The 65,833-nt window shown below is 48.1% G+C and overlaps 1 protein-coding gene across 2 annotated transcripts; it reads right to left on the reverse strand.

Annotated features, from left to right (window-relative positions):
- Positions 1-6,041: 6,041 nt before the first annotated feature.
- On the reverse strand, positions 6,042-57,986 carry FBLN7 (fibulin 7). Of its 2 annotated transcripts, XM_047781185.1 has the most exons (9): positions 57,583-57,986; positions 35,973-36,132; positions 29,278-29,448; positions 13,932-14,057; positions 11,120-11,257; positions 10,018-10,155; positions 9,225-9,363; positions 6,729-7,068; positions 6,042-6,480 (listed from the first exon to the last, which is right to left on the reverse strand). In XM_047781185.1, exons 1-9 carry the CDS (start codon positions 57,655-57,657, stop codon positions 6,346-6,348), a joined length of 1,422 nt encoding a protein of 473 aa, XP_047637141.1. In that variant the 5' UTR covers positions 57,658-57,986; the 3' UTR covers positions 6,042-6,345. The 2 variants fall into 2 exon arrangements, with proteins under 2 accessions (XP_047637141.1, XP_047637143.1); XM_047781187.1 differs by having other exon boundaries at positions 6,042-7,068; positions 57,583-57,984.
- Between the last annotated feature and the right edge of the window lie 7,847 nt (positions 57,987-65,833).

The raw sequence follows: 65,833 nt of genomic DNA on the forward strand, positions 1-65,833 counted from the left end.
AAGGAGGCTTTGTCCTTGCACTAGCTTTTTTCATTGTCCAAAAAAATGGCTCCCAGCAGCAACCCTGATGACATATTTCCTCTCATTCAGTAGAAAAGCTAGAGACCTTTCCAACGGTGTAGTAAGAAAGCCCTTCCCGGGGAGTTCCCGTCGTGGCGCAGTGGTAAACAAATCCGACTAGGAACCATGAGGTTGCGGGTTCGATCCCTGGCCTCGCTCAGTGGGTTAAGGATCCGGCGTTGCCCTGAGCTGTGGTGTGGGTCGCAGATGCGGCTCAGATCTTGCGTTGCTGTGGCTCTGGCATAGGCTTGGCAGCTACAGCTCCAATTAGACCCCTAGCCTGGGAACCTCCATATGTGCGGGAGCGGCTCAAGAAAAGACAAAAAAAAAAGAAAGAAAAAAGAAAACCCTTCCCTTCCCTTTGCCTGGGACAGTCACTGTGGTTGTCCTAGAGCCTGGGGGTGGGGGTGGGGAGGTCTCCTTCCCCTGATTCCCCGGCAGGATTAAGGAGTATAATAGTTTGCTATAGGGCTGCCATCACAAAGTACCAAAGACTGGTACAAAACTTTATTTTCTGGAGGCTAGAAATCTGAGGTCAGGGTGTCAGAAAGGTTGAGTTCTTTTTTTTTTTTTTTTGCTTTTTAGGGCCACACCCACAGCATATGGAGGTTCACAGGCTGGGGGCTGAACCAGAGCTATAGCTGCCAGCCTATGCCACAGCCACAGCCACAGCCATGCCAGATCTGAGCTGCATCTGCGACCTACACCACAGGTCACGGCAATGCTGGATCCTTAACCCACTGGGTGAGGCCAGGGATTGAACCTGAAACCTCATGGATCCTAGTAGGGTTCCGTAACCACTGAGCCATGAAGGGAACTCCAAGGTTGAGCTCTTCTGAGGCCTCTCTCCTTGGCTTAGCTGTCTTCTCCCCATGTCTTTTCACAGCTTTCTCTTGATGTGTGTCTGTTTCCTAATCTCTCTTTATAGAGACACCAGTCATACTGGGTTAGAGTCCACCCCGATGGCCTCCTTTAAACTTAATCATCTCTTTAAAGACCCTATTTCCAAATACAGTCACATTCTGAGGTACTGGGGAGTTGAGACTTCGACATAGGAAGTGGGGAGAGGGGGTGCACAGTTCAGCTTATAACAAGGAGGGATGGGGGTCTGAGCAAAACAGGTTTCTTCTTCTTCTTTTTTTTTTTTTAAGCCTGTACCTGCAGCATGTGTAAGTTCCTGGGCCAGGGATTGAACCTGCACTACAGCAGCAACCTGAGCCACTGTAATGACAATGCCAGATCCTTAACCTGCTGAGCCACCAGGGAACTCCAAAACAGGCTTCTTTTTGAAAGGCGAAAAAGGGAAATGGATACTGGATGGGTAACCAACAGGGTCCATGCTATGGGAAGAGACAGAAAACAGGTAAATAAATATGATAATTTCAGATAGTGAAAAATGCTTTTAAAGAAAACAAAACAGGAGTTCCCTGGTGGCCTAGAGGGTTAAGGATCATGGCCAAAAAAAAAAAAGTAGGGTAGAAGAATGGGCAGCATTGGCAAGGGCAGCTGGGATGGCCTGTCTGGGGAGGGGACATTTGAGCCCACCCAGGTAGAGAGCAGAGCAGGGAGGAAGCAGCAAACCCAGAGGCTTTAGGGCAGAAAAGAGCTTGGCAGAGCTGGGGTGGAGTGAGTGGGCAGACAGGAGGCCCGTACATTTGGAAGCATCAGGAGCAGTGGTCCAGGAGGTTGGCAAGGGGCCGAGCTAACTCAGGGCTCTGGGTTTGGGGCTGCACTCGAAGACCAGCTGCTTTTAGGAAACACAGTGATTATGACTGTGCACGGAGGGTGCTGAATTTCCACACGGCCGAGTTAAATGCAGAAATACATCCATCCTGGAGTTCCTGTTGTGGCTTAGCAGTATGAGCCTGACTTCTATCCATGAGGATGCAGGTTCCATCCCTGGCCTTGCCCAGTGCGTTAAGAATCTGGTGTTGCCATGAGTTGTGGTGTAGGTTGCAGGTGTGGCTCAAATTGTGTGTTGCTGTGGCTGTGGTGTAGGCTGGCAGCTGCAGCTCCGATTCAACCCCTACCCTGGGAACCTCCACATGCCGCGGGTGTGGTCCTAAAAAGACAAAAAAAAAAAAAAAGAAAAAGGAAGAAGAAGGTGGTCAGTGGTCAGATTCAGAAATTTCTCTCAGCCCAAACCCAACTTTCTCCAAGTCACACTCTCTTGTTTGCATGTCAGCTGACTGTTCTGTGACTTTGCAAATGCTGGATTTTGCTGTCCATCATCCCATGGGAGCGAGTGTGCCAGAAGATGGCCTGCACCTCCCACTAGAGTTCCTCTAGGAAGAACCATCTCAGTGCCAGCTTCTCCCTGCACTGGTCCCAGTCCTTCCCCCAACCTCTGACCTTGGTGAGCTTGCAGCCATGGGGACTTGAATTCTTTTTCTCCCATTGTCCAGGAAGCCCCTTGTGATATTTGTGGAGATCTTATCTCCCAAAATGAGTATAAGCCCCATCTTCGGCAGGGATCATCTGTTTGAAGAGAATGGACCAAAGAGCTTGACGGCCCAGGGCTACCTGATGAAACCCCTTCAGCTCAGAAGCCAGTTTTCAGCAGGCACTGGAGCCCTGATACCAGGAATGGCAAGTTTGGAACACAGTCCTAAAATCCTTTGAAACTTCTCAATTCAACTCAGCTCAGTGAGGTCACGGGTCTGTGTCCACACCCCTTGATTCAGTGGCTGCTTATGGTGACATCAACCAACAGAATATGGCAGAGGTGACCCTACGTGACATCTGAGGCCGGGTCCTAAAGACCATGTAGCTTCTCCCTTGTTTTCTGGAAGATTCACACTAGGAACCCTGAGCCACCATGCTGGAAGTGAGATGACTCTGAGGCTACCATGCTGAGAAGGCTAAGCCACAAAGGAGAGCCCAAGAATAGCTGTTGTCATTGTCAGTTCTGACTCCGAGTCATCCCAGCCCAGGCCAAGGAGTCCTTCCGACTGAGGGAGGTGCAGATGTTGTGGAGTCAAAATAAACCATTGCCCTGTGCTCTACCTGAATTCCTGACCCACAGAATTTATGAGCATAAAAAATTGTTTTTTTGTTTTGTTTTGTTTCATTTGGTTTGCTTTTTAGGGCCACAACTGCAGCATATGGAAGTTCCTAGGCTTGGGGTCAAATCAGAGCTACAGCTGCCAGCCTACACCACAGCCACAGCAATGCGGGATCTGAGCCATGTGTGCTACTTACTCCATAGCTTGTGGCAACACTGAATCCTTAACCCACTAAGCAAGGCCAGGGATGGAACACACATCAAGGAAACAACGCTGGGTCCTTAAATCCACTGAGCCACGTCTATCCCAATATATTCTAAAATGTGAGAACCACTGCTACAGATTAGAGATTTAAGAAGTGTATTAACAAATTAGAGGAGTTCCTGTCGTGGCACAGTGGTTAACGAATCCGACTAGGAACCATGAGGTTTCGGGTTTGATCCCTGGCCTCGCTCAGTGGGTTAAGAGTTAAGGATCCGGCGTTGCCGTGAGCTGTGGTGTAGGGTCGAAGATGCGGCTCAGATCCCATGTTGCTGTGGCTCTGGCATAGGCCAGCGGCTACAGCTCCGATTAGACCCCTAGCCTGGGAACTCCATATGCCACGGGAGCAGCCCTAGAAAAGGCAAAAAGACAAAAACAAAACAAAACAAACAAAAACCAAAAAAACCAACAAGAAGTGTATTAACAAATTAGAGCATGGATCCAATTCCAACAAACAAAAAATCATGAGCCACTCAGAAGTGAATAATGACTAAATACTTAAAGGTATCAAGGAATTATTGCTGGTTTTTAGGTGTGATTGATATTGAGGCTATGCTTTTTTTAAAGTTCTTATGGTTTAGAGGTACATGTCAGAAATATTTATAGATGAAATGACATAAGGTCCAGGATCTGCTTCGAAATCATCAGGGGGTGGGGGAAGTTCCCGTCGTGGCACAGGAGAAACAGATCTGACTAGCATCCATGGGGACGCAGGTCAGATCCCTGGCCTCGCTCAGTGGGTTATGGATGCAGTGTTGCTGTGAGGTGTGGTGTAGGTCGCAAAAGTGGCTCGGATCTGGAGTTGCTGTGGGTGTGGTATAGGCCGGTGGCTACAGCTCCACCTTGACCCCCTAGCCTGGGAACTTCCATATGCTGTGGGTGTGGCCCTAAAAAGGAAAAAAAAAAAACAAGACAAAATCATCAGGGGGTGGGGTGAGAGCAGAGATAAACAAGATCGCCTGTGAGTTGACTGTAGAAGCTGGTGACTTAGACTTGGGGTTCATTCTCTTTTACTTTTGTAGATGTTTGAATGGTGCCTAATAAAGTCTTAGACACCCCCTGCCCAACAATATGACACTGAATTACTTAGAAAGGGGTGCAAGTTAATACCTAGCTATTCTGACCAAGCACAGATTGGAGCTATGAAAGGGCAAAGGAGAAGCTGATTTCCTTAAGGGAAAGTTGAGAGAGGCGAGCTGAGGAGGGGCCAGGCATGATTCACCAGAGGGTAGATGCAGGCAGGCGTTTGTAGCCTGGCACTCTGGGGGCTGGGGCTAAGTGTGGCATTTCATCAATGGGAAGCCCGTTTGATGATGGCAGATCTTGGTGATGCAAGTCACTGGTTCAGACTGGGCCTGTGTGGCATCCAGGGCATAATCCTAGACAGGTTTAGGGAGACACCTGTTCTGTAGGCCCTCAATTCTCACCTGCTAGGAGGTAAGAGGCTTGTCCCTCGGCACCACCCTGCCCTCCCCTCAGCAAGAAGGAAGGTCACATGCCCATAACATTGTACTTACAGGAGCAGGGCCACGCCTGGGGCCCTCCCACCTGGTGCTCTGTAGGCTTCTGACCCATCACAGCACCATTTGGAAACACAAGGCTGTGGATGATAAAGTTTTTTGGGTTTTTTTTCGTTTTTTAGTTTTTTGGCCATACCTGCAGCATGCAGTTCCCCAGGCAAGGGACTGAACCTGCACCCCAGCAGTGACCATGCTGGATTCTTAACCTCTGGGTCACCAGGGAACTATGGGTGAGAGTTTTAATAATGTCCGGTAACACCCCAGAGAAACAGATTTGCAGGCCTTTGTTGTGTTGTTGGAGAGATCACAGCTGAGCCCAGAGGAGAAAAAAAATATCAAAAGCAACTCTTGCCTGTGTCACACCCTTCGTCTGAGAAAATAAGACAAGGAATGGTGTCCTCAGACACCTTGATATCTAGCTTGATCACTAAACTGGCAACGTGTGTCCTCTGGCTCCACCTCAGACCAAGGCCAGTCCAAAGAATTCTTCAACAAAATGTCTGTGATGCCGTCTCACCTAGACGAACACATTTCTTCCTAGCTGAGCCAGCCTCTAAACTGCCAATGAACTGTCTCCCGCCACACACCCCCACCCCCATCCCCAGCCTCCCCTGCCAGTGTTTTCTTTCCTCTGTCACCGGAGGGTGACACCCTGTGGCTCCTGCCTCAGAAGTAAAAGGTCTGGTAATCAATGGCAATCCAAGCATTTTCTTTTTTCTTTCTTTCTTTCCTGATTTTTTTTTTCTTTTTTTTTTTTTTGCTTTTAGAGCTGAACCTGCAGCATATGGAGGTTCCCAGCTAGGGGTCGAATTGGAGCTACAACTGCCCGCCTACACCACAGCCACAGCAATGCACGATCTGAGTCACATTTACAACCTACATCACAGTTCACAGCAATGCCTGATCCTTAACCCACTGAGCGAACCCACATCCTCGTGAATACTGGTTGGGTTTATTACCGCTGAGCCACAGAGGGAACTCCCAAGCATTTTCTTAAATTCTCCATGGCCAGATGTCGCCTTACCGATCTCCCATTTGGCCAGGCCCAATTTCTATTGGTGGAGCAGTCCCAGCGCCACCTCTGTGTTTTCTTTCCCATTCATTCATCCCAGTGGGCCCAGACTAACCAGGAAGAACACGAGGTGCCCTTCCCTGGAGGAACTGGGCTAGGGCATGGTTGAGGGACAGCCAGGTGGGCAGGGACAATCAACAGACTTTATTTCTTCAGTTATAATACCAGGTTACGTTTCGAGATATGATTTCTCCCAAGGGCATTCATTCAGGCAGAATCTACACTTGAACATTGGTTCCTTGTTCTGGAAGAATCTGTGTGGGGGTCCAGGCCCCGCCGTGGCTCTCCAACAAGAAGGCTGGCAGGCGTGTCACAGAGGGGAATACAGACGAGAACGTGCTGGGTGATGGCAGGACCTCCTCCCGCCCCCCTGTCCCTGCCACAGGCAAAGGAGTATGATTTGACCCTCAGCAGGACCCGAACTACTTCATATCAAGGCCTGAATATAACAATATAGGAGGCCGAACACAATCACTTCAGACACATTCCATGGCTCTTCTTCCCCAGCTAGCTCAGACTCACAACGCCATGCACACGGCATTTTGAAAAGCTGCCCATTCCCCTGCAAAAAAAAAAGATTTGAGAAAGTGCATAATCCCAGGGAAGGGCCCCAAAGCAGACAAAATGTGATGGCCACAGTTTGGGTTTGGGGGCTGCGCTTCTGTGCCACTCCACGGGGACCTGGAGGGACAGGCAGGCAGGCAGGGGGCAAGGGGGGTTGGGGAGAGATGTCTGTCGCTGAGACTTTGAGGAAGAGAGATGACCCCCACGGCACCCTTAGAAGTCATAAGGGGACACAAAGATGGTGACCTTGGACACGTGGTTGGCCTGGAAGGAGCGATCCAGGTATTCCGACATGTCCACGTCCACCTCCAGCGTCTGAGGCCCCTCCAGGGTCTGGACGAGGATCAGCTCTCCGGTCTGGCGGTCTGAGCGCTGCATCACAAAGTGGCCCCGGCTGTTCCCACCCACGATCCCAAACCGCAGGCTGTTGGGTCCTGGCCGGCCGGGGGCCGAGGCCGTGGCCATGCGGAAGAGCGTGATGGGCGTCTTCAGGTTGGAGGGCAGGGAGAGATAATGGAAGGAGATGGTCTTGGGCAGGTGGCGGCAGGGTCTGCTGTCCATGGGGCAGGGGTTCCGTTCACACTGGCTGGAGCAGCAAGGCGAGATGGAGGGAGTGGTCAGCCTCAGGCGGAGTCACGAGGGGCTGTTCTGACCCCTGACACCGCCTGTCTGCCCCATCTGCCCTCCCACAGAGGCCACTGGAGTGACCCTTCCAGCCGCCAGTCCCTCGTCACAGGTGCTCCAAAGCTACAGCCCAGTGAGGGTCAGGCCTGGCCAGGGAAGAGGCATCACCCCTCGACCCACCTGTACCCAGATGCACGTGTGTCTGTTTGTGCGTGTGTGTCCATATATGCTGTTACTGCCATTGTGACAGAAACATAGAGCTGGGAAAGATTAAAGAATGATGGTGCCCCTTCTCCAAGTGCTGAGGCCCCAGCATTTAGCCGGTGACATCCTGGAATGTGGCTCTCCACAGGGGTGGGCTTTCTAAATGCCCAGTGTTTATTCATTTTTGTTGTTGTTGTTAATTAAAGTATGGTTCTCTCTTTTTTTGGGGGGGCCTCACCTGTGATATATGGAGGTTCCCAGGCTAGGGGTCTAATCAGAGCCACAGTTGCCAGCCTACACTACAGCCACAGCAACGCAAGATCAAAGCTGCATCTGTGACCTACGCATCAGATCCTTAATCCACTGAGAGAGGCCAGGGATCAAACCCGCAACCTGATGGTTACTAGCCAGAGTTGCTTCCGCTGTGCCACAATGGGAACTCCTTAAGTATAGTTGATTTAAATGTTGTGCCAATTTCTGCTGTATAGCAAAGGGATTCAGTCATATATATATTTTTTACTCTTTTTTTCCTTTTTAAGGCCAGACCCACAGCATATGGAAGTTCCCAGACTAGGGGTCAAATTGGAGCTGCAGCTGCCGGCCTACACCACAGCCACAGCAATCCCAGATCGGGGCCGCACCTGTGGCCTAGGCCGCAGCTCATGGTGATGCCAGATCCTTAACCCAATGATCGAGGCCAGGGATCCAACCTGCATGCTCACAGATACTAGTCTGATACTTAACCCTCTGAGCCACAAGGGGAACTCCCCAGTGTTTACTCTTAAAGCAGGACACCCTGTCTTCCTCAGCATGGAAGTGCTTTGATAGTTTTCTACTTGGCCCAACATAACAGACAGATACAATTTAGCAATTGTGGTGACTCAGATCATCCCTGTTATACATGTCAAATAGCACTTCCGGCTATTAATCCAGGATGTCTCCAAGGCTCTGACATACAGGTCCCTCTGTCCCTTCACTAAGTGACACCAGAGGGAGACCCTGGCATCCTTTACTCTCAATGAATAACTGCTTCTAACCTGCAATAGCCCCCAAAAGCAGTTCACATGTCTAAACACTTGAGGTCAGTGCAACCTAAAGGCAACACTAAGGCTCTTGTGATCTCTTTTTCAGAAAAAATATGTATACTTTGTGATAGTTGCAGTTCTCCTTAAAAGTCTGTCTCGGAGTTCCCTTCATGGCTCAATGGTTAATGAGTCTGACTAGCATCCATGAAGACGCAGGTTCGATCCCCAGCCTTGCTCAGTGGGTTAAGGATCTTGTGTTGCCATGAATTGTGGTGTAGGTCACAGAGGCTGCTCGGATCCTGCGTTGCTGTGGCTGTAGTATAAGCTGTGAGCTCTGATTCGACCCCTAGCCTGCGAACCTCCATATGCCGCAGGTGCAGCCCTAAAGAACAACAACAACAAAAAAAGCCTGTATCCTCCCTTTTGGAAAAAAAAAAGTCTGTTAGGTGCTGAGGCTACTAGAAGTCCCAGTACCAGTGGAAAAGCAGAGTGATGCGATGCAGAGCGTGCAGTTCCATTTGAGCACAGGAAGTGATCCTCTCTCTGTGTAACCTATACCTGCCTCCCGGTAGCCTCACCATGGTCCTCTTCCATCCAGCGGCCTCCCCGTCGGAAAGGGGGGCTCTTGGAACATCATTCCTAATTCCCAGGGCAGACCCTGACCTTATGGCTCTTACGGCCCCAGAACAGTGCATTCAATGCAACCACTACAGCGAGACGGAAACTCAGAGAAGCCAGACTCCCTGCCTCCTGGCTTTTATCAGACATCACTGTATCTTCTCCCAAGAACATCCAGGAGGAATCTGGCCCAGCCCCCAGCTCCCTGCCTGTGGGGAGGCCTGGGTGAGGGTGTACGTGCTCAGCTGTGGGTGGCCCTGGCTCTACTCACAAAGGAGACGTCTTCACGTAGCTCACGTTGCCGCTGCCCTCAGGGCACTCCGGGCTGACGCACTGGAAGCCTCCACCCGTATTGATGCACACAGTCCCCCGGGGGCACACGGGCTGCGGGCTCACACACTCATCGACGTCTGAAATACGGGACACCCAGTGAGGGTGAAGGACCCCTGACTTGCCCCCACCCCGTCAGTGATGGGACCACAGGTAGTGAGCTTTCCACACCCCCAAAGCTTAGTCTTAAAACGGGAAGCCCTGTCTTCATGAACAATCGAAGGTCTGGTGCAAGTGTTAGGGAACTCCCCTCCCCAGGATCCTGGCCGCCTCAGGCATGACAGGCTCCAGAGGTGCTGAGGGCACGGATGAGTGTTACAGGTCACGATGCTTCTCTCAGACCTGCCTTCTCCTCAGCCGGCATGCCCTGGAGTCTGCCCTCAATGGCTGTTATTGTGCCCTTTATATTCTCTGCTCCCTTCATAGGTGAGATCCCAGGCTGGAGGCTGGGTTTCTTCCCGCCCCCCCCCCTTACAATCCTACGTGAGTCTTCATGAATACTTGTGGATGGATGGATGGGAGATGACTGTCTAGATGCCTGCTAACCAGTCCCGGGTTACCCACTCCCCTGTGCCCTGCAGTGGATCCCCTACTAGGACATCACTGGGAAGCTGCTTTTTTTTTTCTCACATCCCACATCAGCCCCTGGAGGAGCCCTCTGCCCTCTCTCCTCCTCCCCCAGTAGTTCAGAGCTATCACGTGGGACCAGATGCCTCTGCCACAGCCTCGCTCACCCTCGCAGCTCTTCCCATCGGCCAGAGTCCTGTATCCACTGGGGCAGGCACAGCGGTATGAGCCAGGGGTGTTCACGCAGGCATGCATGCAGAGCCGGGGTCGCCCCTCCTGCCCGTAGAGCTCGCATTCGTTCACATCTGGGGATAGAAGTGCCCAGCATGACACCAGGAGCCACAGAGCAAGTGTCCACCAACCATGACCCAACCTGTGCCTCCATTCTTGCAGGGGATGGCAGCTGTGTCACCATCTCTGGCAGCTGTGGCTAAGTGGCCGGGTCTGGTGCAGCCACCAAGCCTTATCTCGGCAGGCGTTTTCCTATTTCGGCCAAGGATCCCCAGGGCTGAAGGGAGGAGTGAGGGAGCTGATGTGCTTGACCCCAGACGGGCTCTTTTGACTAAGGCAGATGAGGAATTGGGGAGAGCCTGCAGCAGATGGCAAGGCAGGCCTGGCAGCCCGGGGAGCAGGCATAGGGGCTGCAGACCCAGACTACCCTCCCAGTTCCCAGCCCCACCTTACCCCTCCTCATCTTTGGGACAGACTGGTGTAAGAAGACTTCTGCTGCTGTCAGATGAGGCTGTGAGTACCAACTGGCCAACTCTTAAGTTTGAACTGCTGGTATATGAGTTGTTTTCAGAAGGAACTTTGGTAACCCGAGAGGTTAGCAAAAGAGGCCCAGTCAGTGAAGCTAAGTAAGCAGAGAGGAGACCAGAGAACAGCCCAGGCCCCTGCACAGCTCTAGGGGGTTGCAAGAAGACTGGCACTGGGACTCTAGCTCCTCCCGGCCACCTGCCCTGCGATCCCAGCCAGGAGGGAGGGGATAAGGGGCCTCAAAGTCTTTCAGAGGAGTGTGCATGGCTAGTGGGAGGCCCGGGGCGGGGCTGCTATCTCAACAGTCTTGCTTTCCTAGGACCGCCCCTGAAGTCTATGCACTATCTAGTCCTAGCACCCTTCTAACCTAAACCGCGGGGTGGGCGGGGCTTTTGGAGACAACGCTCAAGGAGACCCCGGCCCGCTCCCTGCACCTGGACCGGGTGCACCCCTGGCGGGAGCCCCACCTCCACCCCTCCCCCACCCCTCCCCCTCCTCCGCCCCCACCCCTACCCTGGCAGACGCTGTCCCCGGCGGCACCGCTCAAGTGGAATCCGGCCTCGCAGCTGCAGTGCTGCGCTCGCTCTACCTGCGCGCATCGCGGTGCGCGGCTGAAAGCGTGGTCCCCGTTCTCGCTGCCGTCCGGGGCGGCTGCGGGGAGAAGACACCCTCAGAATGGAGCCCGGAGCACCTGGGCCTGACCGTAGAGGCGTCCCGAGATCGGGGCGCGACCCCATCTCAGAGCTTACTCTGGAGTAAGGAAAGGAAAGACACGGATTTAACCGAAACCCAGTCGATGGTCCAAGGCCCACCTGAAGGGGCGGAGGACCCGGGACGCGCCCTAATAGAACGACGCACGAAAGCAGGCCACACAACGGCACCCAGAGGGCCGCAGTGACATTAACGGCGCGTTTCAGTTACAAAGACTTAAACACCAAATGCCTAGTAGTGATCATTGAAGTTTAAAATTATGGAGTTTAAAACACGACCTCTTAATGGAGGTTCTTTTTTGTATTTTTTTTACTTCCCTAAAGTATGGAAGCTTTTTGTTTCAACCAAGAACATAAATCGGTTTTCTAATCAGAAAAAAAAGTTTAGTTTTTTAAAGTTTTCAAAGGATTGAGAGCTCTCACATGATTAGAGAAGACTGCAGAGGAATCTGCGATAAAAGTAATGGATGCACAAAAAGATGCTTACCTTACACTTATCTGAGACTCATGTGGAGATTCCCAAGCTAGGGATCTAATTGGAGCTACAGCCGCCAGCCTATGCCACAGCCACAGACTCTGAGCCGCGTTTGGGACTTAAACCACAGCTCATGGCAACTCAGGATCCTTAATCCACTGAGCGAGGCCAGGGATCGAACCCTCAACCTGGTTCCTAGTCAGATTTGTTAACCACTGAGCCACGACTGGAACTCCTTATCTGAGATTCTTAGAGAAGTCAAATTTATGAGACAAAACAGAACGGTCGTTGGGGGAGGAGGAAGGGGAGGGGGAGGGGAGAATTATTGTTTCTTTGGCACAGAGTTTGTTTTGCAAGATGAAAATTTTCTGGAGGTAGGTGGTGGTGATGGGTGCACTGCAGTGTGAATGTATTTAGTGCCATGGAACTGTACACAAAATGGTGAATTTTAGGAGTTTCTGCTGTGGCCCAAAGGCAGGGATCTTTGCAGCAACAGGACGCAGTTTCAATCCCTGGCCCAGCATGGTGGGTTAAAGGATCCAGCCTTGCCACAGCTGCCTCCTAGGTCACAACTGCAGCTGGGGTATGATCCCTGACCAGGAAATTCTATATGCCACTGGGGTGGGGGGTGGGGGGCGGCCAAAAAAGAGAAAAAAAAAAAGTAAATTTTATGCTACAGGTATCTTACAACAGAAAAAATAGTAAATGTATTTTTTTTTTAAGTAATTGGAGATGATGGAAAGACAGGAGAGGATGTGAGAATGTGAACTGGCTTCAGATGCACCTGCTCACACCCTCCTTCCACTTCTTCTGGGAGATTCATGGAGTAGGGATAATTTATATATAAAGTGTCTCCCCACCTGAGGATCAATTGCCTGAAGGTCCCAACAGGAGAAGCCCTAGAACACTCAGAGTCCAGGACCAAGCATTTGGGTTGAGGTGGAGCCCTGTCTTTTTCCTTCCTCGTTCTAAGTAGGAGGAGTAGCGGTGGGGCTGCCAAGAAGGCTTTTTCCCCATAGGGCAGCCCCAGGGATGGGTGCTGTCAGGGAACCTCTGGGCTCTTTCTTTTTTTTTTTTTGTCTTTTTTGTTGTTGTTGTTGTTGTTGCTATTTCTTGGGCCGCACCCGCGGCATATGGAGGTTCCCAGGCTAGGGGTCGAATCAGAGCTGTAGCCACCGGCCTACGCCAGAGCCACAGCAACACAGGATCCGAGCCGTGTCTGCAACCTACACCACAGCTCACGGCAATGCCGGATCGTTAACCCACTGAGCAAGGGCAGGGACCGAACCCGCAACCTCATGGTTCCTAGTCGGATTCGTTAACCACTGCGCCACGACGGGAACTCCTCTGGGCTCTTTCTGAGAAAGCACCCAACCGGGTGACTCATCTGAATGGAATCAAGACATATTAACAAATCTCTTGGGATGATACTTAAACCTGACCACCAGTTCTACAATGAGATTCCACACAGAAATCAAGGCAAGCAGACAGGTCACTCCAGGCTTTTCTGGCCAAGGAATAGGATATCTTTAGTTTTTGACTTTCTTATATAAGAAATTCTGGCAGCAACATAGCGTGGAACCCAAATCATTCTATGGAATGAACCCATTCCCCATAGATTCCTTATCATTGGGCTTTCTTGGCACCAGTGGAAACAGACATTGTGTGACTTCTAGACCTTCTGGCTGGAGGTATGTTGGGACTCAAGGGTGGACTGTAACCCCATCACCAGTTGAATGTCTAATTTTCCAGCTCTGAAAATACTTTGGCCTGAATCAGTAACTACAAATTTTGCAGGATGGGATGGGAGGGTTTGTAGGAGACGCTGTTCTGCTGAAGTGCAGAGGAAATGTCAACCAAGTGAAGGTGGCAGCAAGGAAGCATCTCAGGTCAAGTCCCAATACGGAAAGTTTTCAGGGTGGGAGTCAGTCCTTCCACTTGCATTATTTGTATAAGAAGGATCAAAATGCTGGTTGCACAAAAGAACTAAACTCCATCCCAAATAACCAACTCAGGGAACCAGAGGGATCAATGAATGTAGAGCAGGCAATCCCACCCTGCCTGCCTTTGATGACCCATGACCAGGGTCCTCCTCTCTCTGCAGCAGACTGCCCTCCCCTTAACCCCTGTGACTACGTACCAGTCTGGGCCTGATGCTGACAGCGGCTCCCAGTCCTTCCCAGAGGACAAATGCATTTGTATTGGTTGACACCTTCCACACAGGTCCCACCATTCTGACAAGGCTGGCTGGAGCATTCGCTGATATCTAGGAAAAGAAAGATTTTCAAATCCAGGTATATGAATTCTAATTCTAAAACTTACAGACAAAAACAATGGGGAGTTCCTGTTGTGGTTCAGTGGGTTAAAAACCCAACTAGTATCCGTGAAGATGTAGGTTCGATCCCTGGCCTTGATCAGTAGATTAAGGATAGGGCGTTGCCATGAGCTGTGGTGTAGGCCGCAGATGTGGCTCCGATATGATCCCTAGCCTGGGAACTTCCATATGCCACAGGTGAAGCCCTAAAAAAATAAAAACAAAAGCAAAAAAGATGGATTCACTTACTTTACATGGAGGAATAACTCCATCTTCTATATCCTTTCCATGGGCTCCCCCAGCTAGAGCTGGGAGGGGACCAGGGTGGCTGAGATGCAGCCCACCCTCCATTCAGCAAGCCACATGTGCCCACCTGGAGCTCTACCAGAGGGAGCTGGTCCATCGCCCATACGTGTTTCACCCAGAGGCACCATTTTCTAATTTGCAGGGTCAACCGTGAGGCAGCCACCTGTTCGCATGTGCCCACACTGCCTTTGATAGCGCCTTCCTGCCCCCCAACTCTGCCCCTACCAGCCAGCACCCAGGGAGAACACCGTTTTTTTTTGTTTTGTTTTTTGTTTTTTTGTTTCTTTAGGGCCACACCGGAGGCATATGGAAGTTCCCAGGCTAGGGGTCCAATCAGAGATATGGCTGCTGGCCTATATCACAGCCACAGCAACACAAGATCCGAGCCATGTCTGCGATCTACACCACGGCTCATGGTAATGCCGGATCCTTAACCCACTGAGTGAAGCCAGGGATCAAATCCCCAACCTCTTGGTTCCTAGCCGAAGTCGCCTCCGCTGCGCCACAATGGGAACTTCTAGAACACCTTTTGAACAAGAACTCAATTCAGGGGGGCTAGAAGAAAGAGGAATGGCCCATCAGAATATCCAGAGATGGGAAAAATGAACTCTTTCCAAATTTCCACCCAGACACATTCTTGTGCTCATTATTTCCTGTGCAACCAGGGAGGAGATAATCCTGACCCCTGACATTTCTTTAATGCTGGAAAAAGGAAATATTCTTTGCTTATATACACAGCAGTCCCATGGAAAAGCTATATATATATGAGAGAGATTAAATATATTTAAAAATGTAATAGGTTTTTCTCTGTGTGGTAGATTATAGGAAATGTTTGTTTATTGACACTTTTTTGTACTCTTCTATTTTTCCCACAATGAATGCTTATAAACATTCTATTAGAAAAAAAATGATCTTTTAAAACCCTCATGGAGTTCCCAGGTGGCTCAGTGGGTTAAGGATCCACCATTGTCACTGCTGTGGCTTGAGTCGCTGCTGAGGTGTGGGTTCAGTCCTGGCCCAGGAACTTCTGTATGCTGTGGGGAGCAGCCCCCCCCCCAAAAAAAACAAGACAAAACAAAAGCAAAAAAACTTCAGGCCAAATCCACTTGTTATGAACTCCTTAAGCCCAGTTTTTTGGGTTTTGTTTTTCTTTTTTTCCTTTTTTACAGCCACACCTGCAGCATATGGAAGTTCCCAGGCTATGGGTCCAATCTAGCTGCAGCTACCAGCCTATGCCACAGCCACAGCAACACTGGATCCAAGCCCCTCTTGTGACCTACGCTGCAGCTTGTGGCAACGCTTGATCCTTACCTCACTGAGCGAGGCCAGGGCACAAACCCGCATCCTCACAGACTAGTTGGGTTCTTAACCCACTGAACCACTACAGGAACTCCCTTAAGCCCAGTTTTAATGCACAGAGCACAGGCCATTCCCACCAGAGAGGAAAGGTTTGTCAGTTCACTGAGTTGACCACAGCATCTTGGGAAAGAAAATTGGAAGCACCTCCTTATTGGCATAAGAGCGTCCTTTCCTGCTGTGTCTATCAAGAGGAAGAAAAAGGTGCTTTGCTCCTGATGAGAACAACAGCCTTCCTGTGGGTGGGTTGGCAGGCACTTCGGCTTCCCTTTGGCCTCCTTGTAATTGGGATGTTATGTAGACTATGACATGGGTTCTATTAATCATGAAAGAACTCAGACAATCCAAATGCTGCTCATCCCTGGGGAAGGAGGCTTTTCAATTTCTTGGTAACTTCAGCCTGGTGACGTCTCCCCCCGCCATATGTTCTGTTTTCAGATGACCGGTTTCCAGGAATGTGTCTGGAACAACACTACACAAAGTCCCCAAAGCATGGAATTCCTGTTTCTACATTGTCTAGCACCATCCCTGCTCACCAGCATCATCTGAAAGTGGGCCAACCACTAGGCTGTGAAGTTATGGGAAGAGAGCCAAAGAGCATGAACCCCAGAATCTTTGATTTGGGCCACCCTGGGACCAGTGCCATTATCTCTCCATTGCTGGGACTTTAGTGGAAGGCACTAAGCCTGGCCACACCTGGCCGCACTTGGCTGGTGTGGGTGTGGGTGTGGATGGGGGAACAGTTGGCTTGAAAGGGAAACGCACAGGTGCCTCACAACCCGGAGCACTAACTCCCCATCTGGATGTCATGTGGCCCAGAATTTTCATTTCTTAGATGGGCTCCATTCAGACTCCCTTTATTTCTTTTAGATATGTTGACAGAGCCATTCCATGGCCTGACGCTCAGTCCCGTGTCCTGGCTGAAGTACAGCTGTCATCACATTCACATCTGTCCATACTGTGGCACTGAGCTAAGTGCACAGTGACTTCAGAGCTATCAAGAGGGCATGGGCAGACCTTAATTAGACATTCCTCCAAAGAAGACATCCAGATGGCCAACAGGCACATGAAAAGATGCTCAACATAGCTAATTATGAGAGAAAGGCAAATCAAAACTACAATGAGGTATCACCTTACACTGGTCAGAATGGCCATCATCCAAAAGTCTACAAACAATAAATGCTGGAGAGGGTGTGGAGAAAAGGGAACCCTCCCACACTGTTGCTGGGAATGTAAACTGGTGCAGCCACTATGGAAAATAGTATGGAGGTTTCTTAAAAACTAACATTAGAACTGCTATATGACTCAACAATCCCACTCTTGGGCATATATCTGGAAAAGACAAAGACTCTAATTTGAAAAAATACATACACCCCAATGTTCATAGTGACACAATTTACAACAGCCAAGACATGGAAGCAACCTAAATGTCCATCAGTGAATGGATAAAGGTGTGGTATATATATATATATTAATATATATATTAAAAAAACGGAATACTACTCATCCATAAAAAAGAATGAAATAATGTTATTTGCAGCAACATGGATGGACTTAGAGATTATGACAATAAGTGAAGTAAGCTGGAGAAAGACAAATATCACATGATATCACTTGTATATGGAACCTAAAAAAGTAATACAAATGAACTTATTTATAAAGCAGAAACAGACTCATGGACATAGAAAACAAAATTATGGTTACCAAAGGTGAAATGGGAGTGGGAGGGATAAATTAAGAGTATGGGATAAACAGATAAATACTACTATATATAAAATAGCAAAACAAGTATTTTCTGTATAGCACAGGGAACTAACTATATTCAATAACTTGTAATAACTTATAATGGAAAATATTCTGAAGAGTATGAATACGTGTGTGTGTTTCTGTGTGTGTGTGTGTATGTGTGTGTATAAATCATCTTGCCATATACCTGAAACTAACACAATTTAAAAAAAAAAGAGGGCACTGGGAGTTCTATTGCAGCTCAGCAGAAATGAATCCGACTAGTATCCATGAGGATGTGGGTTCTATCCCTGCCCTCGCTCAGTGGGTCAGGGCTCCAGCATTGCCGTGAGCTGTGGTGTAGGTCACAGATGTGGTTTGGATCCTGCGTTGCTGTGGCTGTGGCGTAGGCCGGCAGCTGCAGCTCTGATTGGACCCCTGGCCTGGGAACCTCAATACGCTGCGGGTGCAGCCCTAAAAAATAAAAAATACAAATACAAAATTAAAAAAAAGAGGGCTCTGGCAGAGGCTGTGGAGAGGCTGGCAGGCCAAAAGCATGGCTGATGATTCTCTTTCAGTTGGCCTGCTGAGCACTTAGCATTTCCCTGGAACTGAGCTAGGTGTTTTACCTGTATGCTCCGATTTTTTTCTCTTTTGTCATTGTATTTCAAAGTTTCCATTTCTCCAATCACTTCATCTCTAAGGTTTTCTAATTTTTAATTTTTTTTTAATGGCCACACCCACAGCATATGGAAATTCCTGGGCCAGGGATTGAATCCAGCCACAGCTGCGACCAAGCTGGGTCTTTTAACCCATTGTGTCAGGCTGGGGATTGAACCTGTGCCTCCCCAGCAACCTGAGCCACTGCAGTCAGACTCTTTTTTTTTTTTTTTGCCTTTTCTAGGGCCGCTCCCGTGGCATATGGAGGTTCCCAGGCTAGGGGTCCAAACAGAGCTGCAGCCACCGGCCTACACCAGAGCCACAGCAACGCGGGATCCGAGCCGCGTCTGCAACCTACACCACAGCTCACGGCAACGCCGGATCGTTAACCCACTGAGCAAGGGCAGGGACCGAACCCGCAACCTCATGGTTCCTAGTCGGATTCGTTAACCACTGCGCCACGACGGGAACTCCAGGTTTTCTAATTTTTATTTATGCTGTCCTTTCATAGTTTTTGTCTTTTTCACCTTTCTTTCTGCTTGTTCGGAAATACTAGGTTACAGTTTTCATCTTTTTTATGGGAATGTCTTTCTAAGATTTCTTCATTGACTGTAGAAAAATTATTCTCTATTTTCTTATAACAGCTTGTATGGGATTTGGCAAGAGTCTTATTCTGTTACTCACATTTAGGGAAAATATGGTTTCCCAGATAGCTTTTCTTTCTTTCTTTTTCCCTTCCTTCCTCTCCTTCTTTCTTGTCTTTTTAGGGCCACACCTTTGGCATATGGACATTCCCAGGCTAGGGGTCGAATCACAGCTGTAGCCACTGGCCTATACCACAGCCACAGCAACGCAGGATGCAAGCTGTGTCTGCAACCTACACCACAGCTCACGGAAATGCTAGATCCTTAACCTACTGAGCCAGGCCAGGGATCCAACCTGCGTCCTCATGGATACTGGTCAGTTCGTTACCGCTGAGCCACGACGGGAACGCAAGTCTTTCTAACCTCTTGACTCCTGGTCCCCGCTTTGGTTGTTTCTCAAGGTAGCTCAGGCCTCTCAGTTCTACCCCCACTTTGCCTCTCTCATTTTTATCTGGACCATCTCTTTCATTTGCACCAGTTTTCCTTGCTGGGCTCAGTGTGGGTTCTCCTCCATTAGCATCGCCTCTGTGTTGCAGCTTTGTCCTGGAATGTTTTGAGAGCTCCTTGGGGACTGGCTGCTCCAGCCACTGAAACTTCCGTTTGCAAAGATAAACCCCACACCTGAGAAAACCAACCCAGAAAGGCCAGTACTGAGCCGGATCCCAAAACAATGGTTGGGTTTTCAAGACAAAGAAAAAAAAAATCCTTTGGGCATCCAGGAAAAAGACCAAGGTAATTATGATAACATCAACAGTATCAGTTAAAAGAGGAGTTGTGAGGAGTTCCCGTCGTGGCGCAGTGGTTAACGAATCCGACTAGGAACCATGAGGTTGCGGGTTCGGTCCCTGCCCTTGCTCAGTGGGTTAACGATCCGGCGTTGCCGTGAGCTGTGGTGTAGGTTGCAGACGTGGCTCGGATCCCGCGTTGCTGTGGCTCTGGCGTAGGCCGGTGGCTACAGCTCCGATTCAACCCCTAGCCTGGGAACCTCCATATGCCGAGGGAGCGGCCCAAGAAATAGCAACAACAACAACAACAACCAAAAAAGACAAAAGACAAAAAAAAAAAAAAAGCAGTTGTGGGGAGTTCCCGTGGCTCAATGGTAATGAACCTGACTAGTATCCATGAGGATTCGGGTGCGATTCCTGGCCTCACTCAGTGGGTTAGGGATCTGATGTTGCCATGAGCTGTGGTGTAGGTTGTAGATGTGGCTGGGATCTGGCATTGCTGTGGCTGTGGTATAAGCCAGTGGGTACAGCTTCGATTCAACCCCTAGCCTGGGAACTTCTGTATGCTGCAGATGCAGCCCTAAAAACGACAAAATACAAACAAACAAAAAAACAAAGCAGATGTGGAAGAACATGTTTAAGATACTCAAGAAAAGACAGAACATTGTAAATCAACTATAATGGAAAAAAATTAAAATCTTGAAAAAAAAAAGATACTCAAGAAAAGAAAATGTGAGACGGGTATTTCCTGTCCAATCAATCACCACCAGGTGGTAAACCTGCACATATTTTGAAATTGTAAGAACTCGGGAAATTGCCCTGAGTCCTTCTTGAGCCATCTACTGGAGAGAGGTCCCATGAGAATGGCAGTAATGTTTGTCTCAGCTCAGCATCACAAGAGAGATGACTGGAGTTCCCGTCGTGGCACAGTGGTTAACGAGTCTGACTAGGAACCATGAGGCTGCAGGTTCGATCCCTGGCCTCGCTCAGTGGGTTAAGGATCTGGCATTGCTGTGAACTGTGGTGTAGGTTGCAGATGTGGCTCGGATCCCGTGTTGCTGTGGCTCTGGCGTAGGCCGGTGGCTGCAGCTCTGTTTGGACCCCTAGCCTGGGAACCTCCATATGCCGCGGGAGTGGCCCTAGAAAAGGCAAAAAGACAAAAAAAAAAAAAAGAAAGAAAACAAGAGAGATGACAGCAGGGACTTCCTAGCAGAAATATGTCCGGCCATCTTGCCCAAACAATACAAAATAATCTTTGGTTTTGGAATCTGACCAAACCTCAGAGTTAGCTACCAGTCTATAAGAAATGCAGAGACCAGGGAGTACCCTGGTGGACGAGTGGCTTAAGAATTTGGCATTGTCACTGCTTTGGCACAGGTTAGATCCCTGGCAGAGGAACTTCCACATGCCATGGGCGTGGCCAAAAAAAAAAAAAATACAGAGACAAAAACCTTACAAACTTCCAGTCCTAAATACATACAGGCCTGTAGTATGCAACATGGTAACTATGGTTAACACTACTGTGCAGTGTATTTGAAAGCTGTGAAGGGATCTCATCACAAGGAAAAAAAAATTTTTTTTATCTGTATGAGATGACAGGTGTTACCTAAACTTACTGCGGTCATCATTCCAGAATATGTGAAAGTCAAGTCATTATGCTGTACACCTCAGACTTAACACAGGCTCTATGTCATTATATCGCAGTAAAACTGGACAAAGAAAAGAAAAGAAATGGAGATCATGTTAAATGACCCCCCAGGGATGCAGTTAGCAAAACCAAGACTGTGGGAATCAACCAATTTTCTTCAGCAAATAAACTACAAAGGAATAGGAGGGGTGGAAAGTTGGCTTCTTCAAGATGGCTGTGGATTAGGAAGGGGTAGGAGACACATCAATCAGCTGTAATATGTGGGACTTCTTTGGACTCTGGTTCAAACAAAGTGTTAAAAATATGTCAGGAGTTCCCTTCATGGCTCAGCGGTTAACAAACCCCACTAGGATCCATGGGGACATGGATTCCATCCCTGGCCTCGCTCAGTGGGTTAAGGATCCAGCGTTGCCATGAGCTGTGGTGCTGTAGCAGACAGAGCTCAGATCTGGCATTGCCGTGGCTGTGGTGTAGGCCGGCAGCTACAGCTCCCATGCAACCCCTAGCCTGGAAACTTCCATATGCCATGGGTGTGGCCCTAAAAAGCAACAACAACAAAAAGGCAAAAATATGAGAGATGACTAGAGAAACATGTACTTTGACTAGATATTAAGGGATTTGCTGTGCTGATAATTATTGGGCTCTGAGCGTCTGAATTTTTGCATAGTGAGAAATGCCTTAAGAATGCTTGTCTTGGGATTATTCATGATGATGAAAACAAGAGAAGAAAAGTTAAGTATAGAATAGCCCTTATGAGGAACTACTTCACAATCATTAAAAGTTGTGTTTAGGAGTTTCCGTCATGCTCATTGGTTAATGAATCCAACCAGAAACTATGAGGTTGTGGGTTTGATCCCTGGCCTTGTTCAGTGGATTAAGAATCCAGTGTTGCCGTGAGCTGTGATGTAGGTTGCAGACCCAGCTTGGATCTGGCATTGCTGTGGCTCTGGTGTAGAACAGCGGCTACAGCTCTGATTAGACCCCTAGCCTGGAAACCTCCATATGCCGTGGGAGCGGCCCTAGAAAAAGGCAAAAAGACCAAAAAAAAAAAAAGTTGTGTTTAGAAAGAAGAGTTAATAGAGATTAACTTGTGCTAATGTCTACACACAGATGATGTTGAATAATAAAGCTTGCATAAATCTGCTTAGATAAAAGTCTAGAAGGAGGAGTTCCTGTCGTGGGAGTTCCAGTCGTGGAGTCATGGGTTAAGAATCCAACTGTGGGAGTTCCCATCATGGCACAGTGGTTAATGAATCCGACTAGGAACTGTGAGGTTGTGGGTACGGTCCCTGCCCTTGCTCAGTGGGTTGACGATCCAGTGTTGCCGTGAGCTGTGGTGCAGGTTGCAGACGTGGCTCGGATCCCACATTGCTGTGGCTCTGGTGTAGGCTGGTGGCTACGGCTCCCATTAGACCCCTAGCCTGGGAATCTCCATATGCCGCGGGAGCAGCCCAAGAAATAGCAAAAAGACAAAAAAAAAAAAAAAAAGAATCCAACTCTGGCAGTTTAGGGAGCTGCAGAGGTGAGGGTTTGATCCCTGGCCTGGCCCAGTGGGTTAAGGATCTGGCGTTGCCAGAGCCACAGTGTAGGTTGCAGCTTCAGCTTGGTTTCAACCCCTATCCCAGGAACTTCCATGTGCAGTTGCTGTGGCCATTAAAAAAAAAAGTTGGGAAGGGTATTCATAACTTTTAAATATAATCTCTCATTCATTCATTCAATCAATCATTCCAAAGCAAATCAGCCAGCCAGTCAGTTTTCAGTAACTATGTATCAAGTATCAAATGTTCAGTAACTATTTATCAAGTGGCTACTATATCAGGTGGCAGCTCTTTCAAATGTTGTTTAAAGGTCTCTGAGGAAAGGCCTCACAATACAGAAAGCCAGGGAACTAAAGCTGTGCTCTGTTTTGACAGCAAGATAACCTTCATACATCCTGTGCACAGCCAGGCTCTGCCACCATCTCTATGGTTTGCCTCTGCAGGCCTTTCCTGTCTCCTTTGCCCTCCTCTGTCTGGGTCCTGAGCCACTTTTTTTCTGTCTCTACCCTCTCCTCTGGGTCCTCTTATCCCTGTCCATGGACTTAATTGTGCTTTTGTTTTTATTTCTATGGCCGCATCTGTTGCATATGGAAGTTCCCAGGCTAGGGGTCAAATTGGAACTGTAGATGCTGGCCTATACCACAGCCACAGCCACACCAGATCTGTGGCTTACACCACAGCTTGAGGCAACAATGTATCCTTAATCCACTGAGTGAGGCCAGGGATCAAACTCGCATCCTCGTGGACACTATGTCAGGTTCTTAACCTGCTGAGCCACCACAGGAACTCCCTTGTCCATGGATTTAAGCACCATCAATGCTAACTCCCAACTGAGTCTCTCTGACTCTCCTTTGCCCTTGACTCCAGCCTTTACATCCAACTGTCCACCCTATTCTCTGTTGGGAAAGGAAGTCTTTCGTCCCCCACTGGGCCTGTATCAGTCTCTCAGGGTGAGGGAGAGCAGCCCCAGGGCCTGTGCTGGGTTTACACCTCATGTGGCCCCCTCTTTCCCCAGTTCATACTCCACAGCTCTTTCATTCTGCTGAAGTTGTGTGTCCAAAACACTCAGGCACATTCTCAGCTTCAGACTCCTTGGAGGAGTGGGGGGGTCCTTCCACTGCACACGGGCCAGCTGCCCTGGGCAACGGCTGCTGAGAGACCTGCTGGCCCTGGGGGACAGACACTCACAGCTGGAGTCGATCTTGCTCTATTTCTTCTGGGTGAGGATGGCATTGCTCTATCCACAGAGTTTAAATACATGAAAAAGGGAATTCCTGTTGTGGCTCACTGGGTTAAGAACTCAACATAGGGTCCATGAGGATGTGGGTTTGATCCCTGGCCTTTATCAGTGGGTTAAGGATCCAGTGTTGCCTTGTGTTTTCCTTGGTGACTCCAAGATGCGGTGGGCAGAAGTGCTTGGAGCCTGGCCGGGACTGGTAACCAGTACACAGTACACGCCCGATGGTCTCCATGGGCTGAATGAATTGCTCTTTAATGGGATGTTGCAGAGACATGTTATCTTAACATGACTCAAATGGAATTCTGGTCAACGACCCATATACAGGTTGTTTAAAAATAAACCTACCAATTTACATTCCCACCAACAGAAAAAAAGAATAAAATCATGCCGTTTGCAGCAACATGGATAGACCTGCAATTATCATAGTAAGTCAAATAGATCAGAAAGAGAAAGACAAATATTACATGACTACTTTTATGCGGAATCTAAAAATAATAATACAAATCAACTCATTCACAAAACAGAAACAGACTTACAGACATAAATAACAAAATTATGGTTACCAAAGGGGAAAGGAGAGGGGAGGGATACTTTAGGGGTATGGGACTAACAGTACACACTGCTATGTATAAAATAGACAAAACAACAAGAATTTACTGTACAGCACTGGGAACTATATTCAATATCTTATAATAACCTATAATAGAAAAGAATCTGAAGCTGTGCACCTGAAACTAACACAATATTATAAATCAATTACCATGAAATAAAAACAACAGCAACCAAAAACAAACCTACAAGGGTTGCTGGATATATAAAGCTTGCACTGTCTCTGTACATGATGCCTCGCACCTGTCACCCACACCAGAGTCTGGGAGCCTCGCCTTCTCTTCCTGTTCATGTCCCGCATGGGAGAGTTCCATCAGTTCTGTCTCCAAGTTGACATTCCATCTCCCCTGCCCTATATCTCCCCTGGACCTGCCAACGGCAACCTAAGTGGTCCCCTAGCATCCACTCTAGTCCCCTCCAATGCATCTCTGCACAGCAGCAAGATGCCCATCCAATTAGCACTCCCCTCTTCTTAAACCTGCTTACAGGGCTCAAACTAAAAACCTCACTGCCCACACAGCCTTTGCGGCTACAAGAGTTGGCTCAGGAGTCTCTCCACCAAGACTTGCTCATTCTCAGCTTGCACACTGCTCCAGCCACAAGGTTCTAAATTTTATGTTTTGTTTCCTCAATTACCAAATTCTTCCCTACCTCAGGGCCTTTGCACATACTACTCCCTCTTCCTGGAATAGCAGCCTCCCCAAGCTGCCCCCTAGTCAGCATGGTCACGTGGCTGGATCCTGCTCATCTTTCAGTTCTAGCATCATTTTCTCTGCCTCAGAGGGGCCCTCAGCTGTCCCTCACTTTGTGGGATTTATTCTCAGTGCCTTGTTGGATCCCTTCAAAACACCAACCACATATGTTGATTTGTTTACCTTTGTAGGTGGTGACCTATCTTGCCTTCACCTCGGAGTATGAGCCCCATGAGGTGGGGCAGTGTCTGTCACATTCAGTGTTGAATCCCTAACACGATGCTTTGTGCATAACCAGTGTCCAATGCAAACTGACTGAATGAATGAATGAAAGTTTAAAAAGGGAGAGGGTGAGGAGACTGACCAGAATAGCTCTTTTTTCTCAGCACGGTGGTAAGGGACAAGGGTATTTATTTCTCTTGCACTGTTTTTTGGTGACCTAGAGTGTCAAAGGGACAAGGTCTCTGGCCATGGTTTCCCCAATTCAGAAAGCTTCAAGTCTTAGAGCTCCCACTGTGTCTCAGTGGGTTAAGAACCTGGCACAGTGCCTGTGAGGATGAGGGTTCGATCCCTGGCCTTGCCCAGTGGGTTAAGGATCAGGTGTTGCTACAAACTGCAGTGTATATTGCAGGAGTGGCTCAGATCCTGTGTTGCCGTGGCTGTGGTACAGGCCTGCAGGTGCAGCTCTGATTCAACCCCTGGCCCAGGAACTTCCATACGTCCATATTCTGCAGGGGCGGGCATTAAAAAAAAAAAAAAAAAAGCTTCAAATCTTAAAAACATGCCCTTCTGAGTAAGAAGGGAAAAGGGAACTAAACTAATCCAGGAAGGCAAATGGCTGCTTTCCATTTCAAAGTTCCAGAACCTACCTTTGCCCACTGTGCTTTTTCATGGTAAAATTATGCATTGTTTCCTTTCATGCCAAGATGGTTCATTACCTTCTTTCCAAGCAGTTGGCTTGGATATAGGGGGACGGGCAAATATTTTCAGTGACACGGACATTGTGGGTCTTGAAATAAATTCCATGTAAGAAGATGTCTTCCCCACTGCAGTCACAGGCCCAGGAACTACAAGACTCCTGATGAGGAAAATCAAGCAGACGAGCAGTGGCTGCTGACAGGACTCTGGGGTGGCTTTGAGCGGGGGAGGGGAGCACTGGATTGTCGACATCCAGCCCATGTCCTGCCCGTGTACTACTTCTCCCTCTTGACAGACTCGGACGACCTCCGCTTTGAGGCTGTTGCTGAAAACAGCATCCATTAATCAAAGTGATTCCTGCTGAGACCGGAAGGATCAGCACAGGCACACAGGCATTGCCTGCCCACTTGAGGAGGTCACATCCAGCAGGGGGTTGGGCAGCTGGGTCATGACACAAGAGTGTTTTTGTTCTTTCCCCACCAGCGGGTGAAGCCTATGCCCAGTTTCCCCTGAAACTGTACGATGAAAAATAACCATCTAAGATCTTGGTGTGGACTGGCTGCCACCTCGTTCCCTGAGTCAGTTTTTCTCAGGTTGTGAAGTAAATGTGGCTCTGGCAGAAGTCCAGGGTGAGCTGCGCCACATAGTCCTCTGGCACAAGGTCAGGAAAGAAGGACCCGTCGACAGGAAGGAGGCCGGGGGGGTGGGGGTGGGGTGGGGCTGGAGGGCAGAGAAAGAACCCATGGAGGCGAATCTGGAATGAGCTGCAAAGTTCGAGGTGGAGGATGAGGAGGAATGCCATGTAGGACAATGACAAAGGCCAGCAGACTTGCTGGCCACACTTGACAGTGGTCTTCCAGGGAAAGTGACCTCCATGTCTCTGGAAAAGGGTCTGCTCCATGAGACAGGGTGCCCTGAACTTTGTCAGGGCCGGCTCAGCCTTCCCAAAACATTGGCGCAGGTGAAGGTGAGCGTGCCCAGGTATGTCTTACCTGGCCAGGGTGACACAGGCCTGGTCAGGACATGCCCCACTGCTGGCTTACAGCTGGCAGGGCTTCTGATTGGTTAGGGCCCGAATGCATCAGCACTTCAAAATGGTCAGTATCTTCTCTGCTTCGGGCAATGGTGAGAATCAGTAAAGTCATGTTTCTCAGAATTCAGTTAATGTCAGAATCACGTGACAAATGCAAATTTCCCATGTCTCATCCGCAAAGATCTCACCTGTCTCAGTAGGCCTGTTGAGGTCTCAGAGCCTGTGTTTTACAGGCTTTCTGGGTGACTCTGGAGCCCCTGAAAGTTTGGGAACCACAGCACACAGGCCACCATCCAGCAGGACTCTGTTTTCCATTAAGGGAGTCCTTTGAGGCGCTAATCCGTAACTAATGTGCGCAAGTTCAAGGGGGCAGCTGGCAGACACGCCCGGGGTCCTCTGGGAAGGTGTCCTGGTCAGCTGCTAAGATAGAGTGGGGGCTGCTTTAGGTCCAATTTTGTCAAGCAATGACACATTCCTTTGCTCAAGCCACTTCTGATGACCATATTCCTGGGCATCCGGTACTTCTTACCAACCTGCCTAAATATGCATTCTTTCAGCTCTCTCCTCCTACAAACCCATCTTTTCATTGAAACCACAGGATGCTCACTGTGAATGCATATCACCACCAAGGGCCAAATATTTGGAGAAGACCTGAGCAAGAAGGGAAAGCTGGCACATAGGTAAAATGTGCTTCTGCCCATGGCGCTGCCAGGGAGAGCCTGGGCTGGTGTCACCCTTGTGAAGAGCAGCTGGCAACACCTGGTCCAAAGGAAGTGAATATGCCATCAACTGGCCCCCAACTCCAGCCCCAGATCCATAGCCCTGAGACAAAGAAGGGGGATCAGCTCTGTTTGTGGTGATGGGGAGTAGACTGCCCCCTGGGGGTCCATAACAGATGCATGGACAGGTGAGATGCAGGTACACCTCTTGGAAGAGGATGCGGTCACCAGAGGCACCCGAGTGCTCAGAGAAAGAAATCAACTAGGGTCTGTAACTCAATCTGTGAGTCAAAAATACAGACCCCCCAAAGCAATGACAAGGAAATGTTGTGGTCCTGTCTCTGCTGCCATCGCTTAAGATGCTCAGCCTGATGGAGATCTTTCAGGGTCAAGGGTAAATCCGGATACTGGCATTGCCCCCAGGGTATTTGCAGGGCACATGGCTTGAAGTCCTGGCTGGTACTGACATCAGCCTTCTAACCACGGTTCTTCTCAGGAGATGGGACCCCGAAGTCCAGGTCCACAAATGTGGTTTCAGTTGCCTCTCATGTTGAGCCACGCTCGTCTTACGGATGGCATATTTTCTGACATTCCTCTATGTTTTTTCAAGCTATTTATGCATCCCAAGTCTTCTCCACGTTGCTCTTCACAACTTACTAATTTCTGTAATATTTGCATTTTCCCTTCAACACTTGGGCTAAAATCATGGACATTCTGCCCCAGCAGACATCTCATGAATCCTGTTCTGAAAATGACTGGTATTTTGACCACAGACTTTTGAAATGCCAACAAACATGTGTGCCATGTCTGATATTCCGCTACACCAAGAAAGAAGTATTTGCAAGCTTAGCACAGAGAGAGGCTTTTTCAAGCCTCCTTCTCATCCCAGTGGTCTCTCTGTGAAGCCTGTCTACATCAAGTCCCAAAGGAGTCGCAAAGGACACCTGAGAAATTCCCTCCACCCTACAGATCACCAAGACCCTAGCAAACAAACTGCAGCCCCAGAACAAAGCAACCCAAAGAAGGAACAGTCCCCCTACAGTACCTCCTCTTTGCCCCTCCCCCAACCCAGAAGCCTTTTTGCCCCAACTCTGGGGTCGGAGGGTATGGTATGAATCCCCTCAGCATGTCCCCCAGCTGTGTGGCTTTGGACAAGTTCCTTCACCTCTCCGTGCCTCAATTTCCTCAGATGCAAAACAAGACTAAATCATTGGGAGGGTCTGGCGAGGGTTTACATAGATGGAGTCCAGCCCAGGCCAGGTGTGGAGGTTGAGGAAGGAACGGTGGGGAATCCAGCAGAAAGTATCCCACAGAACGACCCTTCCCATCTGGCAGGCCCCAGGGAAGACAGGACCCTACCTCTGCAGCGGGGCTGCTCCCCTGTCCAGGTACCATTGGGAAGACACGCCAGACTGCTGGGCCCGATGAGCCGGAAGCCGGGGTTGCAGGTAAAATGGACTTCGTGATCCACGAAGTACTTGCTCCCAAACTTTCTGCCATCCGGAGGGGCGCTCAGAGCAGGGCAGGAAACTGTAAGGAGAAAAGAAAGATCCACAGCCATTTAAACATCACTCCTGATTACCAGGCTTCTCATCTTCACTGCTCTGGGCTGTGCACTGGGCTGGACATTTCAAAGGCTTATTAATTTTTTTCAAAAAGTCACTGACTTGTACACTTTTAATTATTTATTATTATTATTATTATTTTGTCTTTTTAGGACCTTACCCGTAGCATATGGAGGTTCCCAGGCTAGGGGTCTAATCAGAGCTGTAGCCACTGGCCTACACCACAGCCACAGCAACAAGATCCTTGACCCACTGAGGGAGGCCAGGGATTGAACCCATAACCTCATAGTTCCTAGTCGAATTTGTTTCCACTGCACGGTGATGGAAACTCTTATTTATTTGTTTTTAATAGTGCTTTTTGGGTGTGCATTTTGTTTGTTTTGGCTGCAGCATGCAGTGGCTTGATGTGGGAATCTCAGTTCCCAGATCAGGGATTGAACCCAGGCTGCAGCAGTAAAAGTACCAAGTCCTAGCCACTAGACCACCAGGGAACTCCATGGATATTTTTTTAGTTTAGTTTAGTTTAGTTTAGTTTAGTTTAGTTTTAAACCCCTCCCCTCTCCCTCAACCCCCACCAGAATGGAACATACCTCCTGGGGGGTGGGGGCAGTAGAAGCATGCCTCACCAGGGCTGGACATTCTGTTTTATTTTATTATTATTATTTTTTTTAAACTTGCTTTTTAGGACCACACTATCAGCATATGGAGGTTTCCAGGCTGGGGGTCGAATCAGAGCTGCAGCTGCCAGCCTACACCACAGCCACAGCAATGCCAGATCCAAGCCGCGTCTGCAACCTACACCACAGCTCATGGCAATGCCAGATCCTTAACCCACTGAGCAAGGCCAGGGATCAAACCTGCGTCCTCATGGATACTAGCCGGGTTGCTTTCCATTGAGCCACAGTGGGAACTCCCAGAACTGGACATTTTAAATGCCACATGTCATCAGATATTTCCGGGCATGTGCAAAATGAGGAGACTGCAGCTCAGAGACACTGAGCATCATCTGCAGGGCCTGGGGAGGGTGGGAGCTGGAATACCCACTCTGGGCCCATTCTCTCTCTCTCTGAACCCCAGCCATTTCCTGAACAGGCCGAGATCGATCCCACCTCCAAGCCTTGCCTTTTGCCCTTCTCTCTGCCTGGAATGTTCTTTCCCCAGAACGGCTCATCCCTGGCTGCTTCTCACTTGTCAGGTCTTGGCTCAAATGCCCACCACCTCCCAGAGTGTTCTTTGACCACCATGCTCAGCTAAAAGCTCCCTCATGAGCTCAGTTTGCTTCCCTCCAGCATTTGTAACTGTTGGTGTTATCTTATTGTTTGCACATTTGCTGTCAGTCTTCTTCCTCAGAGTTCAGCTCCAGAGGTCAGGGACCTCAGCCAGCCGCCTGTCCCCGCTGTTTCCCAGGCACCAGCTCAGGGTCTGGCACATAGAGAGTGCCCAGTAAATAATCCTTTTTTAAAATTTCTTTTAATTTTGTTTGGTCTCGCCCATGGCATGTAGAAGTTCCTGGGCCAGGGATCGAACCCATGCCACAGCAGTGACCCAAGCCACAGAATTGACAATTCCAGATCCTTAACCACTAGGCCATCAGGGAACTCCCAATAATTCTTGACCCAGTGAATGAATAAAAAATTCTTTACTGCATTCTTACTACCTGCCAGGAACCATATTAGGAGTTTGAGATGATTGGGGAATAAAACACAAAATCCAGCTCCCAGGAAGCCCACTGCTAGCAGGGGAGACACTCGATAAGCAAGGTCCACAGGGCAGATGGCAGAGTGTGACAAGAGGTGACAAGTGTTATGTAGGAGAGAGAGTAGGGAATAATGCTGGGGACGCCAGAGGAGGGGCACAATCTGGGTATGGCAGTTGGGGGAGGCCTCCCTGGGGCAGAGGGGTGAAGACGATAAGGCATCACCATGCAGATATCTGGGGAAGGCAAAGGGAACAAGTCCGTGCAAAGGCCCCAAGGTGGGTGTGTTCTTGGCAGGTCTGGGGGATGTTCAGACCACTGAGGCTGCAGTGGGGCAGACGAGGGGGACAGTAGTTGGGGATAAAGCCATAGAGGTGACAGGGAGTGAGAGACAGCAGTATCACACAGGGCATCCCAAAGGAAAGAAAAAGCCTCGTGAGAGGGGGCTCTTGGAGGGTCTGAGGAGAGGCAGGAAGTGTCTGACCTGAAGGTGAACAGTGTCACTCAGGCTGCAGCCTGAATGTACTTTGTCCAGTGCGAGAGAGGACAGTGAGGGAGGCCTAGGCCAGGGTGGGAGGAGGGAGCCAGCAGACAGGGCTTGAATCCTGGCTGTGCTGTGAAGGCAGAACCACCTGGAGTTTCTGAAGGACTGGTGTAGGCTGGAGACAGGTGGGAGATGCTCTCTATTCCTCCTTCACCTGCAGCCTCCACAGGATGCCCACCGCCACCCCTGCCCCACTCCACATGGTCCATGCTTGTCTAAAGGGAGAGTGCCCCCAGTTGAGACGGGCTGGATTTGGATTTAACTGAGCTGGAAACTCAATTTTAAAGTAAGGTCCAATGGAGTTCCCATCGTGGCGCAGTGGTTAACGAATCCGACTAGGAACCATGAGCTTGCGGGTTCAATCCCTGGCCTTGCTCAGTGGGTTAAGGATCCAGCATTGCCGTGAGCTATGGTGTAGGTTGCAGACGCGGCTCAGATCCTGCGTTGCTGTGGCTGTGGTATAGGCCGGTGGCTACAGCTCCGATTCAACCCCTAGCCTGGGAACCTCCATATGCCACAGGAGCGGCCCTAGAAAAGGCAAAAATACAAAAAAAAAAAAGTAAGTTCCAAGTATTGTTTGTAAAAATACTTTTGGGGTTTTAGGCCAATGAAGAGGAAGCTGTTGCTCCAGCTGTGTAGGTTGTGGTGTGTGATGGAGAATTGCCCAGCATCCACCTCGAGGGGAGCATCTGCCCACACACTGCTCTGGAAGTTTCTGCCACATATAGAAGTTCCCAGCCACAACAATGCAGGATCCCACCCATGTCTGCAACCTACACCACAGCTCATGTCAACGAGGGATCTTTAATCCACTGAGTGAAGCCAGGGATCGAACCCACATCCTCATGGATACCAGTTGGGTTCTTAACCCTCTAAGCCACAATGAATTCCTGAGGAAGAGAAATCTTTAAAACCCTCAAAACAGAAAACCTACCAGCTGGAGCATTTCCACCCAGCTTGATAAAAATCATTGGGCTTAATGAATTGATGCAGATTAATTAAAAATCAACTTGGGGAGTTCCCACTGTGGCTCGGCAGTAACAAACCCTTCTAGTATCCATGAGGACGCGGGTTTGATCGCTGGCCTCGCTCAGTGGGTTAAGAATCCCATGTTGCTCTGAGCTGTGGTGTAAGTCGCAGACACAGCTCAGAACCTGAGTTACTGTAGCTGTGGTATAGACGGGCAGCTACAGCTCTGATTCCACTCCTAGCCTGGGAACTTCATAGGCTTCGGGTGCGGCCCTAAAAACAAACAAACAAACCCAACTTGCAAGTCTTTCCCAAATGGGAGCCCAAGGTTTCTGTTGGGTGAAAAGATGTGCCCCTTGGCTGGTTTATTTCATCCTGATCCCATCTTGGTGCGTGTACAGGACCCCAGGGAAGCTGCCGGTACCTTGCCAAAGGATGGTAATACATAAGAGTAAGCTCAGCAGTGAAGCAGTCCTGGCAGTCTGGGAACGTGATTGGAATGAGGCTGCTGAGATAGGCCGTAAAGCTGATGGGTTGATGCACCCAGGAAATAAAGGCAGGGAAAGTAGGAGGGAGATACTTAAAACCCAAGCCAGAAAGAAGGCCAAGGAGTCTCCAGGACTAGAAATTATTCTCCCAGCAGATGCCCTTTAAAAAAAAGGAGCTGGGGGTGGGGGGGGGGGAGATGATTTTCCGACTACCTGCAGTACCATCTGGGGCAAGCTTCTGGCTTTCCCCAGCCGCAGGTGTGGCATCACCCTCCCCTGGAATGCGGACCTGACACGAACCTCCTGCACCATATCTAATACACACAGAAAGAGAAGGCATGATGGCAATTCTTTCTTTCTTTTCTTTTCCAGCCATGCCTGCAGTGCATGGAAGTTCCCAGACCAGGGATCAAACCTGGAGCCTTAGCAATGACAATACTGAATCCTTGGTCGCTAGGCCACCAGGGAACTCAGGTGGCAATTCTTTAAAAAGAGAATTGGAGCGTTCCCACTGCAGCTCAGTGGGTTAAGAACCCGGTGTAGTGTCCGTGAGGATGCAGGTTGGCTCCCTGGCCTTGCTCAGTGGGTTAAGGATTCCATGTGGCTGTGGTGTAGGCTGGCAGCTGCAGCTGCGATTCAACCCCTAGCCTGGGAACTTCCATATGCTACAGGTGTGGCTGTAAAAAGAAAAATTAAAAAAAAAAAAAAAAGAAGAAGAAGAGGTAAAAAGAGTATTGGTTATTCTAAAAAATCTTGCATGGTTCAGGGTAGAGAGACCTTGGATCTGGTGACAAGAAGATTAGTAATTTAACAACAACTGCCCTCCTGTCTGTACAGGGCCCTCTAACATGGGCAGGGCAATGGTGGAAATAATTGCCTGTAGGTTCTTCTTGGAAGCTCCCAGCAACCACAGGCACTCCCATCCCATGAAACTCCCAGTGACCGCAGGAGCTCTGATCCCATGAAAACAGAAAGGATCTGTGCGGTTGAGCCTCTAGCAGAAAACAAAATCATCAGAGCTAGGACCCGCTACTGCTACTGCTCACTCACTTCCCTGGGCCTCGGTTTCCTGATATACAGCAGAAAGGAAGGAGCTCTGCTTGCATCTCTGAGGAGCTCTGATGAGGCCCAGGGTAGGCCGGGGCCTCTTGGCACCTTGGAAAGTGTGAGGAGTTTGGCGGCAGGTCTAATTCTGCACCAGTGGAGCCAAGGAAAACAGGCGTCGACTCAGGCCTGTGGAGACTCTGGATTTGCTACCATGGATTTGCTCTGAGAAGGTAGGAAACCCAACCCAGGAAACTTCATCTCACACCACAAAGAAGGCCCTTGATAAATGAGTCTTTTTTTTTTTTTTAAGGGCTGCACCTGCAGTACATGAAGGCCTTCCCCCCAGGGCTAGGGGTCGAATCGGAGCTATAGCTGCTGCCCTACACCACAGCCACAGCAACACCAGATCTGAGTCTCATCTATGACCCGCGCCACAGCTCATGGCAATGCTGGACTGTCAACCCACCAAGGGAGCCAGGGATCCAACCCGCATCCTCATGAATACTAGTCGGTACCATTTCCGCTGAGCCACAAGGGGAACTCCCAAATGCATCTTAAGTGAGTAAATGACATCAGATATTCCATAGGCTCCTGACTTAGAACAAACATACAACTGTCTCCCTGACCTCCATCACCCTGAGGAAAGGCCGGAGGAAATCCAGCGACCTATCCCTGGGCGTTGACTGCGTGGAATCTGTTACTGGGACAACCAGGAAACACCCAGTGTCTGTTAGGGTCCTACCCCTGGGCGAAAGGGTCTGGGGAGCCCGCTGTAACCTCACCAGACGGATGGGACTTGCCCTCAGCAGCCCCTCCACCTTACCCACTGGCACTAACAGGAGACTCGTGGAGAACTAATTTTCATGTCTGAAAAAGGGAAGCCAATGTTGGTTCATGGGCTGTACCAGGTGGGCCACGCGGGTGCAGCATGTTGATGGTGGTGAGGCCATGAGTGTTTGGGGAGCGTGCTTTTCATTCAGTTTTTCTATTAACTTAAAACTGCTCTGGGAGTTCCCTTCGTGGCTCAGCGGTTAATGAGCCCAAGTAGGATCCACAAGGATGTAGGTTTGATCCCTGGCCTTGCTCAGTGGGTTAAGGATCTGGCATTGCTGTGGCTGTGGTGTAGGCCAGTGGCTACAGCTCCAATTTGACCCCTAGCCTGGGAACTTCCATATGCCATAGGCACAGCCCTAAAATGACAAAAGGCAAACAAAAACAAAAACCTGCTCTGAAAAATAGTCTATTAAGTTTTTTTAAAAAGTGGAACCAAATAGGGTCTATCTGAGTGGGGCGGGGATGGGAGAAGCAGCTCAGGCTCTGAAAGTGCTGCCTTTTGACAATTCTCTGGGGATGCTATGTGAGAACTGCTGAGCCTGGAATGAAAAGGTCCAAGAGGAAATGGAGGAAGAGAGTCTTTTTTTTGGCCACCCGGAGGAATATGGAGTTTCCCCAGCCAGGGATCAGAACCGAGCAGTTTGTAGCTGCGGCAACACCAGATCCTTTAACCACTGTGTCGGGCTAGGGCTCGAACCTGCGTCCTGGCATTGTAGACACTGCCAATCCTGTTGCACCACAGTGGGAACTCCAACAAGAGCCTTCTTAACACACTCACCTCGAACCCTGGACCATCCAGCCATAGACTCCCTGGGAAAAGCCTGGGAGTCAACCCACTGTGAGCCTCCGCCATGGGGCAGATGAGAAAGGGTGGGGACCCTGGAGCCCCGGGGGGTGACTTGGGGACCCACCTGGGGGCGTGTCTGGATTCGCTCTGTTCACGGAGGTTTGCAGCGCCGCCAGCCGGCTCTTCATGTGGCGGACGCCCTCAGCGAAGCGTGTCTCCTGGCCCTTCAGCAGCTGCTGCAGCTGGCGGATGGCATTGAGGAGCTGCTGTTTGTTGAGACAGTTCTGGGGAGAGAAGAAAAGCACCATCACCGCCACCAGCAGGGGGGATAGTTCAGTCCCACCCTCGCTGTGGGCTTCTAGGGGTCACCCGGCCCCCGGCTCCAAATGTCCTAGAGATTCACTGAGCACAGTGCAGATGGCCAGGCGTTCCAACACCTGTGGGGTTAGGTCAAGACAGGGCGGCCCCGAATGTGCATAGCAGAGCCCTGGTTCACCCTGAAATGAAAACAAAATCCCCGTTTTCAGACTGAAGGGCAGAAGTGATGACTCTAAATGACTGAGTGGCGTAACAGTTATCTGAACGAAACAGTTCTACACCAAAGACACCCCCTAATCCTCCACCCTAAGTTAATTCTCCCTTGGACATTTTCTTTCTTTTTTCTTTTTTCCTTTTTTGGCCACTGTGTGCAGCAGCTTGATCTGGGATCTCAGTATCCAGACCGGGGATTGAACCCGGGCCGCAGAGTGAAAGTGCCAAATCCTAACCACTAGATCACCAAGGAACTCCCCTCTCTTGGACATTTTTAACAGCAGGTGGAGGATAAAACATAAAACAGGCAAAACAGGAATGCCATTGCTTCCTATACTTTCAAAAAGGTAACAGGGCAAATGAGTAAAAGTCAATGCCTTTTCTAAGTCAATGCCTTTTTTTGGGAAAATTTAAAAAAGAGAGAAAGGAGACTTGTGCTTATGATAAAAACTAACTTAGAGCAATACCCAGAACCATGCTTCGTGGTAACAATCTCAGGTGGCTGATTTCAACTGCCTTTGAGAGCTGGGTCATGAACAGGAGGAAGGGAGGGGTGAAGACAGTGGGCGGTGATGGGACCTTGGCCTTGACTCACGTGCGCGTTGTGTGTGACCTCAGCACAGCCCCATCCAACCTGACTCATGTTACCTCCACGGAACAAAGGAGCCCATAGTGATGGTTATCTCTAGGGATAGGTTCAGGGATCATTTTTATTTTATGTCGCACACTTTGTCTTTGTCTCCAATCAGTATTAGTGTGATAATTTAAAAAATTTCTAAAAGGCAGCGGGCGGCTGGGAGGCATGTGGCCTCTGCAGCCTGGGTGGCTTCCAGCCTCGCCAGTGGAGCGCCGCCACCGCGGTGGAAACAGAGCCTCGGCCACTCTCCCGGGAGGCTGCCAGGCCGCTGCACCTTGGAGATTTCACCAAACAGATGACTCACTGGCCTGGCTCAATGGATGCTTTTGACAAAGCTGAATCCCCAGTTGCCCTTGGGGCCTGACTGGGTCTGGCCCCAAAGGCCACTGGGAAGGGAAGCTTTGTTTGTTTTCCTCCTTCTTCTCCCTTTGTGGTCCTTCCCATCTGGGTTCTGGGCACCGGTCAGTGACCTTCTGCAGTCCCCTACCTGCCTGGCAAGGCACAGCCATCCACCCAGATTTCCCACACCCACATCGACCTCCCTTTAAAAAAAAAAAAAGAGTTGAGGGAGTTCCTGTCGTGGCTCAGTGGTTAACTGAGGATGAACCATGAGGCTGGGGGTTTGATCCCTGGCCTTGCTCAGTGGGTTAAGGATCTGGCGTTGCCATGAGCTGTGGTGTAGGTCGCAGACAAAGCTCGGATCTGACGTTGCTGTGGCTGTGGCTGGCAGCTGTAGCTGGCAGCTGTAGCTCTGATTCGACCCTGGCCTAGGAACTTCCATATGCCGCAGTTGCAGCCCTAAAAAAAAGACAAAAGACAAAAGACAAAAAAAAAGTTGCTTTCTGAGAAGTCTTCATGGTTTACATGTGATTCAGACATGTCAAGTTCCACGTAGTTTACAAAGTCATTGGCTACTTCGAAGGGGACTGCCGGCTGGCAGCAGCCCCGTGAAGAAGGCCTGGGACTGTCTCTGTTTCAGAGACAAGATATACAGGCTGAAAGTCAAGGAATGGTCCCAATCCATGTGGCTCAGGGGCAGCACAGCCAGGCTGGGAACTTGCTGACTCCACTCATAGTGTCCCTGCCAAGCCATGCGTGCCCTAGGGGCTGCCTCATGCTGTCTCCTTTCTTCTTCGCAAGGGTTCTGGTGTGATGAATGGTTCTTTATTATTTCTTTATTTTTTTGACACATCTTTGGTATGTGGAAGTTCCCGGGCCAGGGATTGAGCCCATGCCCCAGTGGTGACCCAAGTCACAGCAGTGGCAATGCCAGATCCTTAACTGCTAGGCTGCCAGGGAACTCCACAGTGAATGGTCTTTTTGATCCATCTGCACTAGATTTGGTAAGTCTGCAACCCAAGGCAAATACCCCATAGGCTTGGATTCTTAATTCCCATTCAGAATTCTGTTTGGGGGGCCCGGGCAAAGGGGGCAGGAAGTGAGGTGGAGGAGGCATCCTCCCCAAACTGAGCCAGGCCAGCAGCTGCCTCCCTTATCTACAAGCCAGCCGGGCATGACAGCTGGGAGAGGGCTGTCCCAAGGGACCAGAAGGGCTGGAAGTGTTTTTTTTTTCCCCTTCTTTGACCTCCCCATCGCATATGGATTTCCCAGGCCAGGGATCAGATCTGAGCCGTAGTTATGACCTAACTGGCAACGCCAGATCCTTAACCCACTGTGCCGGGCTGGGATAGAACCTGCGTCCCAGCTCCCAAGATACCACCCATACTGGTATGCCACAGCAGAAACTCCAGAAGGGCTGAGTTTTGAAGTGGGAGACCACAGAGCAGTACCAAGGCCTCTGTTGGGAACCTGGGCGGGTGGGGACATGGGACTCCAGAAAGCACAGACAGAAGGGCAGGGGGAGTGGAGGGAGAGGGGCCTCTGGGCACCCAAGTGAGTAGAACTCCAGCGCTCCTGGGTCCAGGCACCCTGTACCCCTGAGCCCTCCCTACCACCTCCCCCAGCCCCCTCCCCCCTGCACCAGGGACAACAGGCACCAGGGTTTTTCCTCGAAGCGCTCATCACAGGTGAGATGTGCTATCTCTCCAGTCACAATGGAAAACCTTCCAAACCAGCACACTAAGGCCACATCCGGGGGGAAGGGGAGAAAAAGAGTAGTGGGCGGACTTGCTGAGGGACAGTCAGGACACTCACCCTCTCTGCCTCCAACCTCGCTGCATTGATGCTAACAGAACAAAGCGTTAGAAGATCCTTGTGAGCCCGGAAATAAAGCCACACATATATGGTCAATTCATTTACGACAAAGGAGCCAAAAATATACAATGACAAAAGGACAATCTCTTCCATAAGTGGTGCTGGGAAAAACTGAATGGGAACATGCAGAAGAGTGAAACCGGACCCCTCTCTGACACCATCCACAAAATCCACTCAAATTAGGTTAAAGACTTGAACATGAGACCTGAAACCATAAAACTCCTCAAAGAAAAAACATAAGCAGTAAGCTCATTTAGTCTTGGCAATGATTTTTTGGACTTGACACCAAAAGCAAAAATAAACAAGTGAAACTAAATCAAACTGAAAATCTTTTATACAGTGAAGGAAACCATGAGCAAAATGAAAAGGCAGGGGGAGAATGGGAGAAAATATTTGCAAGTAATCTACAAAATATCTGATAAGGGGTTAATATCCAAAATATGTAAGGAACTCATATAACTCTACAGGAAAAAAAAAAGCAAAAAACAGACCAAAAAATCCAATTTTAAAGTGGGCAGAGGATCTGAATAGACATTTTTCCAAAGACAACAGTCCAAAGATGGCCAATTGGTACATTAAAAGATGCTCAGCATCACTAATCATCAGGGAAATGCAAATCAAAACCAAAATAGGTATCACCTTACATCTGTTAGAATGGTTATTACGGAAAAGACAGAAATAATAAGTGTTGGTGAGGGTGTGGAGAAAAGGGAACCCTCGGGCACTGTTGGTGGAAATGTAAATTGGTGCAGCCACCATGGAGAACAGTATGGAGTTTACACAAAAAATTAAAAAAAATAAAATAGAACTACCATTTAATCCAGCAGTTCTCCTCAGAGTACCTAACCAAAGGAAACAAAATTATATCTCAAAAAGATATATGCACCCCATACTCATTGCAGCATTATGTTCTATAGCCAAGACATAGAAACCACCTCATATCCACCGATGGATGTCCACTAATGGATGAATGGAAAAAGAAAATGTGGGAAAAGCCATAAAACGAATGAAATCCTGCCATTTGTGACAACGTGGATGGACCCTGAGGACATCATGCTGAGTGGAATCAATCAAACAGAGAAAGACAGGTACAGTATGTTCTCACTTATGTGTGGAATCTGAAAAAAAAAAAAAACAGACTCATAGATTCAGAGATTAGTGGATGGGGAGGTGGGGATGGGTGAAGGGGGTCAAAAGGTCAAAACTTCCAGCTATAAGATAAATAAGTTCTGGGCAGGTAACGTACACCATGGTGACTACCGTTCACGACACTGTACTGCATATGAGAAAGTTGCTAAGAGAGTAGAACAAATGTTTTCATCACAAGAAAAAAATTGCAACTATGTGAGGGGACGGATGTTAAGTAGACTCTTTGCGATGATCGTTTCACAAAATACACATAAATGGAATCATTAAGCTTTTTTTTTTTTTTTCCTTTTTGTCTTTTTAGGGCCGCACCTGTGGCATATGGAGGTTCCCAGGCTAGGGGTCGAATTGGAGCTGTAGCTGCCAGCCTACACCACAGCCACAGCAACGCCAGATCCGAGCCACGTCTGTGACCTAGACCACAGCTCACGGGCAACGCTGGATCCTCAACCCACAGAGTGGGGCCAGGGATTGAACCCTCAACCTCATGGTTCTTAGTCGGATTCGTTAACCACTAAGCCACTATGGGAACTCCGGAATCATTAAGTTTTATACCTTTTCGGCTAATACAATGCTATTACACATTTACATTATACAGCTATATCTCTGTAAAACTAGGTGGAGGGAATAAAGTTCCCAAGGGGAAAAAAAAAAGGAAGATCCTTGTCTTGTTGGAAAGCCAGCTTGGCAGGGTCAGGGTCAGGGTGCCAGAGCAGTGGAGAGAATGACTGCCTTTGAACATGAGGTTTGATAGGTCTGTGCATCAGGTGCTACTGACAGGGCAGTTCTCTCATCCCAAAGTTCTAGAAATGGAGTCCACCGGAGCCGTGCTCAGAATCTGCTGCCTGCAGTGGCCTCAGGCACCACTGAGGTCATCTGTAGAGCAGGGTGACAGGCTAGAGCTTTCAGACCAAGTTAAGTATTCAAGGGGACATTGGGGGAAAATGAGGTCATGGGAGGGGGACTGAGAACTAAGTATTTCCTCTTTTCAAATTGAGAAGCTTTATCATTTTGCTTGACCATACAAAGAAAGCATACAAAGAAAGATCCCACAAGACAATCAAAATGCAGAAACACACATCAAAATAAAGACCAAGTCCCATGACCAAAGACAACCATTGTGAACTTTTTGCGAGGTTCAGATGCACAGGTAGACACACACAAGCATCACCTTGCATGTGCTGGACCACACGATGCAGGTGCTGCAGCACCTCTTTAAGCTCAACACTGAGTCGTGGAGTCATTTCCACATCAAGGAGCAAAGTTGTTAACTGTAGTCAGAGTCGGACCCTGAGCCTCAGTTTCCCTTCTGTTCCTCTGTGTTCTTTTCAGTCTGGGAGGGGGTCTCCTTGCCCCTCTCCACTGCCCTGCCCACTTCCCCTCCCGCACCCATCACCATCTGCTCTAGGCCAAGAGAAGCCACACTAGGAATGGTTCATTTCCTTTGCAAACATAGCTCATCAACAAGGTCAGCCCGAGGGGCTGTGAGGGTCTCCGAGGGTCGGGGACAGGAAGCAGGCTAGACCCTTAGGTGTTGCCCACCTGCATTTCAGCCTAGCCCTTGCCACATTGAAAGCTGGCTTCCCATCTCAGGGTCCCCAACCCCAACTATAAAAAGCAACCTCCCATGTGGGTGGGAAGGCTCAACAGGGTCCTGGACCCCAAATGTGACTCCATGAAGGTCAAATCTGGATGGGGTTGGCAAAGGGGGGGCTCCACACACCAGGAAAGGAAGGTGTACCCCAAGCTGACATGTCAGGGCCCCCAGTTTCCCAGGTCTCTCCCAGGACCCTCATTTTTAATATTTTTCTCAAAGAGAGCCCCTCAAAGAGTCCAAGTTTGCATCCTTTCAATACCTGGCCCCACGCCTGGCTCATGGCATTGACAATAAATAATGAAAATTAGTTTCCATTTCTTTGAGGTAATAACATATTTGTAACAGAACCAAGGAAAGATATTCTGTGAAACTCTTCCATCCTTGGGGAGAAAAAGATCAAAATTTATTATGTATGACTGAATCACTTTGGTGTACAACAGAAATTGAAGAAACATTGAAATCGACTATACTTTTTTTTTTCCTTTTTATGGCTACACCTTTGGCATATGGAAGTTCCCAGGCTAGGGCTGGAATCTGAGCTGCACCTGCTGGCCTATGCTGGAGCCACAGCAATGCTGGATCCTTAACCTGATGAGGGAGGGCAGGGATCAAACCTGCGTCCACATGGATACTAGTCAGGTTCATTACCACAGAGCCACAATGGGAACTCCAGACAGTCACTATTTCTGAGAGCCACCTTTGTGACATTAGAGCCCAGACGCCTCCATGCGGTCACAGATGACCCCTCAGACCTCAGAGGGGCCGTCTCCTGCTGGTTTCCTCTAAGCCACAGCTATGTGTCATGTCAGCATTTTGTTAATGGGAACACAGATGTTTTGATGCCTTTAGGTCTATGAAAGGACCCAGTACACTTGCCAAGCGTGTGCCTGCTGGCCAAGGCTGAGGCCCTCTTCATCTGAGTCATGTAGAATTCGCACATGGTTTTTTTCTCCCAAAGCCTTTTTTTTTTTTTTTTTTTTTTAATTTTAGACCAAATCCAGAGTCCACAGGCTATCTGGAGGCAGAACACCCTCCTCCTCTGGGAACCTCAGTCTTTTGGCCAAAACCCACCCACATCAGGGAAGGCAACCAGCTTTACTCAAAGTCTACTCTATAATGCTAACCATGTCAAAAAAAATACCTTCCCAGCCACACCCACACTAGTGTTTCACCAAATATGTGGGCATCAGTATCTACCCAAAGGGGCCCATAAAATAAGCCATCTCAGCCCTCCAGCTGAAGCCTCCCTTTGGGTGCTCAGGGTGTCTTAGGTTCTTACGATGCTGGCTGTCCATATTTCTTTATATTCACCCCATCCTAATTCTTGTCTTTTTTTTTTAATAACACCCATGGGGGCGATGACAGCAGTGGGAGCTGAGAGCCGGTGCTGCCACCAGGCTCCACACAAGCTAACTCATTAGATGCTCATGACAGCCCCCAGATGTGTGCACTGTTATTAATTATACCACTATTACACCTGGGTTTCAGGCGAGGAAGCCATGTGTCTCATCCAAGATTGAACCCCCAGCAGGCCTCCTTCAGACCTTGATGTGACAGGGTTGCTGAGCCCACCTTAGAGAGGGGTCCACAGAGAACCCTCTGCCCTTCTCCTGACTCCTCCTCTTTTCTAACACCCCCTTAACCACCACCCCCTCGTTGCCTCTCCCTCTGCCCCTTGGCACACCTGGGCACAGAGAACAAATTATCAACAACTTGGAACGGTCCTTCCTGAGGACGGGACCTGAGCGCGCATGAGATGCTCATTTGAATGAACCAACAAGCAGATGAATGAGGAGCAAAGGAAGAGCAGGCAGGAGCCTGGGACACTCTCCCCGACCCCGGTTCCCAAGCCCAGCTGCCCAGCCCACCTGCCCTGCAGACTCAAACTGTGCCTTCACTGCATCCCTGTCCCTCCAGCAAATATGTTCCCTAAAGCCCAACCTGGGGGGAAGCTCCACACACACACGTACACACATTCACATATATTCACACACATACACATATACACACTTACATATTCATACACACACACATATACACACATACACATATACACATACACATGTACACACATTCACACACAAAACTTACATATAACACATTCATGCACGTACAAACTTAATACACACTTATACATGTACACAATGTTTACACATGTATACACACAAAATTCACATGCTTACACATGTATATATACACATATAAACACACTTATACATGTATACACACACTTACATGTACACACATATATAGACACCCATACATATGCACACACACTTACACACACACACACACAAAACCAGCCACAGTCCTGGGCCTTTGCCTCACCTCTCTCCACAACTTGAAGACCTCCTAGCTGCAGAAATGGGGTGTGTTTTGCCTACTTCCTTTTGGGGTTTAACCCAATATGAGCATAGAGGGAGAGAAGAAGTTGAGCGAATACTGAACAAAAAATGAGGAACGAGTTCCCATCGTGGCTCAGTGGTTAACGAACACAATTAGCATCCACAAGGACGCAGGTTCGATCCCAGGCCTCGCTCAGTAGGTTAAGGATCTGGTGTTGCCATGAGCTGTGGTGTAGGTTGCAGATTTGGCTTGGATCCTGTGTTGCTGGGCCTGTTGTGTAGGCCGGCACCTACAGCTCCAATTAGACCCTTAGCCTGGGAACCTCCATATGCCAAGGGTGTAGCCCTAAAAGACCAAAAAAAAAGAAAGAAAGAAAAAAAGAAAAGAAACTCAATACACTGCATCTTCTCCTCACTCATTCATTTTTTGATTGATTTTTCTTCTTTTTCATATTACATTTTTTATGGTGGTATAATTGACATACGCATTCTGTTAGTTTCAGGTGTACAGTGGAATGATTCTGTACTCCATTCATTTGTTCATTGTACCACACGTATTTAGCAAGCACCCTGCTTCGTGCCAGGCACAGACACAGGAATTGGAACCATCTTTAGCTCATTGAGTTCTCCTTGCAGCCCTACTAGGCACACTCACTTATCTCCATTACGCAGCTAGAGAAACGGAGCCTCAGGGCATCCAGGTGGTAGACTGTGGGGCTACCTGGACCGCCACCCTTCATCCAGTCCACCCACTGGAAAAGCCAGTCCCCCTTTTTGTCAGCCTGAGGGGACCAGGATGAGAGGCTCAGAGGAGGTCGCAGTTTGCCAGGGGTCCCTCTCAGTCCCCTAGCTGTCCACTCAACATACACCCACAGACCCTTCCAGGAACACTGGCCCAGAGTTGTCTGTTGCTGTGGTGTGTGGCCACGTGTGTGCACATTCATATATGACCCAAGATTTCTGCGATGTGTGAAAGTGGACATCTGGATTTGACCGCATCTCCTGGGGCTGAAGCTTCGGAGGTGGAAGGGGCTGGAGGTCTGGTCCTGGTGGGGAGCATTGGCAGAACAAAAGGAACAATGAGATGATGGCTGTGGGTGTGGCCATGTGGGGCCCTGGAGACCTTATTCTTAGAGTAACTCACTTGGATTGTTGTGAAGACCAAATAACGTATGTGCTCTGCTTTCAGATCTTCCTGCCCTCATTCGCGAAAAATCGCAAGTGTTTCTGGGTGAGCAGGAAATGGTCCTGGACCTGCACCTGCATTCCACCTGCTCTCCCTTTGTTCTTACGTGCCCTCCTAAAATCTAAGCTCCCAAAGACAGAGGTCAGAGGCCACACTGCATCACTTACACACTGCCTGGCTTACACCTGCCATTGGCTCCCCACCCATGAGAATAAAGGCAGACTTCTCCCCTCATCACCAACAGAGTGGATTCTTTTCCTGTTGCTGCTGTGACAAATCAACATAAACTTGGCAGCTTGAAACAATTCACATTTATTATGCACACAGTCCGGTAGGTCAGAAGCCCTATGTGGGTCTTCCTGGGCTAAAACCAGGGTAAGATTCTTGGGTTTGGGTGATAAGGACATTGGCGGGGGTGGGAGCCATTACTCTGCCTACAGAGCTGTCTATGAATAAGCCCTGCCCAGATCAGGCACCTTCTGTGCTCCAATATTTAGACCTCCTCTGTTCCCACACCCATTAGCAAGCTTACTTTCACCTCGGGGCCTTTGCACTGGCTGTTTCCTCTGCCCAGATTCTGCCCCTGGTCCTCGAAAGTCAGGTTCCTGTCTTTGCACTGTCACTTAGAAGCCCCTTCTCCAAGAGTCCTTATCTGCTTGCCAAGTGTAGCGTGGACTCCAGGCCACCCTCCAACAAAGCACCCATTTCTGCTGTCTGCCTCCGGATACTTTCAGGTTTGTTTTCCTCTTCCTGCTTGGTGAGCCACGTGACATCAGGGTCTGTGTCTGCTTCATCATCCTCTCCCCTCACATGTACTGAGCCCTTACTATGGACCTGTTCTTTGAGTGTCATTCATTTTCTCCTTTCTACAACCCCATGCAATGGGCATGTCTATTGCCCCACTGTCCAGAGGAGAAGACAGACTCACAAGAGGCAGGCATTTGCTTCCGGTCACTCACCCAGGAAGAGTGGGAGGCAGAACACAGACCAGGAGCTGGGGGCGGTGGTCTTCTCCACTTGCTACGCTGCCTCAGGCCCTCCTGTCCCCGAAAAACCCAGAATTATACCCAGCAGGTCAGGCTCTCAGGACATAGTTTTTTTTTTTTTTCTTTTTAGGGCCTCACCCACAGCATATGGAAGTTCCCAGGCTAGTAGTCCAATCAGAGCTATAGCTGCCGGCCTACACCACAGCCACAGCAACACCAGATCCTTTACACACAGAGTGAGGACGTGTGTCCTCATGGATACTAGTTAGGTTTGTTACTGCTGAACCATGACGGGAACTCCAGGACATAGTTGTTGAATAAGCACAGTACTTTACTATCTAGATTCCTTCTGAGAAGATAACTTCTTTAATTACTCAATCAGAGAAGGTGCTCCAAGGTGATACTGACAAGCGTGTCTGTTTTCACACTGTAGTGTAAATGACTGATAGTGTTTGATACTTCTCTGGAAACAACCTTTCCTTTTTATCTTTTTTTGCCTATAGACATCTCTGCCTTAGAGCTCTGTGGAGCTTTCCCTTTCTTTAAACCAGCCAAGAATCATGATCACACTCTGCCCCCCACCCCTCCTGTAGAGATGGAAAACCCAGCCCCAGTGAGCAGAGAGGGAAGGGTTCCTTCTGGGCTGGCGGCGCCCCCTCCCCTCCTGTCGAGGGTCTAGAGGTAACTGTATCCTCAGCATAAAGAAAAATGACTGAGTCAGGGGTCAACCAGATGGCAAAAGTGAGGTCAAGGGGCAGCTTGGGGACTTCTGAGTTCCTGAAGTTGCCGCTCCCCGCCACCCATCATCTTTGATGTGAACGACTGCTACAGCTCAGTCTTACTTGGGAACCAGCCCCAGGAGGAGCTCCTTGAGCCTGGCTTCCCATCTGGGCTGCTTCCCCCTGGAGAGTCTGGTACCCAGACTGCCAGAGCCACACACATTCTCCCACATTCAGGGAATATAAATAATTACTTCCTTGAGGTAGAGATTTACTTACCGACATGGGTAGGTTTGAGTCCTGTCAAATAATAGGTGCTTATTTTTTTTTCCTTAAATGAAAATGTCTGGATGTCCTTATTTTGGGTCTCAGGCAGTTCCAGAGAAGCATGGAAGGCACTGGTGGAGGGTTTGAAAGGACATAAAAAGTTCCACCTACCAGGGAAGTCTGCCCTGTTGTCCCCAGGGCCCCAGGCTGCACAAGCCTTGGGGATGTGGGGAGAAGCCAGGCAGCTCCACCATTATCACCATGGAACGGGAGTACCATCGGGGCTCTGTCAACAGTCAGGAGTGGACACTGGCTGGGAGGTAGGTCCACGTGGGCGGGGGGGGGGGGGGGGGGGGCGGCTGGGACCCAAGCAGCAACGGAGCAGCTCCATAAGGAGTCTGGCTTGGTCCGCCCCAGAATCAAATCTGGCATCAATCAGGATGCTCCAGGGGGAGACGGCCTGGGAAGGCGTCAGTTCCTGCCTGAAAGACTCCACGCCAACCCGAGACACCACAGCGCTGCCTCCTTCCCCAGCTGGCCATAGCCCGTCCACACCCTTGGTGGCCACAGCCCAGTGCCCCGGGGCCAGAAATTGCCCCAATGAGGCAAAGGGGTCTCCCTTTGTCTCTGCGATGGAGACTGTCCTTGACAGGACATGGAAAGAGTCCCACTCCTGAAGGAGCCTGGGCAAGGTGAAGGCTGCTGGACAAAGCAAAGACACGAGGACAGTCTCCAGGCCACCCATCCTCACCCTGACCCCAGGCATTCGTCTGAACACAGCGCCGGCCGGTGTAAATCCTTGGATCACCACCGCTGAAGGTCTGGCAGGAATGGCACTCTCTCCCTCCCCGCCCCCACACCATCTGCAAGGAGGCTCTGCCGGCCTTCGCATCCAGAGGGAGGTCTGGTTTCCCATCTCCGGATATGCGCTGGTCTTGTGACTTGCTTTGGCCAACAGAATGCACTGGAAGCGATATACCAGTTCCAGGGCTGGCTCTGGATTAACCACATGGTCTAGCTTCTGTATCTGATGTTTTGACATCTGGGGCCTTGCTGACTTGGCATGGGCTGCCCCTTTGTGGGGAGGGTAGCAAATTCCCAGAGGCAGCAAACAACACAACACCCTCCCTGCCAGGCACACCTTCCATAGCAAGACAACCCATTCACAGCCCATCCCTCTGCTTCTCTGGCTCTGACACTTATGAGTCACTAACACCCCACTTCTACCCTAGCACCCCAATCGCTCTCCAAAAGCCCCAGGGTCCTTCATCAGACCACTAGGGGCAACCCTATACTGCCATGGCATTAAAATTATTCCAACTAGCCAACCCTAACCTGGTTAGTCCCCCCACCCTGTCTCACCCATTCCTTCCCCCTGGAGATTATCCTACTACGTGAAATTAGTCAGACAGTGGAAGACAAACATCATATGACATCACTTATAGGTGGAATCTAAAAAAGGATACAAATGAACTTATTTGCAGAACAGAGACAGACTCACAGACTTTGAAAACAATCTTAAGGTTTCCAAAGGGGACAGGTCCGGGGGAGAAGTGGACTGGAGGTTTGGGATTGGCCTATGCACAATGAGGCCTATGGAATGACTGGCCCATTATGGGGACCTGCTGAATATAGCACAGGGAACTCTATCCAACATTCTGTGATAATCTCTATGGGAAAAGAATCTGAAAAAGAATGAGGTACATGTTTATGTATAATTGAATCACTATGTTTTACAGCAGAAATTATTACAACACTGTAAATCAACTATACTTCAATAAAATTTTAAAAATTGGAAAAAAAAAAAAAGAAAGCCCCAATAAAGGCTTTCCCAAAGTTTCCCCGCCCCCTCTCTCTGTCTGCTGTTCTCTCTGTGGCCCAGCTTGGCATGACTCGCCCGCTCCTCATGGGAAGTGTCATAATACACTATCTTTTCCAAGGCAGTGTCTCCTGATCTGTTGGTCTCTCCCTACCTGGATGAAACCCAAATCCCAGCTTCGTTTTATTTAATTAAATTAATTTATTTATTTTTGTCTTTTGGGGGGCTGTACCTGCAGCGTACGGTCCAGGCTAGGGGTTGAATCTGAGCTGCAGCTGCCAACCTACGCCCACAGCCACAGCAACGCCAGATCCGAGCTCATCTGAGACCTACACCACGCACGGCTCATGGCATCCTTAACCCACTGAGTAAGGCCAGGGATTGAACCCGCATCCTCACGGATACTAGTTGGGCTCATTCCCAGTGAGCTATGATGGGAACTCGCCCAGCTTCATTTTAGAAACGGCGCCTCAAGAAGTCTTGTGCATTCTGCTAGTCTTGCTCTTGACCACTCCATACCATGTGAAAAGCCCAGGCCAGCCTGCTGGAGGATGAGAGCCCGTGTGGAGCAGAGCCACGGTAGACCAATCAGCCCCAGGGAACCTGGCGGCCGTCCACAGACAAGAGGATACCCGTCCGGAAGAGCCTGGAACAGATGAACGGGACGGCCCAGTCCAGTCCAGCTCAAACTGCCACCATGATCGGCCACCTTCAGATCCGAAGCAGCTCTTTCCAAACCATATGCAGAGTCTTTGTCTATTTTGTTCCCAGTACCTAGGCCATTGCAAGCCGCAGATATTTGTTTTATGAAATACCCCATTTTTGATCTGGATAATTCACATATCCCTGTAGCTTGTGCTCATCCCCAGGTATTTGTCAATACAAGGGCTGGTGTATAAAAATTCCTGCTGCAGGGCTGGCCCATACTCCTGGTGCTGCGACCACGGCAGACACCTCTCATCAGGCACGGCATCCTTTCATTGAAAGCTCTAAAATGAACAACAATCCAGCTCAACCTAGACTCCAGGCAGTCCCAGGCCATCCATCAGAATCAGCAGCAGAACTGACATAGATAAGCTGACCACTAAACCGGGAAGGAACATACTTGGGTTTTCCTGTTTCCACCCTGTCCCTTTTTCTTTCTTTCTTTCTTTTTCCTTCTTTTTTTTTTTCCATCTTTTTGCCTTTTCTAGGGCCGATCCTGTGGCATATGGAGGTTCCAAGGCTAGGGGTCGAATCGGAGCTGTAGCCACCGGCCTATGCCAGAGCCACAGCAACGCTGGATCCGAGCTGTGTCTGCAGCCTACACCACATCTCACGGCCACGCCAGATCCTTAACCCATTGAGCAAGGCCAGGGATTGAACCCGCAACCTCATGGTTCCTAGTCGGATTCGTTAACCACTGCGCCACGACAAGAACTCCTCCCTTTTTCTTTTCTTTCTTTTTTTTTTGGGGGGGGGGGCATACCTGCATCATGCAGAAGTTCCCAGGCCATCAATCCAACCTGCTCCACAGCAGTGACAATGCCAGATCCTTAACCCATTCAGCCACCAGGGAACTTCTTTCCACCCTTTTTCATCTCATTTGTTCTCAGGCCAAGGAAGAGGTCCCCAACCCTCCCCACTCCCTCCCCCACACTCAGTGGATGGGGGCATCTTCCCCCCTCTCACTCCTTCCTCTGGCTTTGCTCCCGATATGAGGATTCAGCTGCCACTTTCTCAGGCACATCAGGCTCCCCATCCACAGTGTGGGGATAAGGGTGCTACTGTTGACAGCTTTAAAGTTGTAGTGTTGAAGAAGGGTAAGAGCTACAGGAGGAAAGTGATTTGGGAAGGCCGAAGAATAGCGGATTAAAACATCATTTTCCTGAGAATGTGTTCAAAAAAACAAGGGAGGAAGCCAAGAAAGAGGAAGACATATGATCTAGAAAACGTAAACTCCAGCTCAGGCCAGAGTCCCTGGGTAGCCGCAGGGCCATGAGCCCAGAGAAGGTCAGCAGAACCAGGATCCAGGGGAAAGCAGCCCGACAGAATATGGAAGAGGAAAGAGCTTTTGGAAACAATTGTGCCTCTGTAGAGGACAGCCGGGGCAAAAGAGAATCTTGAGGAAAACCAAAAAGTTACACAAGAAAGGAAATTAATCATAGTAGACTATTTGGCTCTGCAGCGAACAATGGAACAAAGTATTCATCTGTCATTACAGGAGATCAATTGTTTAGAAATGTGGAGTGATTTCCAGAGCATTTAAAAGCAGTTGCCTCAAAAGAGAGAAGACTGAAAGCCACAAACTACCGAAAATCACCCAAAGAAAAAAGGCTACCCTCAACAGTTCCGTATCTGTCAAAGAGATTGAATCATAGTTTAAAACCTTCCATTAAAGAAATCTCCAAACCCACACGATTTCACTGGTCAACTCTACCAAACATGGCAAGAGGAACTGACACAACCTCTACAGTCTCTCCCAGAAAACAGAAGAGGGCAGCTCACGACTCATTTGGGGAATCTGGGAACAAAATCTGGCAACGACAATAGAAGAAATTCATAGACCAGAGGTCAGCAAACTGTGAATGTAGAACGCGGGCCAGAGAGTCACACATTTCATCTTTGCAGCCTATAGGGTCTCTGCTGCAACTAAACTCTGCAAAAGCAGCTAGGGATGCAATTGCAGTGCAAAAGCCACTCTGCAACTGTAGTGCAAAAGCAGCTAAGTAAATCCATGTGGCCAGATTTGACCAGCAGTGGGCTGGATGTGGCTCATGGCCCATAATTTTCTGACCTTTGCTATACACCAATATCCCTCACCAACAAGATACACGAATCCTCACAAGATGTTAGCAAGTGGAATCCAGAAATACAGATGATGTATAAGACACCGTAATCAGTTAGGGTTTATCTAGGAATGCAAGGCTGGCATCAAAACTGGAAAGGCCAAGTCATCCATTTTAATAACAGACTGAGGAATAACCATGAGATCCTATTAATTGAGTCAGGAAAAGCATGTGATATCATTCAACATCCATTCACAATGAATATTCTATCAAACTATGACTAGAAGAAAATCTTACCCTGATAAATGGCATCTACAAACGCCTCTAGGCTAGCATCCCACTTAATGTCAAAAAACTGAATGTGTTCTTCCTAAGTTCATGAACAAGGCAAGGATGTCCACTCTCTCATTCAACTCAGTACTGGAAGTTTTAATAAGTGTAATAAGGCTAAATAAATGGCACAAGATTAGAAAGGAAGAAATGATATATTAAAAAAACCTGAGGGAATTTACAGAAACAAATCCCTTATAACTAATAAGTGAGTTCTACAATGTCACTGCAGACCATGTCAATATAGAAAAGTTCACTGAGGAGTTCCCTTCGTGGCTCAGTGGTTAACGAATCCAACTAGGAACCATGAGGTTGCGGGTTTGACCCCTGGCCTCACTCAGTGGGTTAAGGATCTGGTGTGGCCGTGAGATGTGGTGTAGGTCGCAGACGTGATTTGGATCCCATGATGCTGTGGCTCTGGTGTAGGGTGGTAGCTACAGCTCCGATTAGACCCCTAGCCTGGGAACCTCCATATGCCACGGGATCGGCCCTAGAAAAGGCAAAAAGACAAAAAAAAAAAAAGAAAAGTTCACTGAATGTCCATACTCTAGAAACACAGAATTGGAAATGAAACTTTTAAAAATACCACTTAAAACAGCTCCAAAAATGAAATACCTAGATACAAATCTCACGAAGCATGTTTATGCTAAAAACTTTAAAGTGCTGATGACAGAAATCAAGGGATTATCTAAATAAGTGGAGAGACATATTATTTTCACTGATTGGAAGACAATATTGTTAAGATGCCAATTTACCCCTAGTTGATCAACAAGTTTAATACAATTCCAAGAAAAATTCCATCACATTTTTCATGGATATAGATAAGTTGATTCTAAAATTTTATTTATGTATTTATTTATTTTTATGGCTGCACCTATAGCATAATGGAAGTTCCCAGGCTAGGGGTTGAATCAGGCTGCAGCTGCTGGCCTACACCACAGCCGCTGCAACACCAGATCTGAGTTTTATCTGTGACATACACCACAGCTTGGGGCAACACCGGATTCTTAATCCACTAAGCAAAACCAGGGATCAAACCCACATCCTGACAGACACTATGTCGGGTTCTTAACCTGCTGAGCCACAATGGGAACTCCTCTTGATTCTAAAATTTTAATGAAAAGATAAGCTATAATAACCAAAACAAGTTTGAAAAAGAATAAAATCTTAAACTCTACCCAATTTTAAGCCTTACTGTAAAATTCCAGTAATCAAGATAGTGTGTTACTGGCAGAAATAAACCCATGTGATGCACTGATTTTTGACAAAGTTGCTAAGACAATTCAATGGCAATTCAACAGTCTTTTTAACAAGTGATGCTGGAACAACTGGATATCCACATGCAAGAAGAGATCCGCAACATAAACCTCACACTTTACACAAAAATTAGCTTAAAATAGATTACAGATCAAATTGCACAACTGCAAAACTACAAAAATTTTAGAAGAAAACATACAAGAAAATTGTCATGACCTAGGTGAAAAGAGTTAGTTCCTAGACTTGACCCCAAAAGCACCATACATAAAAATAAAAATTTGAGCAACTGGACTTCATCAAAATTTAAAATCTTTGCTCTGGGAAAGACATTGTTAAGACAAGCTGCAGACAGGCAGAAAATATTTGCAACTCACACATCCAAAAAAAGGATTTGCATTTAGAATATATAAAGGATATTCAGAACTTAATAATAAGAAAGCAAACCACCCATTTTGAAAATGGGCGGAGGGCCTGAACAGACACTTCACCCAATAGACTATTTGTATGGCAAATGAGCTCATGAAAAGATGTCAATATTATCCATCATTGGAGAAATGGAAAATAAAACCACAATGTGATACCATTCCAGACCTGTTGGAGTGACTCAGAAAAAAACAAACACAGTTGATAGTATCAAGTGCTAGTAAGAGTGCAGAGTAACTGGGTCTTTTATACACTGCTTGCAGGAATATAAAATGATGCATCTGATGTGGAATACAGTTTGGCTTCTTCTTACAAAGTTAAAGATACGTTTACCCTAGAACAATCCCACTCCTAGATATTTACCTAAGAGAAATAAGTATTCACACAAAAAAAGTGTATGGGAATGTTTATAACAGCTCTAGTAATAATTGCCAAAAACTGGGACATCATGGGTGTCATTCAATTCCATGGCTGAATTGATAAACAAACTGTGATACGTCCACAAAACAGGACTCGGACCCAGCAATAAGAAGCATTTACAGGCTTTATGCTAAGTTAATGAAGCCAGAGTAAAAAGTCTAGGTACTTTTTGCTTCTGTTTATATGACACCGTGAAGAAGAAAAAATATATAATGATAAACAATGATCTGTGTTGCCAGGGGCCAGGGTGGGCAGAGGGTATGACTATATAAGGCATCATGATGTCATTCTGGGGTGATGAAATTATTCTGTCTCCTGTCTTTGGTGGTGAGTACCACATATAGAACATATTTCTATGATTAAAATCATGGGAATGTACACCAAAAAGTTTTTCCATCAAACTACAAAAAGTAATGTATCCAATGGGAGAGATAAACAAAAGAATGAATCTCTAATGGTAGAATTTGGAACCCTGTGACATCTGATCACAAGGAGAAGTTTTGGAAAGGGGGAAACCTTCTGAAATACCACGGCGCCCCTACTCTGCAGGTAAGGAGCTCCATCATGAGGGAAGAGTGGGAGACCAGGGGTTTTGTTAAGTATCTTCCCTCTGTTTCTCTTCCTGGGGAGGGCCACAGCGCAGACAGTCATGCGGGGAAAGGGCCCCCACTTGTGGGATCCCCACGCTACTCAACCTCCCCTCCCTCCCCGGGACACTTGTTCTCCAACAGCAGGTCACCAAAAAAAAATGCAAAATGACTCAGGACAGATGTGCTGACAAAGAGGGACACACATGAAAAGCCAGACACAGACAGGGGGTTAGATCACCCAACTCCTTAGGACTTTGGGTGAAGAACAATTTCCCTAGAATTTTTAAACCAACCTCAATGGAGGATCCCTTCTGCTCTCTTTCCCCCTCACAAAGCCCAGTGAGGCAGGTGTTCTTGCAGGTAAAGAAACTTGCAGGATAAAGAATTTGAGAATGCCTGGACTGAGCTGGGCAGTGGTGAGACCCAGATCACACCCAGGAACAAACAGAGCCTGGGAGAGGTCACGCCCCTGCCTCCGCAGCAGCCACACACATCTGAGAACTGCACGGTCTCGCCAGTTTTCCAGGTAATCTTGAGAGATCCAATAACCCCCAGCATCCTCTCAGACTTCCTGTACACCCCCCACCCCTCTGCTGGCTGGAGTGCGGAAACTGCTTAGGGATGCACCTTCCTGTGCTTCAGGATTTGGGCTCCAGGCCTGAGGTACTGTTTTGTCATCTGCAAAGTGGGTGGGAGAACCCATTGCTCTGTGGGATGGGTTCACTGTGGCCCCAAACTCCAACTGCCTCAGAAACTACCCTAGAATAGGTTTACGCTGCCCAGTGGCTGAGTGACTCCCTGTGTGGCAGCTCCCGTATTTTTTTAAGGGCCACACCTGTGGCATATGGTGGTTTCCAGGCTAGGAGTTGAATTGGAGCTACAGCTGCTGGCCTACGCCACAGCCATAGCAACACTGGATCTGAGCCACACCTGCAACCTACACCATAGCTCAGGGCAATGCTAGATCCTTAACCCACTAAGCAAGGCCAAGGATCCAGGACCTGTGTCCTCATGGATGCTAGTCAGATTCGTTTTAGCTCAGCCACGGTGGGAAGTCCCCATCTTTTTTCTTCTTCTTCTTTCTAGGGTGCACCTGTGGCATATGGAGGTTCCCAGACTAAGGGTCTAATCATAATTGGAGCTGCAGCTGCCGGCCTTCGCCACAGCCACAGCAATGCCAGATCCAAGCTGCATCTGTGACCTATGCCACAGCTTGTAGCAACTCTGGATCCTTAACCCACTGAGCGAAGCCAGGGACCAAATTCGCATCCTCACAGATGCTAATCGGGTTCTTAACCACAGTGGGAACTCCAGCTCCCATCTTCTGTCCGAACCTGGCCCATGTCTGGTCTGAAATGAGTTCTCCCTGCATGGAATCCCTTCCTGTATTCCAGAGGCTTCAAGGTGGCCACGGTTCAGCTATCTAGTCCATGGGTGAGAATCTGCAGGGAAGGGAGAAAGCTTGCAGCCCAAGGAGAGAGACTAAACTTATTTCCCTCCTTCCTGGCTATGTGATCTTGCTAAGACACAATCTCGCTGGGCCTCATCTTTCTCATCTGCAAAATGGGGATGATAATAGTTCACAACCCACCGGGCTGCTCTGAGAATGAAGAGCCTGGAAGATGATGAGCAAAGAATCCAGCCCTCATCAGTCACTTAGTGAGCTTCCCTACTGCCTGCCATTACTGTTATTGCCGTGGAGGGTATTGTTGAAGTAGCTGTCAGTCACAGAGGGAGGGGTCTCTGGTCTCTAGAGCCAGTCTGGTGATAGCTGGCTCTGAATTCGGCAATTCCAGTTTCAACTTCGGAAGATGCATTTCCATGTGCATTCTTATCATAATTTTAACCATCAGTTCTTACTGCATAATGTAAGAAGGAATCTGGTCAAGAACATAAAGCGGGGGGCGGGGTGGCTCCAACAAACAAACGTCAGGGAGAGAAAAACTAAACAGCAAGCTGTGGGTAAGTGTGGGAAGGAAACACAGTCCCAAATCTAAGGCCCTCTAGGCTCAGAGTGAGGCCACCTCAGAATCCTCCCGGCCACCTCTGCCTGGGAAACGCTGCATACTGCTCAGAAAGTTCTGCGCGTTTAAAAGTTGGTGATGGTGAGAACGATAATTTGGTTAGAAATTTCAATGTTGGAAGTTGGAGGGAGGAGGCATACTCCACCCCAACTGGGTGAGCCGGATCTCTTCGGAAGACCAACGCCTTGTGAATCCCAGGGCGATCTTTCTGCAACCCAGGGTTCTCACGCGGGCCCTCTCCCCCAGCGGACCGAGGCTTTCGCACAAACTGCTCGGCTAGTCCAGCCCGGGTCCTCCAGACGCCCGGCCCGTGATGCATCGGATGACAGATGGGGGACCTCATGCCTCTCTCTGAAAACCGACCCCCAGCCCCAGCATCGCTCCAAGTCCCCAGGCAGAGCAGCACTCCAGTAGAGATCCTCCGGCCTCGGCGTGGCCTCCCCTGCAAGCGGGACAAGGTGGGAGGGACACTGACCTGGGAAGCCCGCGATTCGGGGCAGGCGAGGAAAAGCAGCAGCAGAAAGAGCGCGCGGGGACTGTTGGGCACCATCTTGCCAATCGGAACCTTTCTGCTTGGGAAGGGAAATAACTTTGCCTTCCCAGCCGATGCCTCAGCCGCGCCTGCGGTGAGCAGGGGTCCGCGCGGCCCGGAGCGGCTCGGGCAGGGAAGGAGGCGGGAGCCCGGGAGCGCAGCCCGGCCGCGGCGCTCGGGAGGCGCAGTCTCCGGTCCAGGTGCGCCGCGCGCCGACCTGGAGCCCCAGTGGCCACGAGCGTCCGCAGCCGCCCGCACGAGACAGTCCCGGCGAGGCGGGGAGGCGCCAGCCCCTTGGCCGAGGCCGAGGAGGAGGGGCTGCCCGGCCAGGAATGCGCCTGGGAGCGCGCCCAACCCGCGCGGCTCCCCGAGGAGGCCGGGCGCGACGCCGAGGACGAGCGCGGGCATCCTCCGCGCTCTCGGGCGGGGGGCGGGGGGGGTGGAGGCGGACCAGGCGGCGCACACGTGCGGGAGCCCGGGAGCCAACCCCGCGCCGGACCGCTCCAGCCCCACCCCTTTCCCCTGGGGGACACTGAGGCTGACATCACCCCGCCCCCAGTGGCAGAGCGGCCGTTCAAATCCAGGTCTGTCCGACTTCAGCGCTCACGCGCGGACATCTTCCTCCGCCGCGCTCAAAACACGGGACCACCAGTCTGACCCGGAGACTGGCTTCATAAACTTAGATGCAGTTCTCCACCCGAGTAGACTCGTGCCCTTTTAAATAATGCCGTCGGGGTACAAGACCACCCAGGCATGGTGACTAAGAAACTACAGGCTTCCTCACTTGCAGTCCTCCGCTCCCCAAACGGACGAGAAATTCAGTTTGAAACGGAGGCCGGGTTATGGGAACACTGGATGCTTTGCTGAGGTCGGGTGGGAAGTTCCCCCGGGGAAGGGCAGATCGAAGCAGGGTGAAGTCCCTATCCAGGGGCTGTGGGAGGAACCAGATGGCCTCCGCCCCAAGCTCCTGGAAAACATTATTTAAGTTCTTACTGGAAGAATGTTTTCAGAAGGCAACACTTGCAGATGTCATGGTGCACACCAAGTCTGGCCAAGCCTCAAATCTATTTTTCCTTTTCCGAATTTCCTTTAGCAGAGCCCACTCCGAGCTCAAGGCGCGGAGCTCAGAAGGCTGCAGCCTCAGACCCAGAACTGTTTTCCCTTGGAAGGCAGAAAGGAAAGTTGGAGTACCCTGGAAAGCGCGGGGCCTGGTGCAGGCGGGCCACCTGGGCAGGCATTACCCAGGAAATTCTGCTGGCCTGGCCCCTCCACCTTCCTGCCGGAGGAAGTGGCATGGGACTGTGCGCTCTTATTCCGCATTCCTGCTTAGACGGCTTGAAGAGAGACCCGGACAGAAATTGCTGCTCCCTGTACAGGAGGCGGGAGCCAGGCAACAGTCGCTCAATCCCCACCCCCACCCGGGGCAGCCTGTGACAGTGGTGGTTTTCTGCCTCCATCTCTCATGTTTGCCAGTCTCTGCCAAAGCCAGTGTCCTCCTCACTCTCTCAACCCGTACCCCAAGGAAGGGTTCCTTCTGGTCAGTGTGGCCCTGCTCATTTTGTGTTTTATCCCACCTTGTGTTAACAAGGTGATCCCTCCCCGCACAGCCAAGCTTTCCCAGCCCTGTTCCGGCCCTGCGCTGGGAGGCAAAAGTGGGTAGATGTGAGCAAGACCGCTTCTCTTGGTGTCCTCTAAATGGATTCTGAAAGCTGGAAGAGACTTCTCATTTCAAGAAGCAGGAAATGGCTGAGTGACTTGCCCATGGTTTGCAACTCAAAGGTCTCAGGCCCCCCGCCCCCCAAGCAGGGCTGTTTCCAGCACACAGGCTGCATTCAACCTTATCTTGCGTTTCACATAAATATGCGATCATAGCATTTCATTTATTTACAGGGATAGTTTTTTTCTGTTTTTGTTTGTTTTCCCCTCTTCCTCCTCCTCCTTCTTCTTCCTTACTTTTCAAGCATTTCTAAATTTTAACATGGATTTTTTTCCCCCTATTTACCAATTTCCATTTGTTTCCTTTGTTGCATGGCTGACTTTGGTTTAGTGCTCTGACGTCTGGTCTGAATTAACCTTCTAAGGTCCCACTGCCCCAGCAATACTGCCCCTTCTCTCTCTGTCCTTAACTGCCCTTAACCTCTGGTCATAAAGGCAGCTCCTCCAAGCCCAGATCTGTCAGGGCTGAGAAAATGAACTGTGAGAATAAGCCAAGTGCCCTCTCTTCAGGGCTCTAAAAACTAACCTTGGACTGAATGAGACTTCCTTGATATTTTTTGTTCCGTTTCCTCTGTATTTAGTTTTCAAAAGAATGCTCTGAAATGGTTGTGGGGTCTACATGTCTAAAGAAAATTTTTTTTGTCTTTTGTCCTTTTTAGGGCCACACCCGTGGCATATGGAGGTTCCCAGGCTAGGGGTCTAATCGGAGCTGTAGCCACCGGCCTATACCACAGCCACAGCAACTCAGGATCCAAGCTGTGTCTTCGACCTACACCACAGCTCATGGCAACGCCTGATCCTTAACCCACTGAGGAAGGCCAGGGATCCAACCTTCAACCTCATGGTTCCTAGTCAGATTTGTTTCCACTGTGCCACGATGGGAACTCCTAAAGAAAATACTTTTTAAAGCTTTTTGGCAGAATCAGTTCTCATCTCTTAGGGGTCAGTACTGTCTCTCTGGTACACTCACGTTCCCTGTGTAATGTGGAACTACAGAATGGGGCAGGAAGATTTGCTGTGGAATCTGTATAAGACCCTACCAGAAGCAGCACCCAGTCTAAATCAGCCATTCCAGAGCTGTCCTCTAAGGTCCTCTGAGCCCTTCACACTGCCCCAGGCTATGTCCATTTCCTGTTCGGGTTTCCCAGTCTTCTCTGTGGCTGAATCTTGCCTAGAGGGGTGGGGAAGAAATGCGTTGGGAGTTTGGGACTAGCAGATACAAATCATTATATATAGAATGGATAATCAACAAGGTCCTACTGTACAGCACAGGGAATTATATTCAACATCCTGTAATAAACCATAATGGGAAAGAAACTATATACAACTGAATATATAAAGGAATAGACAGGGCGCAGCCGGAAAGCGTGGCCGCCCCCTCACCCGTCACGCACCTAACGTTCTTTGGGGACCTGGTACTAAACCATTCGTAGACCTGTTTCTGGGTCGGGGTTTTGTATGTAGCAGAGCAGCTCCCTCGCTGCAGTCTATTGAAAGTCAGCCCTCGACACAAGGGTTTGGTTTTTTTTTTCTTATTAAAAATTTTAAAAATGAAATAAAAGAATATATAACTTTTGCTGTACAGAAGAAATTAACAGCATTGTAAATCAACTCTATTTCAATAAAACAAATTTTAAAAGAGGAAAAGAGAGAAGGCAGAGGAAGCTTGCTTCCCTAATGATTTCTTTGAGACATGCCAGTTCTGGGACACTTACTTCCAGATGTCTTGTTTGCTAAGAAACATAAACCCCTATTTGGTGAAGGTGTTGGTAGTTGGATTTCTGTTTCATGCAATGGAACCCAAATCTATGAGTACAGTTGAATAACTAAATAAAAGGGGGAAACAACTCCTCTTTACAGAAAAATTACAATCAATGAATGTAGAAAAATATTTTAAAAATCACCATTAGAACACTACAGTAATCATTGCTGCAGGCATGATCCACCACTGAATGGTAAAATTAGTGGGTAAAGTTTAAGCAGAAAAAGGATTTTCTCATAGTTTCAAAGTATCTTCCCCCCAACTATTTACAAATATTAGAAAATGAAAATCTTAAATTTACAGCTTATCGATGAGACATAACAACATGAGGCCCAGAGAAATGTGCATCAGTTCTGTGAGGCTTTTGCCAAAAATGCATAATCCAATCCAATCATGAGAAAAAAATGAGATAAACCCAAATTGAGAGACATTCTATGAAATACCTGATTGGTATTATTAAGCAATGAAAGATTAGGAAAATGAAGGAATTGCCATAAATTAGAGGTAACTAAGAAGACAAAATAACTAAACACAATGTGGAATCCTGGAGTGAATCCTGGAAGAGAATATGGACTTTTGTGGAAAAACTGGTGAAATCTGAATAAAGTGTGCTTCAGTTAATGGTGTTGTATCAAGTTTGGATTCACAATTTTCACAGAGGTTCTATGGTTATATAAAATATTAAAAAGGGGGAGTCTGGATGAAAGGTGTAAGGAAACTGGACTAATTTTGTAACTTTTCTGTAAATCTAAAATTACATCAAAAAGATAAATAAGCATGGGTCTGTATTATACAACTTGACTTTTAAATTTCATCTTATGTCAATTATGGTCAATTATAGTTTTCAAGGAATTTTTCCATGGTATCAAATTTTTAAATTTACTTGTATAAAATAGTATTATTCTCTTTTTATCTTTCAAAAATCATTGGATAGGGAGTTCCTGTTATGGCTCAGTGGAGTAAGGACCTGACTAGTAGCCTTGAGGATACAGGTCCAATACCTAGCCTTGCTCAGTGGGTAAAGGATCCAGCAGTGCAGCAAGTTTCGGCAGTGGCTTAAATCTGGCTTTGCTATGCTGTGGCATAGGCCTGCAGCTGTACCTCCAATCTGATCCTTAGCCTGGGAACTTCCATATGCTGCAGGTGTGGGCCTAAAAAGAAAAAAAAAAAATTGTTAGATATGTAGTGACAGCCTCTCTTTCATTCTCGACATTGGTAATTTGTGCTCTCTTTTTTTTCTTCAGTAGTGAAGGTAGATTGACCCATTGGTTGTTTAGTCGCATATTGTTTAGCTTTCATGTGTTTGCATATTTTTTTACAGTTTTTTTTTCCTCATAGTTGATTTCTAGTCTCATAGTATTGTGGATGGGAAAGATGCTTGATATAATTTCAATTTTCTTAAATTTTCTAAGACTTATTTTGTGGCCTATCATGTGATCTATCCTGGAGAATGTTCCATGAGCACTTGAAAAGAATGCATTCTACTGCTTTTGGATGGAATGTTCTCTCTATATATACATGTATGTACACACACACACACACACACACACACAGATTAAGTCCATTTTATTTAATGTATTGTTTAAGGCCATTGTTTCTGTATTGATATTCTGTCTGGATGCTTTGTCCATTGATGTGAGTGGGGTGCTAAAGTCCCCTGCTGTTATTGTTTCACTGTCAATTTCTCCCTTTATGTCTGCTAATACTTGCTTTCTACATTTAGCTACTCCTATATTGTATGCATGTATATTTAGACTGGTATATCTTCTTGGATTGATCCCTTGATCGTTATGTAATGTTCTTCTTTCCCTCTTGCCACAGTCTTTGTTTTAAAGTCTATTTTGTCTGATGTAAGTATTGCTACTTTGGTTTTCTTTTCATTTCCATTTGCTCTACCCAGAAAGGTTTTCATTCAGAATTGATGGAGAGGTCAAAAATTTTACAGACAAGCAAAAACTAATAAGAGTTCACCAAACATAAATGTTAAAGGGATCTTGAAGTGAAAAAGAAAAGTCCACAACTAGAAATATAAAAATTACAAAAGGAAAACTTTCAGTGGTAAAAGTAAAAATATGGTAAATGTAGTAAGTCAATCATATATAAAGTTAGTAGGAAGGTTGAAAAACAAGTAGTAAAATAACCTACAACCACGATAATTAATTAAGGGATACACAAAGTATGTAAAACATGATATCAAAAAGAGTAAGTGTTGCGGGGGAGAATGTAAAAATGGGGATTGTTAATATGCACTGAATGTAAGAGATCAGCAGTTTAAAATAATCAGATGCTTAGATAGATAGATAGATACATAGAATATGTCATGGTAACCACAAACCAAAAATCTATAATAGATACACATGTGTCTTTTTCAGGAGATATATATATAGATATAGATATAGATATATAGGTATATCTATATATATCACAATTTTTTGGTGAAAACCTTACATTGTTTCTTTGTATTATTTGGCTATTCAAGTCTCTACTTAGTTACCTAATCATCAGCTAATTATTAGATAGAGAGTTTCTTAAACTCTCAGAAACCAATAAATCTCTTGGTCGTTGTCAAGGTGCCTCTGTGTGTGCCATGAGGCACACCTTCAACATTCATCCAGCCAGTTTGGAACTCTGTCTTGGCATTCACTTCCTACTTTCTGAAGTCTTTCCTGAACATATATAGAGCTCTATGCACACATGTGGCTTTTTAGGTTCTCAGAAATACGCTGGAAATTTCAAATATCCCTAGGTCATACCTTTCTTGTTTTCCACTTAAGGTATTTGGTTAGTCTATTTTCTGCCTCCATTATTGTTTATTACCTCAGGGAGCCTCAATATTGAAACACTTGACTACAAATGTTTTTAACAAACATCCCCAAGGGGAGGTTCTTAGCACTGGGGAGGTTCTTAGCACTGGGCAAGTTCTGACCCTGGTCAAATAAAGATAAGCCTTCAAGAGGAAACTTACAGGGAACAACTAGAAAGTCAAATAATGACAATTTTTTGGGAATGAGTTTTTGTTTTGTTTTTACTTGATTATTCAAAATTCATATAATAATTTCCCCATGCATAGGGGGAAAAAAATGAACCACATGTCTAGAGGAGGAACATGTATAGCTTGGTTGGCTTTTAAACTCACAATTGCTTCCCTAGGATAGAGAATTTAAGTTGAATGAAAAGTGATATGGAGCTGGGAAAGGTGGTTTTTTTTTCCCCTCAGTGAAGATAAGATTGCTCTATTACTGGAGTTCCTGTTGTGGCACAGCAGAAATGAATCAACTAGTATCTATGAGGATGTGGGTTTGATCCCTGGATTTGCTCAGTGGGTTAAGGATCCGGTGTTGCCATGAGCTGTGGTGTAGGTCGAAGACACAGCTCAGATCTGGCATTGCTGTGGCTGTGGTGTAGACCAGCAGCTACACCTCGGATTGGACCCCTAGCCTGGGAACTTCCATATGCCATGGGTGCAGCCCTTAAAAAAAAAAAAAGAAAGAAAAAGAAAAAAGAAAAAAGATTGCTCTATCAGAAGGTGAGCTGAAACCCACTCTGAAATTTCATATGCTCACCCTGCCAGCAAGGTAGAACTATGGGGCTATGAACTAAGGTAGGGGCTATGATTTACAAGTAATTTCAGGTATATCATCCAGGAACTGGTATCTTCTGAAACAATCCTTTCTGTTCTCCTTAGTTTCTTCCCTTAAGTTTGAACCTGGCCCACCACTTTCTTTTCTTTTTTCTTTCTTTCTTTCTTTCTCTCTTTCTCTCTTTCTCTCTTTCTTTCTTTCTTTCTTTCTTTCTTTCTTTCTTTCTTTCTTTCTTTCTTTCTTTCTCTCTTTCTCTCTTTCTCTCTTTCTCTCTTTCTCTCTTTCTCTCTTTCTCTCTTTCTCTCTTTCTTTCTCTCTTTCTTTCTCTCTTTCTTTCTCTCTTTCTTTCTCTCTTTCTTTCTCTCTTTCTTTCTCTCTTTCTTTCTTTTTTCTTTTTTTGTCTTTTATCCTTTTTTAGGGCCGCACCCATGGCATATGGAGGTTCCCAGGCTAGGGGTCTAATCGGAGCTGTAGCCGACGGACTACGCCAGAGCCACAGCAACGCCAAATCCGAGCCACGTCTTCGAACTACACCACAGCTCACAGCAATGCCGGATCCTTAACCCACTGAGCGAGACCAGGGATCGAACCCATGACCTCATGGTTCCTAGTCGGATTCGTTTCTGCTGCGCCATGACGGGAACTCCCTGGCCACCACTTTCAATAATGAGTCTTATAGATTGGTTGTAACTGCTTGATTTTAGAAACATAATTTCAAAAAACATTTCATGATAAATATGCCCAACTTAATTCTGTTTTCAGTGATTAAAATTGATTGGTTTTGCAGAAAACAAAAAAGAAAAAAACAAGAAAATATTTTTAAAAACATTCTTAGGCTGAAGAAACCACCTAATCCATTTTTAAGAAAGCTAACATGTTCTCTTCTTTTGAGGGTTTATATACATATTATATTTCTTTATAGTACATATAGTATATAAAATATAAAGAGACTAGCACAGAGCCAGGCATAACAACACAACTCATTTTATCCTTTTGTTTTCTCTGGCTACTCAAAATTTTAAAGCAAGGAATGTGGGAGTGTTAACCAAATCTTTTGGTTCAAGGCAGGATATTTCTTTAAAAATTTTTATATGTCAAGGCCTCCAGAGTAAGACATTAGAACAGCTAACTATCA

The sequence above is a fragment of the Phacochoerus africanus genome, chromosome 5 (genome assembly GCF_016906955.1).
Source record: "Phacochoerus africanus isolate WHEZ1 chromosome 5, ROS_Pafr_v1, whole genome shotgun sequence".
NCBI classification, from domain to species: domain Eukaryota; kingdom Metazoa; phylum Chordata; class Mammalia; order Artiodactyla; family Suidae; genus Phacochoerus; species Phacochoerus africanus.

Excerpts from the sequence above, each read along its gene's own strand:
- FBLN7 (XM_047781185.1), bottom strand. The coding sequence starts at position 57,657 with ATGGTGCCCAACAGTCCCCGCGCGCTCTTTCTGCTGCTGCTTTTCCTC. Across the intron at positions 11,258-13,931 it reads TCAGCATCAGGCCCAGACTG|CCGCCCCGGACGGCAGCGAG; the intron begins GTACGTAGTCAC and ends TTCTCCCCGCAG. Across the intron at positions 10,156-11,119 it reads CGGGGACAGCGTCTGCCAGG|ATGTGAACGAATGCGAGCTC; the intron begins GTAGGGGTGGGG and ends TTCTATCCCCAG.